This window comes from Primulina eburnea, chromosome 13, assembly GCF_022965805.1.
Source record: "Primulina eburnea isolate SZY01 chromosome 13, ASM2296580v1, whole genome shotgun sequence".
NCBI lineage: Eukaryota > Viridiplantae > Streptophyta > Magnoliopsida > Lamiales > Gesneriaceae > Primulina > Primulina eburnea.
Window position 1 is genome coordinate 4,997,688 of NC_133113.1, and position 72,089 is coordinate 5,069,776.

General features: G+C 37.8%; 4 protein-coding genes across 10 annotated transcripts; 1 reads left to right on the plus strand and 3 right to left on the minus strand.

Moving 5' to 3' along the window:
- Positions 1–8,528: 8,528 nt before the first annotated feature.
- Positions 8,529–12,230, minus strand: LOC140809556 (uncharacterized). 2 transcript variants are annotated; one of them, XM_073167220.1, is made up of 10 exons: positions 11,902–12,227; positions 11,753–11,809; positions 11,549–11,626; positions 11,087–11,140; positions 10,296–10,378; positions 9,748–9,847; positions 9,603–9,665; positions 9,259–9,438; positions 9,049–9,109; positions 8,529–8,908 (listed from the first exon to the last, which is right to left on the minus strand). In XM_073167220.1, the coding sequence occupies exons 1-10, from the start codon at positions 12,169–12,171 to the stop codon at positions 8,802–8,804; spliced, it is 1,053 nt and encodes a 350-aa protein (XP_073023321.1). In that variant the 5' UTR covers positions 12,172–12,227; the 3' UTR covers positions 8,529–8,801. The 2 variants fall into 2 exon arrangements, with proteins under 2 accessions (XP_073023321.1, XP_073023320.1); XM_073167219.1 differs by having other exon boundaries at positions 9,049–9,438; positions 11,902–12,230.
- A 16,926-nt stretch (positions 12,231–29,156) lies between these two features.
- LOC140810222 (uncharacterized) lies at positions 29,157–34,397 on the plus strand. The gene has a single exon (XM_073168094.1). It carries the CDS (start codon positions 29,157–29,159, stop codon positions 34,395–34,397), a length of 5,241 nt encoding a protein of 1,746 aa, XP_073024195.1.
- Positions 34,398–35,639: 1,242 nt separating this feature from the next.
- On the minus strand, positions 35,640–38,431 carry LOC140810223 (uncharacterized). The gene is made up of 3 exons (XM_073168095.1): positions 37,245–38,431; positions 36,569–37,149; positions 35,640–36,482 (listed from the first exon to the last, which is right to left on the minus strand). Exons 1-3 carry the CDS (start codon positions 38,137–38,139, stop codon positions 35,964–35,966), a joined length of 1,995 nt encoding a protein of 664 aa, XP_073024196.1. The 5' UTR covers positions 38,140–38,431; the 3' UTR covers positions 35,640–35,963.
- Positions 38,432–48,833: 10,402 nt separating this feature from the next.
- On the minus strand, positions 48,834–54,109 carry LOC140808915 (uncharacterized). Of its 6 annotated transcripts, none has more exons than XM_073166263.1 (10): positions 53,958–54,109; positions 52,861–52,915; positions 52,350–52,411; positions 51,814–51,943; positions 51,562–51,632; positions 51,000–51,401; positions 50,201–50,713; positions 49,881–50,093; positions 49,590–49,766; positions 48,834–49,160 (listed from the first exon to the last, which is right to left on the minus strand). In XM_073166263.1, exons 2-10 carry the CDS (start codon positions 52,886–52,888, stop codon positions 49,032–49,034), a joined length of 1,725 nt encoding a protein of 574 aa, XP_073022364.1. In that variant the 5' UTR covers positions 52,889–52,915; positions 53,958–54,109; the 3' UTR covers positions 48,834–49,031. The 6 variants fall into 6 exon arrangements, with proteins under 6 accessions (XP_073022364.1, XP_073022365.1, XP_073022366.1 ...); XM_073166264.1 differs by lacking the exon at positions 53,958–54,109 and adding an exon at positions 53,117–53,371; XM_073166265.1 differs by lacking the exon at positions 53,958–54,109 and adding an exon at positions 53,022–53,040.
- Positions 54,110–72,089: the final 17,980 nt, after the last annotated feature.

The following is a 72,089-nucleotide window of genomic DNA, read 5'->3' on the forward strand; positions in this document are numbered from 1 at the left end:
AAAAAAAATATATATATATATATATATATATATATATATAATACTAAGCGCGGATGCAGCTCCACGTAGGAGCGTCCGCGCTACTTCCTCATCAGCGGATTGAAGTACTTTTGAAATTTTTTTTTTTTAAAGTATTTTTGAAAAAAAATTTAAAATTTAAATTATTTTTAATAAAAACCCAAAGTTATAGCATTTTACAAAATACACCTACTGTGAAAATTTCAGAATTTCTGGAACTAATTTCGAATTATTATGATTTTTCTCGTAATTTTAAAATGTGTTCAAGCACCAAATTTAATCAAAATCTGAACTTAGACAAATTAATTATCGAGAAATCTTACTAACACACGAATTATCACAACATTGAAGAATATAGGATTATTGAAGCAATTGGATTATCAAAGAAAATCGCAGAGGTGCATAATAGATCGATATGAACATCATGACTGAGTAAGATAGAAAGGTGAGGTTTATTATTCATTTTATTTAAAATGACCTGTTTGGCATTTGGCATGGAATTTATCGTAATTCTCTCAATAATAAAATTTCCACAAACTGCAATATATTGAATAAATCGAGTTAATATGATCACCTTGATTTATCTTTGAATGTTTGGTGTACTTGATGAATGGGATATGATTGAAATGAACGACTGAATGGAGCCAGGACAACGGTCATGGTACCGGATTTTTAGTCCACTGGACAACGTGGCTTAGGCCCGGAAAGTGAGTCCAATGAACAACGGGTTCAAATCCGGGTATATGGTTCATTTGAACAACGTGACTTAGGTCCAGAATAGTAAGTTCACTTTGGCTCGTACTAATCAATTGTACAGATTCTATATGAGTATATGGGGAAAAGTGTTACACCGAATAATGGTGGAAGCCACATCTTTAGCCTGCATATCCATTCTATAATAGGGAAAGTCGTGACATAATACTTCATTTCTTTATATATATATATATATATATATATATATATATATATATATATATATATATATATATATATATATATATATGAGAACTGAAGTCACAACCGGAGGAAAGACAAACAATGTGTTAACTAGTAGATTGTATTGTTCTGCATGGTAAAATAAAATAAAATATGATTGTGTAGAAAAGCGTTCGTTTGACGTCATGCTATGAATTTAAATAAGTTGTACTAATGTTTTCGCTATTATATTTATATTATATATATTATAACTATATAGATTTACATTATATTATACGTTCAGTATTTGGGGCCCACAAGATAACATGTTGCACGCAATTCTATATACAATATATATAAATAAATTAAATTTCTATAATATATCTATATATATTTTTGCAAAATATATGAAAAAAATCTAGTTGAAGCGCTGAGTAAAGTTAAAATCTGGACCAGGCCTACAATATTAGATAAAAACAAAAGTTAGAATATAAATAAAATGAATGAAATTTGGGGAAAAAAAGAAGCAGAAACTCGTTCATACCAGAAAAAATAGGCGAAAATTGCTGGAGAAATGAGGGGATGGGGTTTATTTAGCCAAAAAAAAACATCACTATTTGCAACGATTTTTTTCAAATCATTTGCCGAATGATTTGAAAAAACCGTTGAAGTTTTATATTTGAAATTCAAATCTCAAATATGCGATGGAAAGTAAAATTTAAATTATGTCGCTAAATATCTAAAATGTTGCTACGTCTCTAGTTGCGACGATTTATCATAAATTGTCACTATATTTTGTGACGACTTAAGCTTTCTGTAGCTACTAGCAACACTCTTCACTTATCGTCGCTAATTATAGCGATGAATTTAGTAAATCGTCGCTAAATTGCCCATAGTATAGTAAAACCCTAGTAATTTGCACATGATTTTATTAAAAATGTGAAAACATCAAAATAGAAAGGGATTTAGGGGGGAAAACCGTCGCTAAAATTTAATTCCGTCACATCATGTGTTTTTTGTAGTGTTACACGAATATTTTTTTTATGTTTGAATTCATGGACAATGGTTACTCTTATTTAGGAGTTTTGAGTTGGTATAGGACTATAGGTTTGTTATTTGCTATTTTGTTGTGTTTTTAAGGTGAATTTAAGGTATATATTATTATCACATTGATTTCTCTCCATGTCGAGAGCTTGGATATTTTCTCTCCATGTCGAGAGATTGGTGAATTAATTTCATTCTCTGCAGTGGTATCAGTAATGGAGTCTCTTATGGCCGATTTATCTTTATCGGCTGAGGAGGATGAGGAATTGCTCATCGACCCAACTACTCTCGATTCACAGGGGGGTGCTTATGATTTGTGCTTGGTAGGGAGGTTTCTTACGGATCGAACAGTCCACTTCACATCTATGAAACATCGAATGGCAAGTATATGGCGGCCAGGAAGGGGAGTAATTGTTCATGATATTGGAAGCCAGCGTTTTCTTTTTCAATTCTTTCATGTGATAGACCTGAAAAGAGTCTATGAAGGGGGACCGTGGTCATTTGATAATTGTTTACTCCTCCTACACCACTTGAAGCAAGGGGAAATGCCAACCCAGGTACCTTTAAATATTGTAAATTTTTGGGTCCAGGTTTATGATCTGCCTGTAGGATATATGTCAGAAGCTGTTGGTCGACAATTGGGCGATTTCGTTGGTACGTTCTTGGAATATGATGTCAATAATAATACTGGATTTTGGAAAGCATACATGCGGCTGCGGGTTGCCATTGATGTTCGAAAACCTGTAAAGCGTCTTAAGAAAATCCGGAAGCCAGGTGGAGATTGGTTCCTCGTACATTTTAAGTATGAACGACTTGGCTCATTTTGTTTCTTATGTGGATGCTTAGGACACACAGAACGTTTTTGTGATTCCGTCTTCACCACTCAAGAAGGGGATTTGAAAAGAGAATGGGGTATATGGTTACGAGCCCCCGATAAACGTACGGCGAATCTGGAAGGGTCGAGATGGTTGAAAGAAGCTAGCTATGAAGGAAGTTCTGATGGTGGTGGTGGCAATGCCGGTGCTATGGATGACCAGGCGAACGGTGGTGGGCAGCACACAAGTGACAAATTTGTGGCGGGTCAAAATTTGAAAATTATTCTGAATCCCATATTTTCAGGAGGGCAGATGACAACTTCTATGGCAGAAAATCATGGACAAATCATGCATGAACAGAATGGGCGTGAATTATGGAAGGGTGGCTCTGTTTATCAAATCCCGCTAAATAAGTCCACTTATGAGGATTTAAATGAGGGTATTGGGCTTGAATTGATGGATGATAGAAAAAGAAGGAGGGCAGCCCAAATGCTTGAAGCCCAACCAAATCAGATGGACTGGATAGCGAGAAAAACACAAGCCGTATCACAGCAGAAGATGAGGTACGAAAGGGACCTTCTTTATTGGCAGAGCCTGGGCTCCAGGCCTGCCAGGAATTATGATTCTCCTTAGCTGGAACTGCCGTGGATTGGGCCACCCACGTGCAGTTCCTACTCTTCGTGAGTTGGTAAGAACTCACAGGCCGGATGTTATATTTTTGTTTGAAACACTTACGCATACCAATAAGATTGAAGATATTCGAATTCGACTGGGCTTTGATGGTGCTTTTACAGTGGATCGAGAAGGAAGAGGTGGAGGTATCTGTGTGTTGTGGCGGCTAGCTAATATTTGCTCAGTTGTGGGATATTCAAAAAATCATGTTGACATAGAGATACATGATACCAAGGTGGGAAAGTGGAGAATGACTGGTTTTTATGGATACCCTGAACGTTCAAGACGTCGGGACTCATGGAATCTCCTTCGCAACCTCCATGGACGATCTAGTTTGCCATGGTGTTGTATTGGAGATTTCAATGATTTACTCTCTCCGGAGGACAAGAAAGGAAGGGTAGAGCATCCAAGCTGGTTGTTCAGGGGTTTTAGAGACGCTGTGATGGATTGTAATCTTATTGATCTTCCCCTACAAGGCTATCCCTTTACTTGGGAAAGAGGTAAAGGTACTGAAAATGCAGTAGAAGAGAGACTAGATCGAGCCATGGCATCTCCTGCATGGATGGATCTTTTCCCGTTGTCCAAACTATCAAATCTTAATGCTCCAATCTCAGATCATTCTCCCATACTCTTGGAAACTGAGGTTATAGCTATGCAGCGTGGGGCCAAGCGTTTTCGCTTTGAGAATAGATGGTTGTGTGATCCTGAGTTGAGGAATGTTGTTACAGACTCATGGATGGCGTCCATCGGGTTTGATATCCAAAGTCGGCTGCAATTCTGCTCTGATGAGCTAATCTCTTGGGGGAGGAAGTTATCGAATGCATTCCGAAAAGATATTATGGAACATAAAAACAAAATGGATGTCCTCAGATCCAAAAACGATAGTGCTTCGGTGGAACAACTAGAAGATGCCAAACACAAATTAACTAGTCTCCTAATACAACAAGAGATATACTGGAAGCAAAGGGCCAAAACCTTTTGGTTAAAGGATGGAGACTCAAATACTAAATTTTTCCATGCATCTGCAGCTGCGCGTAAAAAATCCAATAAAATTCAGCAACTGAAAAATGATAATGGCATATGGGTGGATGAAATTTCTGGATTGTGCGACATGGTCAACAATTACTTCACTGAGCTATTTTCACAAGGATGCGGGGAATATGAACCTGTTCTATCAGGAGTTAGGCAGTGCATACACTCAGAGGAAAATAATTTTCTGCTTCACCCGTTTGATATAGAGGAATTTAAGGTTGCGCTCTTCCAGATGCACCCAGATAAATCGTCGGGTCCTGATGGTTTTAACCCCGCCTTCTATCAAAAATTCTGGAATGTTATCGGTGAGGATGTGTTTCACTCATGCTTGACTTGGATGAATCAGTTGGCATTCCCTGAAAGTATAAATGACACAAATATTGTTCTTATTCCTAAGAACGAATCTCCAGAAACATTGAAGGACCTAAGGCCAATTTCGTTATGCAATGTTACATACCGAATATTGGCAAAGGTGTTGGCTAATAGACTCAAAAAAATTCTGCCGAGTTTAATAGCTGCTCAACAATTTGCGTTCGTCCCAGGTAGATCTATCTTGGACAATGTTCTTATGGCTTTTGAAATAATCCATAACATGAAGAGGAAAACACGAGGGAAAAATGGAGAGGTTGCATTGAAAATCGACATTAGCAAGGCATATGATCGGGTGGACTGGGGTTTCCTCGAAGGAATTATGATCAGGCTGGGGTTTGATCCTAAATGGATCAAACTGATCATGTTATGTGTTAAAACGGTATCTTATCAAGTGGTGGTAAATGATACGTTGGTTGGCCCTATTATCCCCTATCGAGGCTTACGTCAAGGTGACCCCCTCTCTCCGTATCTCTTTATCTTATGTGCTGAGGGATTATCGTCGCTCATTACAAGGGCTGAATCAAGTGGACTTTTGCATGGGAACAGAATTTGTATGAAAGCACCTGCGATTAGCCATTTATTGTTTGCGGATGACAGCTTTTTCTTCTTTGAAGCCAATGAAGGTGAATGCAAGCAAATGAAAGAAATTCTAAACACTTATGAAAAGGCATCTGGGCAGGCTGTGAATTTTGGAAAATCAGGGATATTTTTCAGCAACAATGTCTCTGAGGAAACCAAAGGCACGATCTCAAGCATTCTTGGAGTGGTGCAGCCCCTCAATACAGGACGCTATCTTGGCCTCCCGTCATTGATCGGAAGAAAGAAAAGATCGATTTTCCAGTATCTCAGAGATCGAATGTGGAGGAGGATTCAAGCATGGAGGGGAAAACCAATCTCACAAGCTAGAAGAGAAGTCCTCATTAAAGCGGTGGCTCAAGCGATACCAGCTTACTGTATGAGCACCTTCCTACTGCCTGTATCACTTGCTGATGAGCTACAAAGGATGCTAAACTCGTTTTGGTGGGGTTCGAAAAAGAATGGTGGAAGGAGCATAAATTGGTTAGGATGGAATAAAGTCTGTGCTGCTAAGGAAGTTGGTGGTCTTGGCTTTCGTGATTTCCACAATTTCAATTTAGCCATGCTCGGGAAACAAGGGTGGAAATTTTTATCCAATCCGGATACTCTAATTTGCAAGGTATTCAAAGCTAAATACTATCCTAATGGGGATTTCCTAAATGCCAAACTTGGGCATAATCCAAGCTTTGTTTGGAAGAGTATCTGGAGCTCACGAGTATTGCTTGAAAAAGGAATCAGGTGGAAGATTGGAGATGGGAGGAGAATACGGGTTTGGAATGAACCTTGGTTGCGAGAAGCTAGTAACATGCGAATTGAATCCCCACCTCTCCCAGATATGTCTGATTTGCTTGTACATGATCTAATGATACCAGGCCACAAAGAATGGGATGTCGAGCTTTTACATGACCTCTTTAACGAAAGGGATATCACACAAATAATTAATATTCCACTTGTGGGTTCGAACCATGAAGATATCCGTATTTGGCATTATTCAGAAAATGGGGTTTATACTGTCAAGTCGGGTTACAAAATAGCAATGGATATAAGCTTGAATGCATCAATACAAGCACAAGAAGGATGGAAAAAACTATGGGCATTAAAACTACCGCCGAAAGTGAAGATATTCTTGTGGAGGCTTGGGAGAAATTGTTTGCCTTTGAGGGACAATCTTCAAAAAAAGAGAATACAGGTGCCTCTGGTTTGCAGCTTGTGCAATAATGGCATAGAAAATAATTGGCACCTCTTTATATCTTGCCGGTTTGCACAAGATTGTTGGCGTGAGTCCAAGCTTGCTGATATGATTGAGTCTTCGCTGTTGAGAGCAGAATCCTTTACTGAAATTTTCTTCATGTTGCTGTCACAGATGAAAGGTGTGCAACAGTCTACCTTTTGTATGGTACTCTGGAACATTTGGCGACAGCGAAACGACAAATTTTGGAACGATACATATAATGATCCATCCACAACAGTTCGACTTGCCCTTGAATTCCTATGTGACTGGTTAAGACCAAAGCAAATATCCCAACAAATAGCTGTTGTACAGAACATGGATAATGGTTGTTCTGATTGGCATAAGCCACCCCGACTATATATAAAGTGTAATGTGGATGTGGCGTTCTTTCCTTCCGATCAAAAGATAGGCATAGGATGCATCTTACGTGATGAAAATGGTATGTTGCTGAGGTGTCGTTCCTGTGTTATTGCTGGGATGTTTAGTGTTAAAGAGGGGGAGGCCATGGGTCTTCTTGAAGCGTTATCTTGGGTGCGAAGACTGGGGTTGAAGAAAGTGTACTTTGAATTGGATGCAAAGGTGGTGGTGGATTCGGTTACAGATTCCGACGTTGGTATTTCAGAATTTGGGTCTATCGTGCAAAGCTGTAAAGATATAATTAGATGTGAGCACGACTTTTCAATTAGGTTTATTCGGCGACAAGCGAACGAGTGTGCTCATGCTTTAGCAAAAGCTTCTTGTTCTTATGCTAGTCCAATGGAGTGGAGTGAACCTCCGGATTGTGTTACTTCTTTTTTAAGTCATTATTGTAATAATCCATCTCATTATTAATAAAATCTCTTGTTTAGCTTCAAAAAAAAAAAAGGTGAATTTAAGGTTTTTCCTTTTTGGACAGGATTTTTTTAAAGTTTGATCATTAATGATTAATGGAACACGAACAATTTATTCCTTCTTTCTTTTTTTTGTTTGTTTTAATAATTATTTGATTCCCGATTTGGTAGATTAACTAGTTATGTGCAACAAATAAATTTAAAATAGCTTTTTGAAAACTTCACTTGCTAATTTTTTGAAATTTGTGGGGGCTTTGGAATTGGAAAATAACGTAGATAATTTGAAAAACAAGTGAAATATAATAGTTTTTAAAGAAACACCATTTAATATTTTAAAGAAAATATTTCTATATTTTTTTTATTGATGGGTTTTACTAAGTAGTTTAAAAATTAAAAAAATCTCGATTATCAATTTTAAAGTTCCAAACTTTTTGTTGATCACTCGATTACAACTTCTCTTTAAAAATCAAAATTTAATCATTCATGTTTTGATTAATGGAACACGAACAATATTTCTCATTCTTCCAATTTTATTTGTTTTTTTATGAATACTTGTTTAGATTTAGTTGATAGATTAACCAAGCATGCAATGCAGTAAACAAATTTAAGGTAGGATTTTTTAAAGCTTCATTGCTAATTTCTTGAAGTTTATGGGGGCCCTGGAATGAAAATTAGAAATAATTACTTCAATATATATATATATATATATATATATATATATATATATATATATATATATATATATATATATATATATATGTATGTATGTATGTATGTATGTATGTATATAATATATATATATATATATAGAAATAATTATTTATGAAAAAACACAGGTTTTTAAGTAAACGACTTTCATTTTTTTTATTGATGATTGGGTACTAAGTTGTTTAAAGAATTTAAAATTATTTAAATTATCAATTTTGGAGAAAACGAAGTCATTTTTGACTGGCCAGGGGTGCATTGCATAACCTCTCTTTCGGAAGGTACGTGAAACAAAGTGAACCATCTCAAAACATGAAATCGACAAAAACAAAATCCAAATACTAGAATTTTTCATTAAATGTTGATTAGGACAACAGTACCTAGTTTCCAATCTGTAAAAATCAGAATTTCAATGCAATCGTATTCTAGCATGCAAGGCATTCTAACTTCTCAAGATATCGACACAATACATTATGCCACATATGGGTTAGTTAATGGCATTGATGTAGCCCATTGGGTCTCCTGGCATATGGGAATCGGAAAAAACGCAACTGTTATCTGCAGCCAAGACACATGTATTTTACCTCCTATTCATGTTTCTGAAGGGAGGTCATACTTGACATGTCCTAGGTAAAGACCACATGCCGGCGCCATAGGTCTTGCAGCACTCACATCCTTTGCTTTGAGAATTTGCTCGACTGAAAGAAGCATCGATAACAACTTACAGAACTAATCAATTGTTAACTCATTTCAGATTTTCTGTTTCATCATAAAACTTTCATGATTGTTCTCTAGTCCAGATTGTTTGAACATGTAGCGAGTGTTTGCACAGCCTTACCGTCTATAGTGGTGAGATCACCTGCGCCCACAGATTTCAGAACACCAACGAGTAATCTAACCTGTTAAAAATTTGATACAACAATAACACAACTGTTATCTGCAGCCAAGACACACGTATTTTGCCTCCAGCACTCGTATTTTGGATAATGATAGAATTCAGTGAGTAGACCAGCACATGAGACAAATATTGATGAAACATTAAAACTACCTGATGATAAAGGAAAGAACGTGCTCGTGCAGTAACAACAAAGCATCTGTGACCTTTTCGGGAGCCAAATCCTTGATTAGTCTCTCCACTAAGTTCCCTCTTCAAACCTGATGGAAAATATGGGCTTGAAGCAACCTCTGTTACAGTTAGTTCATCCAACGTTCTGACAGGTGATTTAGCCTGTAAACCAATAAAAAAGGACAGAAATTATTCATTAATAGACGATATGAGCCATACATGTTTTCTTTAAGTGTATGTACTTGTAGATGGCTACAAGAGTTATATGAGATTGAAAGAGAGAACCTCAACTGAGAGTTTCAGAAATAAAGCTAGAAGCAAATAACCTGGCATGCAGCAGCTCTGAAAGAACTAAAATCATGGCGTCCAACAAGTACTTGGCATGCTTGCTGGATAACAATCAGAAGAAAATACTGTCATCAGAAATAAATAAAAAAATGCAGAAAACATGTGTATGGAAAGCCAGTCAACCTGCATAGAAACTAGATCAAGTTCCTCAGGAACATGCCAAGCTCGATCTTTCTCAAAGGTTGACAAAGGCTCATTACCAGATAACAATCTATAGAAATACCTAAATCAAAAATGCAGGTAGAACAGTTCTCAGATTTTATGCTCCAAAAACAATATCACCAATAAAACGGTACTCTAGGCTCAATAACCTGACATTTTGACAAGTGAAACAGAAAATCTAAGACAAACTAATTTCAACAGACTGTCCAAGTAACATCAGCAGCTTGCGGTGATTTCTTAAATTTATTCCCTGCAGCACTACGCCAATAAAATATTTAACCATCCAACCTTGCAAAGTGCAATCTTGATATAATATAACATAATTCCACAACATTGTTTCCCAAGCGATCTGAAGCACTTGAATCATAAATTCATAATATGTTCTATTATTAGGAACAATTAAAATAACTATACCTAATTCACTAGTTGAAAGCAGAAAATTTTGTGAGCACATCTTAGTTTCTAGGGTTCAGTAACAAGTTCCAAAAGATGTGTTGATTGATACCTACGTCCGTTCCTGAGCTCTGTAGCGAGCATGAAAATCAGATGGAACACACCTAACATCTAACACCATTATATCACCTTCGTTCTTCTGCAACAAACCAACAAAATGTGTAACATCAATATCTCAACTCAAAAGATGCAAAACAATTTGATATCCCGAACAAAAAATTGACTTTTAAAGAAGCTGACCACTTAAAAATTCAAATCTAAAACAATTACAAAGCATGTTTTCAATAATGCATGACACAGGAAGTGTCAAAACGTCGCAACAATCAATCCACATCAAGTACAATCTTTCAAGTATGATAAAAGTAAATATATTTTTCTGAGAGCGATTCCCAGTTCTTAGCCTATGAAACGTTTTCACACTTTGGATTCTTCGTATCAAGAGGTAAAATAGCTTACAAAACCAATTCTCCTAACCGAAAGGTTTCATCTTCCGAACTCAAAGATAATCCAAGGTCAGTAGGCTCATTCCATCAAGATTATACAATTCAGCACACATAACTTCATTCTCATACTCTGGAAGACTTAACTATGATCCCCATTGGAAGATTAAAATGAAACTACACTTTATGGGATGTTCATGTACTTCATTGATGACAATTCATTGACCAAATGACAATGTCATCAACGTTTATCCTCGAAAAGTAAAAGGAAAAGAAAGAACAGGTTGTATACTAGCTGCTAAAAGAACCTGGCATGTAAACAGAAGAAAAAATGGTACATTGATTTTTGAAAAATGTCATCCCGATGAAGGTTTTTTATCAGATTTATTGAAAAAACAATAGCATACCTGTAAAAAATGATTGACCGCTCTTTTAACAACTGAAGGTTCATGTGGAGGTAACTGCAACTCCAAAAAAACCAGGTGATTAGTGAGACACATGGTTAATGTCATAACACATAGGCAAGGGATGTCATAGTTTCTCTCATATTTTCGACAGTGTTGAAATACTTGTTAGTCAAGCTTTGTAATCACTCTGGTCCTACATTGATCGGTGTCATCACCTCATATGCCAATGACTCTTGTTACAGGCCCAAATACTAGAGATGGGGTGATCACAAACATAAACCCGTTCTGGAGAGTTAAACATGAAAGCCTTGAAATTCAGGGGTCAGTTAAACATTACAACAGGTGCAGTGAAGCAGTATTCTGAGGCTTAAACAACTACCATGTACAAATTCCCTCGTACTTAAGCCACATGATAGGTTAAAGCATGACCATAAGAACAAGTTTTTAAAACAAGATTCTTACCACTTCATCAGGTTTTCTTTTACTTATCCTCTCAACATCTACATGGCAGACATTAGATAATGCATGAACGCCTGCATCCTAGAATTAAATAATTCAAAAACGACATAAGTAACAATCAACAAGAGACATTATGAAAGACTACGAAAAATAAATAGATGCAAATGGAACAAAAGCAGGAAAAAGTAACAATATCAGAATACTTACAGTTCGACTAGAGCAAAAAATGGAAACCGGCTGACCAATAAATTTTTTAAACGCCTCCTACCATTAGAAAAAAAAACAATCAGGCTCACACCAGCAAAACTAACTTTGAAATAACATAAATTTCAGCAATTCATAGACATTAACTGCACCTCCAGCACACCGACAACGGTTCTACAAGATGACTGCTGCTGAGCCCCGGAAAATCGAGATCCAATGTACTCAATCGCCAACAAATATCTCTGAATCTTCTGCGGGTTTGGATTCATGTCCTTATCAATTATTACTCTCTTCTCGGCTTCTTCCTCCTCCCCGTCGGAGAAATCTTCAGCTTCGATTTTCGCCAATTTCGACGGTCTTCCGAGTGCTTCCGGCCGTTGATTTCGAATTTCAGTTAATGGACTCGATTCTCTGTCAGTCATACTTCCCAAATGAGAGGGGGGATTAGGGTTTTGACTGCTCCACAGCTCACCGTTATATATAGGGGTTTCAACGTATAATTTATTATCCAGTTTAATCCAAGTTTAAAATAAGAGAGTTATGGTAAAATATGGAGCGAGTCTTACGTGATATCATCTCATGGATACTAATCTGTAATTCTACCGATATTCAAAAAAAAAAGTAATAATATTAGCATAAAAAATAATATTTTTTCATGGATGATTCAAATTAGAGGTCCGTCTCACAAATATAATTAATAAAATTATCTCACACAAGTTTTTATCTAAAATATTGGTGAAATTTATTTAGAAATAAAATATAAATAACAAAACATAAAGTTAAAATATTTATTCTATTAAAATAAATGTCACATGTAAATAACGAAAATTTATAAATTTAATAATTTATATTATGTATTTGTTATTTTATTTTTTATTTGTTAAATTTTGATTTTAATTTGTTATATTAATTGTAATTATTGAATTTTCATTTTGGTCGTATCTCATTTGTTTTTCTATCTATCTATATATATATATATATATATATATATATATATATATATATATATAATATAAGCAGAGTTTTTGCCAAAAATAGTAATTTCCCGTCAAAATGTCATTTCTAAAAAAAAGAAAATATTGATAAATGTGTACTGCAATAAATTACCACTTTAATTATTATTTGCATTGATTGTATCAATTCACTTAATTCAATTTTAATTTAATTAATTTTTATATTAATTCAAATTTAATTTATGTATTATATGTTTTTATTTTTTTACTCAATATATATATAAACAGAGTTTTTGCCAAAAATAGTAATTTCTCGCAAAAATATCAATTTTAAAAAAAGAAAGATTTATCATGAATATTGAAATATTTGTACTGCAACAAATGATCACTCCAATTATTGTTTGGATTGAATATATCACTTCATTTAATTCAATTTTAAATTTAAATAATTTTTATATTACTTCAAATAAATTTATGTATGATATGTTTTTTTTTATTTTTTTACTCAAATTAAAACTAAACTTTATTGAAAATATAAACTATATTAAAAATTTTGCATTGATTATATCAATCAGTTTAATTAAAAACTGCATAAATAAATTTAAAATACAAATGGTTGCAATGTTCAGTATCACTCATGAGTTAAATCATTCAAAAATATTTTTTTCAATTTTAAGTAATTTTCTGCCCAAGTTACTTACTGAAAAAGAAATACAATATCTAATTAGTTTATTTAATTTTTCTAAAATAAAATTGTTTGAGTGTTAAAAGTTATCATTACAACAAAGTTTTCTAATTAACATTAATTTATCATTTAGTAATCATAATTTTTTTATCCCAAAAACATAATATTTCAAAATTATCTTAATTTGAAAGAATTAATGCGTTGTAGTTTTCTTCCAAAAGCATATGTATATTGTATAATTTAAATTCTCTTCTTAAAAATTCAAATAAGATAGCACAAAAAAATTAAAAGAGATAGATTCTAAATAGTTTCAAATTGACATTAAATCACTCTCAATAAACATATATATTACCTTCAATAATCAGAAATGTTTGACACCGAATGCATGTAATTCAAGATTTTCATAATTTAAAAGAGTTAATGTATGATATAATTCTGTCAAGAGCATCTAATGTATAGTTTTTGTCCCTTGGGATGTCTTATTTTAATTTTAAATTATAAATAATGAAATATTGTATATTATATTAGAAACCATTTTTATTCTATTTATCTTACTAAATTTATCTAATTCAAAATTGAGTTGAATATTTCCAAGATATAATGTTCATTTAAATTTAGATTTGTTCGTTGTTATGAACTACATGCATATAGAAATAACGAGAACAACGAGACATTAAGTTTGAAATATATCTTTCATGATCGAGAAGTAAAAAATATCATTCATCTATTTGTAAAAAAAATTTGATTATTACATATTACTAATGTGATATTCTTCTATATTACAAAGTTCACGGATACATGATAATATAAAATTCTCGTAATGGAAATTATTAAACCAATTCTAAAGAATATAAACATCTTATTAGAATGCACCTTATAAAATGTATTGACATTGTTTTGGAATACACATAATAAATGTTAATAAAATAACTTTTCTGATTTATACATAATTTTCTTATGATCACATGTTTCATTTTTCTTTCGAAATAATAGGCTGTTGTGTTTATTATGAAGAGATTTTGTAAACAAAATCACAACCCATTGGGATAAATATATTGATGAAACAGTTATTGTTATCATTCAAATGTGTCAAACACGTGTCATGTCACAAAATTGTTGGTGAATGTGGATTTAGACGAAATTACTGAATTTTTTAAAAAGTATTTTTCATTAATTTTAATGAATATGATTTAAAAATATTTTTTTGTCACATGTTAAACAATAATAATATGTAGTTTCTCGAAAATTAAAGGATTAAATATGTATTAAGGTTGGTGGCCGACATCAATATATTAAACAGGATAACCATCATGTCATTGCCTTATGCTAACACAATCTAAAATTTTGATATATGATAGTGATTATTAGGCAAAAAAAATTAATCGACATGCGTTGTATTTAAGAAAGTTTTTAAAAATTAGCGAAAAAATAGTTTTATTTTTATTTTTTATAATTATATTATTTTTTTCAATTTAAAAATCAAAAGGAAAAGAAAAACCATGACATCATTGGATTTTTCTATATTATACCTACACTTAATAATAACAAGTGCAACGACGCAATTGTACAATATTTTTTATAATATTAATTCAGTGTTTCATTGTTAAGATCTATATGTATATGAAAACAATATACATTTCATTTTGATTAACAGTCATGTTATGGAAAAAGTGAAACATATTATCATACTTTCTAATTTTAATCATTAATTAGAAAAAGTATCAGCCCGTACATTGCACGGGTTAAATACTAGTTATTAGTAAAACAAGATGATCGAACAGTAATCATCTTTGGCGAAGCTTTTTTCTTAATTCAGTAAATTGTTATTTCACACATTTAACTCTAATATGTATTTCATTGTGTGAAGTATGCTTAAATTTTAATATTTTTTTAAATGTAAAAAATCATATTACTAAATCCAATGTAATATTTAATTTTGTTGAATATCGTAACTAAATCAAAATTTTCAAAACAAAATGCGTGCACACATATATATTATGTCATACACGCAATGTGTGTCTATGATCGATAGTATGTCATATCGGCAGAGTAAATCGAGTGAATTAAGTGGGCAATTTTACCGAGTTGAGAGAATTCTTCTCAGAAATGTGGGAGACCGGGTTGATAGTTCTCGGGCTGAACAATTTGCACACTTAGAGACATGGAAAGTTAATGGGGCGTCAGAGGATTTTTCGGCGTAGACATTTCAATACTCAAGTCAATCAAGTGTTTCTTGTAAGGGAAAATACAATGTAGATAATGTACATTGAGTATTTGTGAAAAATAGTAAGTGAATTGAATGTTCACGATTAATAAAACCTGGATATTTATAGAGATACAAGTCAGGATGGTTGTCAATGCTCTATTTTCAGATACTACCACAACTGACACCCCACGCTGCATTTGGTACCGTCACAACAACATTGTGTGTGCTGAATGATATGCCAGTAGTTTCAAAGCATGACTTCCCATATTTGTGGGCCCATTATTGACATTTGTCCCGGAGTTCTCGGGCAATTATTGTTATTTGATTATTTGAATAAGACCCTTGATCTCTCTAAGCCTTATTATATTGTCCAGGGCTCCATGCTAACCTAAGAGCCTGGGCTCATTCAAATGTAGGCCGGTCTGATTATTCTCTCTGATTTTTGCAGTTCTGAGGATGGTACCCAAGTTGGTTCTTATCCTGACTTGAGTTATAAGATGACCCATTACATCTTGGGATATCACCACTCCCTTTTTAAATAGTTGAGCTAGAGGCCTACTCGCTGGCCCGAGTATCAAATTGGATTCAACGGGAAACTAGTTGATGTTTTTGAATTTGGGCGGTCTAGGGCTTATGTCAACATGACGCGAGCCCTAGTAGTCGAAAGGACGGGTGTCACTTCACATTATTGGCATGTCTTTTCGAGTACTCTGCACAACTCTCGAGATGCTCTCGTTCGTCCATTTACTTTGAGGTCAACGATCAGGATTGTATGCCCTTGTTTATATATATTGACTCTCTCTCGTCCTTTTCTCAACTTCATAATTTCCAAGCTTTCGCTCCCTCTCGCAGCTTCGACGTACTTCCTATGTTTTTCTCGCTATCATTTTTCGATCTTTGCCTCTCCTTGTTATCTAGTAAGTTTCAGCTTCTGCACTTATGTCTTCTTCTACTTCTTCTAACTCCGGGGTCAATGCTTGCGGTTCACCAGAATGTGAAAATCTGCAGCATTGCGTTACGATTCTCTCCTTTTTATTCTTCATCTTTCCTTTAGAAAACTCATTCATGCCCTTCCTTCCAAAAACCCAGAAGATCGAAAACCACTTCATAGGATGTCATGCCCTGAATAAGGGAAGGGCAAAGTCCGGATATCTGCTAATAAACCTTGAGGCACTAAGTGCTCTCTGGTTTGGTACAATGACGAGCACCCTTCGCTTGGGGGCTGATGAGGATCTCAGAGTCCTTGGTTCTATCCCCTCCTCTTACTCCATTCTCATTATCGGTCCCTCGGACCGGGTTGACCCAAGAAGGTTTTTAAACCTTTTTTTTTTCTGGAACCAGGTCCGTATTGGCCTTCAATTCCTCATCCACCTTTCTATACTGAGGTGGCCAGCTTCCTCGGGTTCCTATAACCCAGTTTCACCTCGACTCCATTCACATAATGGCTTTGGCTTTTGTGATTTTCAAAATGAACAATCTCCTAATCACCCTCCTTATCCTTCATTACTATTTTCTTTGTCGGTCTAATGAGCTCTCTTATTGCCTAAGATTTTTCTTGATGATATCCCTTTTCCCTGAATGGATGGAAAGGATTGTTCTTTTTTATTGATCTTTCTTCCCCTCGTAAATGTCTGATAGGATATCTTTCCCACCTTCCTATCCAGCTCGAACTTCTTCGAGCTTACAAATATGAAGAACCTTATACCCGGAGACAAAAGATCGTGGAAGGACAAAAGTTTTCTTCTTCACTCCTGATCACATATGAGAATCTCGTAGCAAGGCTGGGTGCCCAAGTTGAATATTATATAAACAGGGTGATCGATGAATTATGCCCCTCGGGTGCTCAACCCTTTATCTCTTTTTTATTTTTCTTCCTTACTTCTCTTCTTATCTTTTAATATTGGCGGCTAAGTTTTGTGTTATACATAATTCCGAGATGCAGAAAGCCTTTGTCAAGAGACAGGCTGCTGAGAAAACGGTCGAGGAAAAGAAACGAACAGCTCGGAATGCTGCTGCAAAAAAAAAAGTCATTTTCCAGGAAGAAAGCTTATGAATCTCGAACAACTATTGGGGCTCGGGGAACTAGGGAGAGAGTAGCTGCAGAAGCTCGGGTCAAGGAAAGGAACCTGGGCACACACTCTCCTCGAGGAATTCTGAAGACCATGCCCCTCTCCTCTACTGGAAGTGGAAAGCTATGCTCGTCCCTGAGGCGGTCCTTTTGAGCGACACTGAGGAGGGAGCCCCGAGCTCCGCCCATGGAACTAAGTTCATCCCTCCCTCTTCTGCGTGGGTCTCTTTAGAGCAACAACAGCCCGCCGGGGACCCGAGGCAACATTATCCTGGATGGGGTCTCTTCAGCCGAGACTTGTAAATGGTTTGACCTTTCCATTTGAAGAGGCTCATCTTTGGGGCATGAGTCCTAACCACAAACTATTTGATGGCACTTCTCGGGCTCTCTCAGTAAGTTTCTCACCTTAATTCTTTCTTTCACCTTGAATAGTGGTTTTTTTCTCATCTTTTGTTTACACAGGGTCTTCAAATTATGATAGCTACCTACGAAGAGGTTGCTTACATGGCCAAGAAAGAGGCAAACCGGGCTCGGGTTGCCAATGAGCTTCACCAACAAGTCCACGGTGTACTGGAGCGAGCTCGGCTCCTACACGAAAAAGTGGTGATTGGCCTAAGAACAACCTCGTAGGTGGGCTACCATCAACTAGAGTTCGCCTAGTCCAGATTGAAGAAGGTCCGGGTGGAGGCTGAGGTGGCTATTGTCAGGCATATTCACTCGGGGCCGAGCATTCAACCTCGGAGAAGCGATTCCAATACTTGGTTGAAGAGCTCTACAATAATAGGGCCGAAATAGATGAGGCGAGTCTGCCCTGGATGCCCAGCTGCAATCTAAGGAGGAATGGTGGACCTTCTTCCTTCAATCGGCAAGCTTTAGGGTGGCGGTTGAAGATAGAGCTTGTTCTTTCTTCCGGACCGGCTTCGACAACTGCTAAGAGTAATTTGAAGAAGTTGGGCTTCTTCCGGTATAGGGAGGGCTTCCCTGACTTTGATCGAGCCATCAATTCTCTTCCAAAGGAAGGTGAGGGGGCAACAGAGAAAGAGGCCACTGGGTCTGAGAGCCCGAACCATGTAGACTAGGGTTCTAAAACTTTCCTTCTTTTTGCTTTTTCGGCTTCCGAGCCTTGCTTTGTACTTTTTCATTAATAAAGTTGTTTTCTTTGATTCCGTCTGGTCTTCCTTTACTTTCCTTAGTATGTACTAATAAACAAACATGTAATAAAATACCTTAAAAGTCAAAAAAAAAATATTCTCAATTTTTAGAAGAAAGTGATTCCTAAATTTTTAAGCAAATACAACCTGGTCACTTTAAGATCTAAAAGAAAGAATCTTCTCAAGTGTTAGAAAATACCATATTCAGATTAGTTTACTAAGTGAGTCATCAGGACCTCAGAACTTCTGGGATTCTATAAGAAGTCGGTGCCTCATATTTCTCATGCCTATATAAGATGAAATGTTGGGGCCTCAAAACTCTCGGATTTTTATAGGAAGCCGGGGCCTCATACCTCCTAGGATAAATAAGATAAAATGTCGGGGTCTCAAATTCCCAGGCTTTTATAAGAAACCAGGGCCTCATGCCTTCCAGACCTAACTCCCGAGATTTTATAGGAAATAGGGGTCTAATGTGTAAGGCTCGAGATTATTAGTCTTCATTGATGTGAGACTCGGAAGATATGATTATGCATGACAGTTAATGAGAAGTACTAGATTTATAGTCTTCATTGCCGTGACATTAGAAAATATGAGTATGCATGACATGCAACGGGAAGTATTAAGTGAGATAGGAGTAGGAAAGACATAAGATGAGAGGAGAAAATATTCAAAATAGGACAGAACAGCTGGCGCACATGCGCGAAGAAATGCGCGCATATGCGTGACAATTCCAGTAGCATCGGCGCACATGCGCGAAGAAATGCGCGCACATGCGCGATATGTCCAGAAACATTGGCGCACATGCGCGAGATAAGGCGCGCATATGCGCGACACCTCCAGTGACTTTGGCGCACATGCGCGAGTTGAAGCGCGCATCTGCGCGAGGTGTTGTGATTGACATTGCCGAGACCCGTAGGTCTCGCGCATATGCGCGGGTGATGTCGCACATATGCGCGAGACGTGCAACATAAAGAACAAGCCAAGTGTCCTTGCAATATATATGCTGAATCTCCATTTCTTCACTCATTCAGCAGATGAAAAATCGAGAACACCTCCAGAGAAACCCCTCAAAGCTTCAACCATTTTAGGATTTTGATTTTTCAAGATTCAACCATCCAAACGTTAATCCGATTCCGGTTTTGAGCTCATCTCTTCAAGGGCTACAAGAGGGTGTAAGTTTCCTTCACTTTCAACCTGATTTGAGATATTGATGTTGGGGAAAACTTTGTTATGCTTGTAGATATGTGTTCTTGAGATTATTGATATCGTAGAAACGCAACCGGGTCGAAGAACTGAAGTTGTATGTTATCGTTACTGTTTTCCAGCATATTTAGTGTTAAATGATGCAGATTTTGAGTACTATCATGTGGTTATGATGAAGATTATGAATTGTGGTTACTGATTATTGAAATTGGGTTGACCGGTATCACGAGTTTACGCCTTTATGTCGTCGAAATGTACCGAAAGTAAATATTGATCCGTATGTGTATCCTTTTGAGTTAGAAATTGATATGGTGAATTATATATATGTCATTTCAGATTTGGTTGATAGATTCGATATCAAGAATACGAGACTTCGACTTCTACGAATGACAAGAAGGTATAATTCATGTGTTGTTTGGGGAAGACACAACTCAAATGAGATTCAATTTGAGTTTTCCCAACAAAATCACATACTATATTATGTTTATATTTTGAATGTAATGCCTTGTTTATAGATTCATATTCAAGCCTTGAGATAGGAGTCATTGACAGATTTGTCAAACTAGATGTTCGGTAGTATCGTCGCATTGGAGCAGTTCGACTCCGTGTGTAGACCCTCGATACAGACATGACCAAAGTCTAGGAATAAGACGTACAGTTACCCCGATTGGGAGGGTAGGTAACAGATAGCGATGTCTTATTCATACCGAGATCCCTAGAGTAGAGTCGAATTGAGTCAAGATATGATTTGATTGATATGGCATGTTTTTATTGAATTGGTTTCATAGACTATGTAACCTATTGCTTTTGATATTATTCATGATAGTTGTTTCATGATTCATATGTTGTTTATGCATGCATACCATGTTATATACTGGGATTTGATCTCACCGGAGTATCCGGCTGTTGTTATGTTTGTATGTGGGCATAAAAACAGGTGGGGCAGGATCAGGGTCACGACAGAGATGAGATCGAGATAGCGTGGTGGCTACGGGCACAGAAGATCATTAGTGGTGTCATGTTTGTATGAATGTACTAGAACAAGATATGTTTACATGTTTGTTGAAATAAATAAAGACCTTATGCTTGTTTATAAACATTTGAATTTATGTTAAAAAGCGAAAATTTGACCCACGTTTTCTAACAACGATCCGATTAATCCCGTAAAGAACTGAGTTAGAGCCCGGGCCCCCACATAATGCCTCCCGCTCCTATATAAGATAAAATTTGGGGGCTCAAAACTCATGGGATTTTATAGGAAGACATGGCCCCATGTCTTCCGGGCCTATATAAGATAAAATGTCGTGGCTTCAACAATTCCAGGGCATTGATAGGATCATAGAAATATTTTGAGGTGGAAAAAATAATTTCTTTAATAATCCAATTATCAGTATAACCTAAGCATAATACTTCTTTAAATGAAAAGATTTCAAGGGCCTTCTAAAAGGTCGGCCTCAGTTATCTTCTAAGTACAATGCTCTTGAACTAACTTTTTGAATGACTTTCTAAGGTCTATCCCACCAGGCTTCCAATTTGCCAGCATCTCCGGCTGGATTTGCTTTTTTAAAATAAGTTTGACGACTTGAAAATCTTGAATTCAGACCTTTTGGTTGTATGCTCGAATGAATCGGCTTCAGTAGGCTTTCATTCGGATCGCAGTCAATTCTAGGGCTGGGAAAAAAATATAAAAATTTCGGTATACCGTGTATACCATATCGAAATATACCGCATATACCGATATTAACGGGATACCGAAAATTTCGGTACGGTATAATACCGTACCGAAATTTTTCGTACCGAAATTTTCGGTATCGGTATAAGTTTTTTAAACTTTCGGTAATTCGGTATATACTGATATACCGAAAAATTACTATAATAAAATTATTTGGGCCAAACTTTCAATTGTAAATTTATTATATATTGGGTTTGCTTTTAAATTTGAAAGTGGGCTCAGTAGTTAATTTGAGAAAGAACTATGACTAGCATAATAAGAAAACTCACTAACTCTACTCATCTTCATCGCGACAAGAAAACTTTGAGCGTCACTCTGAAGAAAAAAAAACCCTAAGCCTTACTTTTGAATCGCAAACAACGGAAAATCTACACAAATAAACAAGAAATCGTTGATTGTGAGAGGTAAATCCCTTTTTATTAAGCCTCTGTTATGTCTATATTGTGTTGAAAGTGGATGTTTATCCGTTAATCTTGTATTGTATTGCTATCTTTGTTATGATATTCATAAAGAATATCATCATCTTCTCTGCCTAGAACCATATTCCTCACAGCGTCATGTATTGTATTATCAGAATCCAACTTTTTTCCAGCATCATGAATCTGAGAAGTTTCGTCAGAAAAACTCAGATTCAGTGAAGTATCATAAAACTCATCAAGCTTTTGAGCTGGAGATGCCTTTTTGGACTTGTTTTGCAGGGTTTGAATGAAAATACATTTCTCTTGCATTGATTTGGTGGGAAATGCTATATAAGTCCTTGAACTAAAGTTGTAATGAAATTGGAAATTGAATTGCAATTGGAAACTGACGATTTATTTATTTTTTTATAGGAATTGTGAAATAGAATTTAAGTTGTGGTTCATCCTTTTGTTTTAAAGAATTTGGATATCACTTCTTAATGATTAATTATTTTTATGACTCCACAGAAAGATTAAATTAAGGCTACTCTCAATCATTGCATACAATATATAATATGAATGTATGCATGAATATGAACTGCGAAGTGACCATAGTTCACACATTATAAGCCAACTAGAATAAAGATTTCAATCTTAACTGATGGACTAGGCACAAAATATTAGCAAACAATGCCTTAAAAAAAGTTTGTTTGGAAGTGATTCAGCATTTGTTTGATCAACCCTTGACTCAAATTGCTTAATTAGAATGCAAACATTTTTATAATTGAGATTTTCTTCATTAGCTTTAAGTTTTTGGCAATCTTCTAACTAATTACCAATTGTTTAAGGCCCTAAAAACTATAGCATTCGAGTCCTGCAGCAGAAAAACAAAAACTATCATAAAAACCTTTGCAGAAATAGCGTAATACTGCAATGGGTAATTTAACTATAATGCTTTGTTTTTTATTGGTTATTTTTCTTGTCTTGTTTTTGTAGAAATAATAACATTGACCATATCTGCATTTTTTTTGTAGGATCAAACAATTATGATATAAACTTCTTGATTTTCTTTCATGATGGAATCTAATACTCTCCTAAGTTCATCTCAAACATCAAATGCAACGGAACATGAAACACAACAGTCCACGGCTCAAAAACGACCAAGGAAGCCTCCTAAAGTTCCTATACAATCCAAGAGTATATTTTGGGAGCATTGTATAAAGGGAAGAAGGAAGTTGAGTGATGGGACCGAACAACAAATAGGGATATGCAAATACTGCAAAGTTGAGATCCCAACAGTTTATGGAAGTACTAGTGGGTTAAAAAACCACTTAGTAAGGAGGTGTAAGTCAAGTCCGCTCTACAAAACGAGTGGGGAAGATAAAAGTCAAACTATATTGACGAGTGAGTCTATGGGGCAAGGAAGTGCCTTGGTTCCTCATACTTTTAATCAAAAAAATGTGAATTGAAAGTTGCAAGGTACGTGATTGTCGATGAAGTGCCTTTTAGGGCTGTCGAAGGGAAGGGGTTTGTGGAATTATTGCATGAATTACAACCGAGATTCTTAATTCCTTGTCGAAAAAAAGTTGCAGGTATGGTTTATGATCTTTTCTTAGTTGAGAAAGCTAAGATAAAAAGTGTAATCGGTGACAAAAAGGTAAGTATCACTACTGATACTTGGACTTCCATTCAAAACATAAATTACATGGTAGTAACAGCTCACTTCTTGGATAGTGATTGCAAGCTGAATAAAAGAATAATCAACTTCACAAAAATCACTAGTCATTCTGGAGAAGAAATTGGGAATATGGTTGAGGTTTGTCTGAGAGAGTTGAAGATAGAAAAAGTCTTTTCAATTGTAGTTGACAATGCTTCTTCTAATGACACTGCAATTGATTACTTGAAAAGAAGAATGAAAAGTGAAAATTCATTGTTGTTTGAAGGGAAATACTTGCATTTGAGGTGTGCTTGTCATATAATTAACTTAATTGTTAAGGATGGCTTGAAGGAGCTTAATGTTTCAATTAAAGCTATAAGAAATGCAGTTGTTTTTATACATTCTTCCCCATCAAGATTGAATAAATTTAGGGAGTTTGCCATGCTAGCCAAGTTTTCTAGTACATCAACAATACCTATGGATGTCAAAACGAGGTGGAATGCAACTTATAAAATGCTGGAAGTTGCATTAAAGTATAGAAGGGTGTTCGAAAGAATGACTGAAGAATGGTTGCCTTTTATGAATTATTTTTGTGAAAAAAATGGTAAGGGTAAAGAAAGGATTGGACCTCCAATTGCTGATGATTGGGAGACAGCAAAGGCATTTGTACATTTTCTGAAAAAATTTTATGATGCCACTTTGGAGCTAAGTGCATCAAAAAGTCCTACCTCTCAATTGATTTATCAAACAATGATTGCACTACAAGTTGAGATTGAAAGAAAGAGACATGATGATTCAGATCCAATTCTTAAAGAGGTAGCATGTGCAATGAAGTTAAAGTTTGACAAGTATTGGGGAAATTGGAATAGCATGAATCCTTTGATATTTATTGGTAACATTTTAGATCCGAGGAACAAACTTCAAATGATCAAAGTCACCGTCAGAAAATTGGGAGGTACTCCTACAAGGATCAAAGAATTTGTTGATAATGTCAAACAAAACTTGGAAACTTTGTGGTCGGAGTATAAGGGAATAAATGATATATTGAATGTCGAGAGTCAAAGTATGCAAATAGAGTGTGACAACAGAGATGGAGGTATTAGTGGTGGTGGTGGTGGTGGTGGTCTTTGTGATGAATTGTTTGATGATTTGGAAGCACAAAACGAAGAAGAACAACTTCAAGTGATATCTAATGAAGTGGATAAGTATTTGGCCGATGAGATTGAAAAACGATCTAATCAATCATTCAATCTTTTGGAGTGGTGGAAAGGAAATGAAACTAGGTACCCAATCTTTTCATTGATTGCTAAAGATATTTTTTCAATTCCATGCTCAACCGTTGCTAGTGAGTCCGCTTTTAGCTTGGACAAAAGAGTTGTGGATCCTTTTAGGAGCAGTTTGAGTCCTAAAATGGTAGAGACATTGGTGTGTACTAGTGATTGGCTAAGAGCAGATGAGTTCTCTTTTTGGAAAGATCCAACAGACGATGACCTTGAACTATACAAGCAAATTGAAGAAATTGAAAAAAGTAATTTTTTTTATTTATTTAAGTTTAAATTTATATAATGTCATTGTTAATCTAACATGAATACTAATGTTTCTTTTAACAGCTGCAAATGTCACTCAAGGTCGTGCCAACACTTCATCTTCCTCATCCACTTTGGACTAACTTGAGAGTAAGACTATAATTATGTTTACTTATTTTAAATCTAATATTTGTAACTAAATGTAGTTTTTAACTTTTGCAGGTCCTTCGAGATGGAGGAGTTTCAACAAAATTATAGTTAGTAAGACTATATTTATGTTTACTGATTTAAATTCCAATATTTTTAAAATTTAGTTTTTAAATTTTGCAGGTCTTTTGCGATGTTGGAGTTTCAAAACAATTGCAGGACATGACACTATTTTTTGCAACTAACCTCGAACTTTTTAGAATAACAATTTGTGATATATTTGATGTGTCATTTGTTTTGAAAATACTCTGCTTATCTTGTAGAATCTTTTCTTGTTGAGTTGCTCTTTTGAAACATATATATTATAAAACTCTATTGTTCGATCTGTGGCGTTTAGTTTCCTTTTAAAGTAGATATAATTTGTGTAGTTGAATCTTTGCCGCATTCGTCCATGGACCTGTTTTGTTTTGAGATATTTATGTTTTCTTGGAATGCATTTGGATAAATTATGTTATTTGTGGCTGTCAAGTGACATTTGAGGTATGGTTATGATTTTTGATTGGTAGGACAGATGATTGAAAGTTATTTTGTTGTGATTGTGATGAGATTAACAATTTTTGTAAAAAATTTCGGTATATACGGTATTATACCGATACCGTACCGAAATTGCGGTATACCGAATCTTTTCGGTAAGAACGGTATGTAATTTATGTCATACCGAAATTTCGGTATACCGAAATGTCGGTACGGTATCGGTATTCATTTTTCGGTACGGTATACGATATTATTTAAAAAATTCGGTATACCGTACCGAGCCAGGCCTAGTCAATTCTTTTTTTCCAACAAGTTCTAATTCTTGATCCTGAATTGTATCATTCTTATCTTCGTAGGCTTCGATTCAAGCTGATGTTTTCCCAATCTCGGCATGTAGTATAGCTTCAGACCGATACACCAAACCGAAATGATTTTTCCCAGTAGCAGTTCAGGGAGTAGTTTGGTAAGCCCGTAAGATATTTGGCATTTTTTCTACCCAATCCTTCGCGACACCTTGCATTCTAGCCTTCAAAGTTTGAACTATGATTCAATTAGTGACTTCAGTATGCCCATTAGCTTGTGGTAGGCAAGTGAAGTAAAATATTGGGTAATCTTAATTTCTTCACACCAGGATGTTATTTTCCGTCCTTGAAACTACCGGCCATTGTCAGATATCAGCTTTCTCGGCAGGCTGAATCGGAAAACTATGTTTTTCGCAAAAATTTCAATACTTCTTCTTTCGTAATTCTGGCCAGGGGCAAGGCCTCAACCCACTTGGATAAATAATCAATTGCCATCAAAAAGAATTTCTTTTGTTACCGGGCTATTGAAAAGGGTCCTACAATATCAAAGCCTCATTGATCGATTGGGTAGGATGCTTAGACAGGCTTCATGACTGAGAAATGGTTATGATGAAAATTTTCATGTCGTTGTCAACCTTTACATTATCGAATTATTTGAAGAGCATCTGAATTCATAGTAGGCAACCAGAATCCGGCTAGTAATGCTTTCCGAGTGAATGCCACAGCCCCGAGATGGTCCCCACAACACCATTCATGAATCTATTTAAGTACATATTGGCATCTTCCCTAGTCAAGCATTTGAGCATTGGGCCCTAAAATGACCATCAATACAACACCCTGTTAGTGATAATGAAGCGAGAAGATTGTCTCTTAATTTTCTGAGCGTGCCTCGAATACTCGGGTAGCTTATTTGTCAAAATATACTTGAGCAAGTGTGTTATCAAGATGGGTTTTTACCAAGATGGGCAGTCCGACAAGGTGATCTTTAAGTTCTGGAAGGTTTGTTCTGACTTATAGTCACATCCAATCTCTGGGCTTCCCTTAATACTTGAAAAAAAAGATAGTTGTGATGTGACGACCTCAATATGAAATGGGACAGAGTGGCACTCCTTTCTGTGAGCTTTGTACTTATTTGACATACTTAAGGGAAGTCATCTCAATGATGGCTTTAACTTTTTCCATGATAACTTTGATTCCTCTCTCAGGGGCCATGAAACCGAGAAACTTTCCACTCCTGACCACAAATGTTCATTTGAATGGGTTTAACTTCACCTCATAGTTCCTGAGAGTTGAGAATGTTTCCTTGATATCTGGGATGAAACAAGATTTTTTCTTAGATTTGATAAGAATATCATCGACACACACCTTTCTCAGCATGTTTCTCAAAGATCATATCCATCAAACGCTGATAAGTGCCCCCTGAATTCTTCAAACCAAATGACATAACTATATAACAAAATATACTGCATGAGATTATAAAATTGAAATTATCTTGATTGTCTCGGGCAAGGGGATTTGGTGGTATCCTTAATAGGCATCCATGAAGCACAACAACTCATACCTTGAGGTGAGGTCCATCAATTGATCAATTCGAGGCAAAAAGGTAATAATTCTTAGGACAAACCTTATTTAAATCCCTAAAATCATGCACATTCTCTATTGGTCGGTGACCTTTTGGACTAAGACCACATTTAATAGCCAAGTGGGAAATTGAACTTCCTGAACTTTCCCAGCTTTCAGCAACTCTTGCTCGTGCTTAGCTATCACCCCGTATTTTTCGGGCCGAAGTGTATTTTCTTCTGTATCACTAGTCAGGAACTCGGGAGGATATTTAATTTATGCTCAGTAACATGGGTCGGATCCCTACAAGCTCCTAAAGGCACCACGAAGGCAACGACGCGACGAAAAAAACATCTAAATAAAAATGCAATGTCAAACATTTTGGAGCAATCCAAAGCTGCATAGTGGATTAATGGGAGGTTTCCCCTACTCAACCCAACAAAATCATGTTTTACTTGATAAAATAAATTTCAAATACCATCATAACAAACATGTTGGAGTAGGCCAAAGTAAATTATATGTTTTAGAGAAAATAATTATGCGCATGTGGAACATACGCTTAGTTATTTGATTCATATTAGGGTCTTGACATATCAATACCCCAAGATTTGTTCGTGATATATGATTGAAATGATCACATTGCATGCTAATTGTGATTAATTTTTTTTTTTTTGCATTATTAATTTGTATTTAGGCGATCGTGACGCGATGTTAAAATCTCTAATCATGAATAAATTACACACACAGATAGTTATATATAAATATATATATATACACGCTCACACACATTTATATATATACATACATACATATATTTGTATTTAGGTGATCGTAACGTGATATTAGAATCTCTAATCATGATTAAATTACACAAACAGATAGCTATATATTGATACCCCATGGATGAGACCATCAAGATCTGGCCCAAACCCTCGGCCCATATCTAAGGCCCAAAGGTAGCCCACAGGTGAAGGGCCCATGTCAAGCCCATGTATTCTCCTATAAATACCAGGTTTGAGCGTATGATTTTTCATTCAGTATATTGTTTTCAGCAGCACCCTTAGCTGCTCCCCCCATATATCCTCAGTCACTGACTTGAGCGTCGGAGGGGCTACGCCAGGACACCTTCCTGGCCCCCTCCTAACGATCTTATTTGTGATTCCAGGCTCAGGGTAGTTTCAAAGCCCACGTCTGAATTAGTGACGCTTGCGTGGATCGGACCCTAAATTTCCCGTGAGTATCACTTGGCGCCGTCTGTGGGAACAATCTGAGTTGAGACGTAGAGATGGTAGGCAGGAGAGGAAGCAGAAGAGTTAACTCAGCGTCATCGCGTCCTCAGAGGGGACCCGAACCGTCTCATGTTGAGGCGAGGCAGGAACAACCTCGTCAAGAGACAAGAACTGAGCAGCCCCGTCACGAGACGAGGGTTGAGCAAACCCGTCCTAATGAGAACGTGGGAAACTTGACCTTGGAACAGTTGGTCCAATTCATCGCCCGTACAGTAGATGAGGCCATGAGGAGGAACCAAGAGTCTATGAGTGCTGGGGAACGGGCCCATCGTCAGGAGCGTGAGGAAAATGTTGAAGTCCACCAGAGCAGGGTTGAAGAGACGCAACCACCTCAGAGTGGAGAAATTAGTGAGATGGGGGAGATGTGGAAGGAGATACAGAGATTGAGGGAGCAGGTGGGAAGCAGGGCGCCGGTACCCAAGAGAGGAAGCCCTTTTTCACTAGCCATCTTGGAGGAAGGGCTCCCTCCGAATTTCCGACAATCAAACGTTGGAGAGTATGACGGACATACAGACCCTGAGGAACACTTGGGGAGATTTGAGAATGCGGCTCTGTTGCACCAATATTCGGACGGAGTCAGGTGCAGGGTGTTTCTGGGCACGTTGGTGAGGTCAGCCCAGCAATGGTTTAATACCCTGCAGCCCAACTCCATACAGTCGTTCGAGGATTTCTCTGCAGCCTTCTTGCACCGATTTGCCAGCAGCAAGAGGCATCAAAAGAACTATTTGAGTCTATTTGTGATGAAACAACAAGAGGCTGAAACATTGCGGGACTTTGTCCAGCGCTTCAACACTGCAGCACTAGAAATACCAGCGGCTACCCCGGACATCATGATAAGCGCCTTTACCCAAGGGCTGAGGGGGGGAGAATTCTTCAAATCACTGGTCAAGAAGCCTCCGTCGAGCTATGATGACTTGTTAGCTCGGGCGGAGAAATACGTAAACTTGGAGGATGCTCAACGATACAGGAGGATGGAAAACCGGCCCGGAGGAAGTAGGGTGGAGGGAGCCGAGAGAGGTGGAAAGAAGAGGGGTGCAGGGGAAAGAGATGAGGACAGAACCAAAGGTAGAGGACAATTCTCATCACATGTTCCTCTGAATAGGAGTCGGGATAAGGTGATGGAAGTGAGGGAGTCAGGGGAGAGGGGGGAGAAGTCGCAGAGGGTTGAGAGCAATGCTCGACCTCCGTCGCAGGGTAGACAAGAAGGATCCTCGTCCAGGAGTGAACTGAGATCTCGCCCATCTTCTAGGCGGGGTCGAGGCCCTCCATGGATACATCAGAGGATCGAAGAGCCGAGAAGAGAAGGGCGGGGTCAGGATGCTCCTCGGGAACCTGTCGAAGCGAGGAGGAGAGCAGATGGAGATAACCACCCCACAAGAGGGATGATTCATATGATCTCGGGGGGTGCTACTGATGGGGATTCCGGGCGAGCGCGGAAGGCCCATGGGAGGAGGTTGGAGAATTTTGAAATATCGAGGAGTGCGAACTTACCCCAGGATCCTGTCATCAGTTTTGGACCGGATGACCTCCGAGGCGTTGTGGCTCCCCATAACGATGCCTTGGTGGTGACAGCCACCGTTGCCAATTACGATGTGGCACGAATTTTTATTGATAATGGAAGCTCTGTTAATATCCTGTTCAAGAGCACCATGGATCAGATGAAGGTGGAGGGATTTGAGTTCGAGCCGATCTCCACTCCTCTATATGGATTTGCAGGACATGCCATCCCGCCGCTCGGTCAAATTGTCCTTCCTCTATCTTTGGGACATGAGCCTCGGCGGGTAACGAAGATGACAACCTTTACTGTGGTGGACACCCCATCCGCTTACAATGGAATTCTGGGGCGACCAGCCCTCAAGGATTTCAGAGCTGTAGCGTCCACCTATCATCAGAAGTTGAAGTTTCCTGTCGGGAGGGAGGTTGGAGTCTTATGTGGGGACCAGAAAGTCGCTCGTCGATGTTATGAGGGGATAGTGAAAGAAGAGGGGAAGAGGGCACGTGTGGAGGTCAATATGATTAGAAGGGGACGAAGCGGGTTGCCCGTGGTAAAGAGGGAGGTTCATGAGGTGATGGATGAGAAGCCGGAGATCGTGACATTGGAGCCTGACCAGAAAACTCTAAGAATAGCCCCTGACCTTGACCCAGAGGTAAGGGAAAAACTTATTACTTGTTTACAAGCTAATCTCAACAGGTTCGCTTGGTCTGCCCAAGAGCTCACAGGGACGAGTCCAGAGGTAGCAGAACATCGGTTAAACATCTTACCGAATTCCCGTCCCGTGAAACAGAAGAAAAGACACTTCGGGCCCGAGAAAGATATAGTTATAAAAAAGGAGGTGGGAGAGTTGCTCAGTGCCGGGCACATTCGAGAGGTACAATTTCCTACTTGGCTCTCGAATGTCGTTCTTGTTCCGAAAAGTTCAGGAAAATGGAGGATGTGTGTGGACTTCAGAGATCTCAACAAGGCATGTCCTAAAGATTGTTATCCTTTGCCGCGGATAGATCAGTTGGTGGACTCCACAGCTGGACATCAGTATTTGTGCATGCTGGACGCTTATCAGGGGTACCATCAAATCCCCTTGGCAGTGGAGGATCAAGATAAAGTAAGTTTCATCACCTCGGAAGGAACTTTCTGTTACGTGGTCATGCCCTTCGGACTCAAAAATGCCGGAGCCACGTATCAGCGGTTGATGGATAAAGTCTTTTCTAAGCAGGTGGGGAGGAATGTGGAAGTGTATGTGGATGACATCATGGTAAAGTCTAAGGATTCGACCCTGCTCATACCTGACTTAGTGGAGACATTTTCCACCCTCAGGTCCTATGGGCTGAAGCTGAACCCTCAAAAGTGTATATTTGGGGTGAAGAGTGGGAAGTTTCTGGGCTATATGGTGACAGAGAGGGGGATTGAGGCTAACCCCGAGAAAGTTCAAGCCATCCAGGGTATGGTCTCCCCTCGGGGGCCCAAAGATGTTCAGCAGTTGACAGGGAGGATTGCTGCGCTGGCACGTTTTATCTCGAGGTCCGCCCACAGGAGCTTACCTTTCTTCCGGACCTTGCGAAAAGCAAAAAAATTTGAATGGGGGCCGGATTGTGAGAAGGCTTTCACAGAATTGAAGGAGTACCTGGCCGGGCTTCCCGTCCTAGCCAAACCGGCAACGGGTGAGCCTTTATGGGTATATTTATCTGCCACTGAAGGGGCTGTGAGTTCAGTCCTTGTTAAGCTGGATGGATCAGTTCAGCAGCCGGTGTACTATGTTTCGCATGCACTCAAAGGGGCAGAGATCCGATACTCCGGGTTGGAAAAATTGGCTTTGGCTTTGGTAATGACAGCCCGACGCTTGAGGCCTTACTTCTTATCTCATCCGATTGTGGTGCTCACCAACAGTCCATTGGGTAGAATCCTCACTCATTCTGATATATCCGGCCGCTTGGTTAAGTGGACTACGGAGTTGGGAGAATATGACATTCAGTATGAGCCGAGAACAGCTATTAAAGCACAGGCCTTAGCCGATTTTCTGGCTGAGACTGTTCATCAAGAGAATGAAGACCCTTGGAAGGTGTATGTGGATGGTTCATCGTCGAAGGATGGAAGTGGAGTGGGAGTAGTACTAATTTCACCAGCTGGGGAGGAAGTGAAGTTGGCTGTAAGGTTGGACTTTCGAGCCTCCAATAATGAGGCAGAGTATGAGGCTGTGCTGGCCGGACTTCGAGCAGCCAGAAATGTGGGAGCTACCCGAGTACTTATTTTTTCTGACTCGCAGTTGGTAGCACAACAGATGAAGGGGATGTATGATGTGAAAGATGAGAAACTTATTGAGTATGCTCGAGAAGTAGACAGAGTTAGAGAGAAATTCACGGAGATTACATTTGAACAGATCCCCAGGAAAGAAAATGAAAAGGCGGACGCTCTAGCCAAAATGGCTGGAACAATGGGAAGTTGGAAGAATAGAGATGTGGTATTTCAAATCGAATTCGCACCTCACACGAGTTCACCTGCAGTTGAGCAAGAAGAAGAGGATTGGAGGACTGGCATAATTGATTACCTGAAAGAGGGAAAACTTCCTGCTGACCCCAGAGAGGCTCGTAAGTTGAAGACAAAATGTGCACGCTATGTAATGGTGGGGGACGTGTTGTTTAGAACGTCTTTTGCAGGACCGCTTCTTCGGTGTTTGAGTTACCAAGAGGCTGATTATGTGCTTCGAGAAGTTCACGAGGGGTGTTGTGGAAATCATTTGGGAGCTTATGCATTGGCAAGGAAGGTGCTCCTCGCCGGTTATTCTTGGCCCTCAGTGCTGCATGATGCTCAAGAGTTGGTAATGTCTTGTGATAGTTGTCAACGTCATGCGCGGTTGAGTCACCGACCGGCCGCGATGATGAAGGCTGTCACGGCCGCCTGTCCCTTTGACCAGTGGGGAATGGATATCGTGGGACCATTTCCTATAGCTCCGGCTCAGAAAAAATTCCTACTGGTAGCAGTTGATTATTTTTCAAAGTGGGTGGAAGCAGAGCCTTTGGCCAGAATCACTGAGAACGACGTCCTGAAATTCTTGTGGAAGAGTATAGTATGCAGGTACGGGGTACCTAGGAGGCTGATATCCGATAATGGGAGACAGTTCCAAGGGGCCAAAATCGAAGCTTGGTGTAAGGAGATGAAGATCCAACAAGTCTTTACCTCTGTAGCTTACCCGCAGAGTAATGGCCAGGTGGAGGTGACTAATCGGACGCTGGTACAGGGTTTGAAAGTTCGACTGGGCAAAGCTAAAGGCAATTGGGTGGATGAGCTACCAAGTGTCTTATGGGCATACCGAACCACTCCGAGAGAAGGAACCAAAGAAACTCCTTTCGGTTTGGTTTATGGTACTGAAGCAGTGCTCCCGGCTGAGATCGGGTTGGAATCGGCAAGGGTGATGTTTTATGACGAGGACAATGGTGCGAGACGCGCTACTGACCTTGATCTGTTGGAGGGAAAGAGAGAATCTGCCAGCATTCAACTGGAAGCTTATAAGAACCGCATTGCACAGTCTTATAATCGGAGAGTCGTGCAGAGAAACTTTCAAGTGGGTGACTTGGTCCTAAGGAAGGTGCAAGAAGAAAAGAGGGGAAAACTGGACCCAAAGTGGGAGGGTCCCTTCAAGGTGGTCGAGAGACTGAGCTCTGGAGCCTATTACTTAGAGAATACGCAAGGCAAAGCTTTGAAGAGGCCTTGGAATGCTTATCACCTCAGAAAATATTATTCTTGATTCTGTCATTGATGTATTTTATTTCCTAAATTTTCCTATGTAATCTATGGGGATTCAATAAAATCAAGTTCTTCCCTTTAGTTCATGAAGGTTGTTATATTATGAGAGTGATAAAATAATTCTATTTTCCTACTAAGGCATCGCCTAGTAGAGGAGCAGCGTGAATAATTTTTATTTTCCTACTAAGGCATCGCCTAGTAGAGGAGTTAGAGGGTGAGGGTGTTGATTTTTATTTTCCTGCTAAGGTGTCACCTAGCAGAGGAGTTAGAGGGTGAGGGTGTGGATTTTTATTTTCCTCCTAAGGCATCGCCTAGTAGAGGAGTTAGAGGGTGAGGGTGTTGGTTTTTATTTTCCTGCTAAGGTGTCACCTGGCGGAGGAGTTAGAGTGTGTTGATTTTATTTTCCTGCTCAGGTGTCACCTAGCAGAGGAGTTAGAGTGTGGTGACGTTAAAATTTTATTTTCCTACTAAGGCATCGCCTAGTAGAGGAGTTAGAGGGTGATGGTGTTGATTTTTATTTTCCTGCTAAGGTGTCACCTAGCAGAGGAGTCAGAGGGTGTAGATTTTTATTTTCCTACTAAGGCATCGCCTAGTAGAGGAGTTAGAGGGTGAGGGTGTTGATTTTTATTTTCCTGCTAAGGTGTCACCTAGCAGAGGAGTTAGAGGGTGAGGGTGTTGATTTTTATTTTCCTGCTAAGGTGTCACCTAGCAGAGGAGTTAGAGGGTGAGGGTGTGGATTTTTATTTTCCTACTAAGGCATCGCCTAGTAGAGGAGTTAGAGGGTGAGGGTGTGGATTTTTATTTTCCTGCTAAAGTGTCACCTAGCAGAGGAGTTAGAGAGTGAGGGTGTGGATTTTTATTTTCCTCCTAAGGCATCGCCTAGTAGAGGAGTTAGAGGGTGAGGGTGTTGGTTTTTATTTTCCTGCTAAGGTGTCACCTGGCGGAGGAGTTAGAGTGTGTTGATTTTATTTTCCTGCTCAGGTGTCACCTAGCAGAGGAGTTAGAGTGTGGTGACGTTAAAATTTTATTTTCCTGCTCAGGTGTCACCTAGCAGAGGAGTTAGAGTGTGGTGACGTTAAAATTTTATTTTCCTGCTAAGGTGTCACCTAGCAGAGGAGTTAAAGGGTGAGGGTGTGGATTTTTATTTTCCTACTAAGGCTTCGCCTAGTAGAGAAGTTAGAGGGTGAGGGTGTTGGTTTTTATTTTCCTGCTAAGGTGTCACCTGGCGGAGGAGTTAGAGTGTGTTGATTTTATTTTCCTGCTCAGGTGTCACCTAGCAGAGGAGTTAGAGTGTGGTGACGTTAAAATTTTATTTTCCTGTTGGGATGTCACTTAGCAGATGAGTTAGAGGGTGGAGATTTTATTTGCCCTAGCGGGTTAATAATATCGTATATAAACTCGGAAGAAACCATAAATACGAATGCAAAATACTCAATGTTGCATAAAGCGAGTTCATACATGTCAAAAGTGCGCAAAAGGAAATAGCCAAATGTAAACGTCCCAAAAGTCGCATAATCCTATGGAAAATAAAACAATGCAGAAAATAACATAAATAAAGGATCTCAATCTAGGAATCGGGGGGGAGACTCGATATGAAGCTCTCGAAGTCGATAAAGTCAGTAGGGGCGCCTGGCGGAGGATAGCCCTGAGCATGGAAAAGGCCGACTGCACCCTCGAAGCCCACCCCCAGGTAGTGAAAAGCTTTCGGGCCACAGATCTCGACAAATTCTTCGGATTTGAGAAATTCCTCTTTGAAGGAGGAAACTTCTGCAGCGTGTCGCACCTTGGCATCTTCGAGCTCAGCTTGTGAATCTTTTAAATCTGTCTTTAACTTCTGGATGTCTTTAGCTTGGTCTTCTGTCAGTCGCTGGAGCTCGTGTTTCTCTTTCAGAAGCTCTTGTTTTTCCTTCAGAAACTCGTCACCTCGAGCTTGGCACTCCGAAAGCTCCTTAGCATGTGACGCTTTCATCTCATCAATAGTAGCTTGAAGCTGTTCACGAAGAGCCATGCCCTCGCGCAAGTCTTGGCAGGCAGTAGATCGAGTGGTGTTGGCACGCTCCACCAACTCCCCTATGTACATCATGCCCTGGGTAAATAGACAAGAGTGAAAAGATGACAAGGAAATCATACATGTATTGGACATTAATTTAGAGAGTATAAAGAGAAATATACCTCAGTGATGCTGCTGCATGTCCGACGAGTAATGTCAGACCACCCCAGTGAATTAATGAACGCCGCATCCGCTTCGGAAGGAAGCTGATACATTATCTTTTGAGCCAGCTGAGTAGGACCCCGCCCCACAATGGCTGTATCTGGTGTGTATAGAGGATGTACCCCTGATGCAGGGGGAAGCTCCTCATCCGACCCTGACCCTTCTGGAGAAGAGACCGACACGACTGAGATCTCAGAAATCTTGCGCTTACCAGAATGCGGGACTGGCGGGCTAGGATCAGTGGATGCATTTTGCTTGCCAGACGGACGAGGAGACTTGGCACGGGGAGGGGGAGAGGAGGCTCGCTTTGGGGCAGAGGAGGAGGAGCATGTCTTCTTCTTCTTCGCGGCAGTAGGGGAGCTAGCAGGCCTCTTCGCAGTAGTAGAGCAAGAATCTGTTTTCTTTTTCTCAGTAGCAGAACAGTCTCCCTTTGTGCCCATCGTGACTGCCGGAATAAGTGACTTCTGGGGTGCTGATGAGGAACCCTCGGCCTTCTTCTTGGAAAGCTCACGGAGAAATAGAGCGTTCATGACTCTAATACCTGCAAGCAGAGACAAGGAACCGAATAAGAATTTTATCAAGTAACATAATAAACAAAATAAAAAACAAGAAGTATGAAAAAATGAGAGTATCTACCAGCATTCTCCTTTAGCTTAATTTCCGCGGGACTTATCCCGGCGTGACACAGAAGATCTTCAGATAGAAGTTTGGGAATGTTAAAGCATCGATCTCCTAGTACCCTCATTATCTTCAGATACTCTGTATCTTTCTTATAAATCTTGGAAAATTTTGGTTTAGTGAAAGAAGGGCACCAATCGGTAGAGCAAGTCAATTCCTCGGGTGGCTGTACGAAGAAAAAGTATTTTTTCCAGTCCTTCACATGACTGGGAGCCCCATCGAAAAGTTTGTGGCTAGACCGGGAGGTTACATAAAAAGGTCCATCTTTTGATCTGGACAGAACTAAGAAGTAAGAGAAGGTGGTGCAATTTAAAGGGAGATCTAAGGCCCTGAATAACACGGCGAAGCAACTTATTAAACGGAAAGCATTGGGCGTGAGTAAACCTAAATGCACCTTGTAGTACTTGCTTAATTCTTGGAAGAAATCGCACAAAGGGAAACGGAGACCTGCATCAAAGTGATGCTGAAAGAAGGTATAATAACCCTTAGGGGCTAGATAGGGCCGGTCCTCTGGGCTAGGAATGATAATCTGGTGGGAGGAAGGAATGTGCCATAAAGTTCTAAGTTTTGGTTCGCTACCGGAAGGGATGTGGGATGACAGATGACCATACCACAAGTTGTCTGCGTTAGATATGTTCATCTGTTGGGTCACGTGACGAACTTCCTTACCCGGACGACTATGAGTGGTGACTTCCTCCTCAGGAGGATCAATGGTAAAATCAGGATCGGCTAGGGAAATCTTACCCTGGCTAGACTCGCTGGACTTGCTAAACCTGCTGGACTCGCTAGACTCGCTAAACCTCTCAGAACCACTCGAAGAACTAGACTCGGAATCGGAATCTGAAGAAGACATAGGTGCTAAGGATAATTAAACAGGTAAAGGGGAGAACTGACCCGGGAGAGGCGTGACAGAATACTCGAAAAGTCGCAAGGATGAGCCGGAGGTGAGCAAGTACGGTGCACGCTCGTGCGAGGCAATCGGGCGAGTGTGCAAGCGGGGCGCTCGGGTGAGCGTGCAGGCGAGGCGCTGGCGTCTGGGCGAGCGTGCAGGGGCGCTCGGGCGAGCGTGCAAGCAGGGAGGGGCGAGCTCGGGCGAGCGTGCAGGCGGGCTCGGGCGAGCGTGCAAGCAGGGCGAGCGGCGAGCGTAGCTGCGGCACTGGGCGAGCGCGCGAGGGGCGAGCTGCGCGTGGGGCAGGGCGCTCGGCTAGGGCAGGGCGAGCGTGGGCGAGCGGCGAGCGTGGCTGCGGCACTGGGCGAGCGCGCGAGGGGCGAGCTGCGCGTGGGGCAGGGCGCTCGGCTAGGGCAGGGCGAGCGTGGCTGCGGCACTGGGCGAGCGCGCGGCTGGGGCGAGCGTGGCGCTAGGCTGCGGGGCGCGCTGGCACGGGCGAGCTTGTGCAGTGAGGGAGGTGGCTGCGTGCTGGGCGAGGTGCTGGCAAAGGGGCGAGCGTGAGTGGCAGGGGCGAACGGGCGAGCGGCGAGCGTTAGTGCAGGGGCGAGCGTGCGCGGGGGGTAGGGCGTAGGCGACGCTCGGCGAGGTGGTGGTCGGTTGTGGGAGGGATGAGGTGTAAACGAAGGAGGATTATAGAATGTATCGTAGGGGTAATTCAGAGGGAGAAGTGAGAATGAAATGGGGAAGGAGTCTATATTTATAGGGGGAGCCCGAATCTTTCTTTTCAAGGCAGGATTCTGATTTGATTTCCTCCCATCCAGGAGAAGATTACGATTCGATTTGTGTGATTTCTCTTGCGAGTGATTGTGGGATTTCTGAAAAAAATTTATGGGGGCGTTGCCCCCACACCCCCACGACCTGACCGGGCAGGTCGATCCCCGCGACCTGACCGGGCAGGTCGATCCCCGTAATAGCGGTGAACACCGTTCGTTAACGACAAACAAAATTATCTGGCACGGTCCGTCCTCATCGCCGATAAACCAAGGACAACACAATTAATCGAACTTTGAACCTACAATTCAGTTCGACTCGGGAGGGGGAGACTGGTGATACCCCATGGATGAGACCATCAAGATCTGGCCCAAACCCTCGGCCCATATCTAAGGCCCAAAGGTAGCCCACAGGTGAAGGGCCCATGTCAAGCCCATGTATTCTCCTATAAATACCAGGTTTGAGCGTATGATTTTTCATTCAGTATATTGTTTTCAGCAGCACCCTTAGCTGCTCCCCCCATATATCCTCAGTCACTGACTTGAGCGTCGGAGGGGCTACGCCAGGACACCTTCCTGGCCCCCTCCTAACGATCTTATTTGTGATTCCAGGCTCAGGGTAGTTTCAAAGCCCACGTCTGAATTAGTGACGCTTGCGTGGATCGGACCCTAAATTTCCCGTGAGTATCATATATATATAAATAACGTGATGTTAAAATCTCTAATCATGATTAAATTACACACACAGATAGCTATATTCTCCTCTTCATTTACAAATAAATTCCAATATACAATGAAGAGTTTTCAATGTTGGTAAATTGAAGAAGAATTTGAATTTTTTTTGGCTTGACATCCTAATTTACGAATTTTTTTCCAAAGAATTATAAATAACTTTTACCATGGACACCGAGACATGTCATATATTATCACTGTCTTGTACTACGTAAAGTTAATATGATAATAATTTAGTTCTTAATGGTTAGAATTTTAGAATCGTCAATCTCTACGACTTATAATGTTTTATTGACAAAACAAATGTTTTAGTTTTCATCATAATATTAAAATATTTGAGTAAGAAGTTAAAATTGATCATGATTAATATGTTTGATTTGAGATCAATAGTAGGTCTCTTGTGAGACGGTCTCACGAATCTTTATCTGTGAAATTGATCAACTCTACCGTTATTCACAATAAAAAGTAATACTCTTATGGTGTGTTTGGTTGAGTTGATTAGATAAGGATAGATTAATAGTCAAATATATATCGTTAAAATTTTAAGATGTCTTAATAATCATTTTGACCCGGTTTAAGATCCAATTTTATTAATCAAATAGTTATCCATAAAATTGGATCTTAAATCGGGTCAAAAAGATTATTAAAACAACTTAAAATTTTAACGATAAATATTGGACTATTAATCTATCCTTATTTAATCCACTCAACCAAACACATCCTAGCATATAAAATAATATGTTTTCATGGATGACTCAAATAAGAGATTCGTAGCAAAAAATACGATGTGTGAGACCGTATCAAACAAGTTTTTGCCTGAGATCATTTATTAAATTACAATTTGACCTTGAGTTATATAGATAAAATTTAGTAGTAGTATTATTATTATTAGTAAGTTTCTTGTGAAACGATCTGTGAGACATGTTAATTATGTTCATATTTACAATAATAAATAATATTTTTTTGCATAAAAAATAAAATTTTTTTATGAGCTACCCAAAAAAAATATTTGTCTCACAAAATTGACTTGCGTGAACGTCTCACAAAACATTGTAAATTATTATTATATAATAACATATTTGTCATTTAATCATTAAAGGGAAAAAATGATTATAGTGATAAAATATATCTCCAATATAACAAATAGTAAATGCAACAAAACATTTGATTAAAAATATTAATTAATAATCCTATCAAACCGTATGAAGCCAACTAAACAAAATCGATAAGAGTATTCAATAGCAAAAATCATCAAGTATAAGTGGAATTAATTGATTTAAGAGTGAATATCTTGTGAGACCGTCTCACGGATCATAATCTGTGAGACGGGTTAACCCTACCCATATCCACAATAGAAAGTAATACTCTTAGCATAAAAAATAATATTTTTTCATGGATAACCCAAATAAGAGATCCGTCTCACAAATGCGACCCGTTAGACCGTCTCACACAAATTTTTGCTTTGATTTAAGGGACAACTTTGCAACTGCTAGGATAACCTTTTGGAAATTTATAAATTATAAATTGCCTATAAATACCAGTAAAACCCCTCTTGACTCTTTTTTAGAAAAATGATTTTCAGAATAATTTGTCTACCAAGAAAAAGAATAATGAGCATATCATCGCTTAAGTTTAAAAAATTTGAGACGTGATATCAGATTAAATAATCAATTATAACAAGCTCTTTTTCGCTAAAACAAGAACGGGGAGAGGGAAGGTGGTCTAAGTAAATAAATTATAAATATTCATCTTAAATCATCCAAAATCAGTTTATAACATCAGTTATTCCTCTCAGCTTGTTTGCAAAATAATCAAACCCGAAAAAACAAAAAAATGTTAATCAAACGTATATTTTGTTTTACATCGAACTCACAATAATTCATCAACTTATTTCACGGAAAAATCTATATAATCCAATATTCTAATAGATAAAGTATTGTAGATAATTATTGAGATAAGATTTATATCTTCTATACACAAATGAAGACTAGATAATGGTGTTTAGTATTTATGTTCATTGATGTAAGTTTAACAAATAGAATAACAAAATTTCAAAATTGTATAATATAAGCGGTAACATGTGCTATCCTTGCATAATTTGTTATACTATTTATTTTCAATTATAGTAATACAATTTTGCTTTATAAATGTTACCGTTCTAATATGTTTTTATTATAAATCTAATTATATAAAAAAAATTAAGTTGCAATGATAAACATCACCAAACTTGAATTTGAAGCACTTGACTTGACTTGAAAAAATTATTTATCATGGATTTTGGATGTCGAAGTCCACCTTTTCTCGATGAATTTAGGAGATACAAAGAAATAAATGAAATGTCTCAGTGGGACCATACAAAGGCACTCATTTTTCTTCGTCATTACTTCAATGATGAGTTGAAAGTCGAATATCTCACTGTGAAAGAGCCACGAGAGCTTTAGAAAAATCTATATAAAAAAATTTGATCATCAGAGAACTGTAGTTCTCCCAAAGGCCCAATATGATTGGAAGCATCTACGGTTACAAGATTTTAAGTCAGTAAGTGATTATAACTCTGCACTCTTCAAAACTAGTTCCACACTGATACTTTGTGGAGAGAAAGTCAATGATCAAGACATGTTATAAAAAAGACATTCTCCACTTTTCATATATCAAAAGTGTTTCTGCAGCAACAATATCGTGAATGTTGATTTCAAAGGTACTCTGAACTCATCTCGTGCTTACTAGTTGCTGAACAAAACAATGTGTTGCTCATGAAAAATCACCAAATGTGCCCAATTGGATCCACATGGAACTACATTTCATGAAGCAAATAGAATTGCATTTCTTGAAGCAAATGTTAATTCCACACAAAATCATAACAATGAAAGTCAATGTTGGCGTGGGCGTGGCATTGCCAAAGAAGATAATTTTAGAAACAAAATGGAAAAAAAAAAGGCCATCAGCAGTGGAATTCCAATAATGAAGAAGCAAAAGAGAAAATTGCTATAGTGTATGAAGAAAAAAAGTTATACATATGTAATGGAAGGACATTGGTCTCGTACAAGTCGTACCACAAAGTATCTTGTGGATTTCTACCAAAACTCAATGAATGAAAATGAAAAATGGAGATAAATTTTGTGGACAATGATGATCCAATTGATATCACTTATTTGGACGTCTATGATTTTTTCGTTCATCCAGATGGAAATATAGATGATTTGATTGGTGGTGGTGTGTTAGAAAACAATAAATAATTATTTTTATTGTTCTTACTTCTATTTGAATTTCTATTGTTTCTTAGGTTATCGTGATCTCGTTTTTATTGTAAAGTTCGATTCATGTTTAGGATTTGTCGTGGAGGTTTATTTTATTATTCAATAAATGTTTTTATTATTAAAATATTTCTTTTGAAAGTCTTACATATTATTTAATATATTTAGCTTATTGAGATATGTTTTATTTTAGATTAATAATGAAATTTCATGATGAATGCTTAGCAGATAGCTGTACAGCACATACCATTCTTCAAAATAAAAAGTATTTTTTGGAGTTAACATTATCTGAAAATAATGTAACAACAATATCAGGTACATAAAAAATTATTGAAAGCTAAAGGCAAAAATCATTTTACCAAATGATACAAGCTTATATATTGAAAATGCTCTATATGTTAGCAAATCCAGTAGAAATTTGCTTAGCTTTAAAGATATCCGTCGAAATAGATACCATTATGAAACATTTAATGAAAATAATTTTGAATAAATTTGCATAACATCTATTATATCTGGCCAGAAGCAGATAAAATGATGGATCGGTTCGGGCACCTGAGAGGGTGCTTCAAACACAATATTCTCGATGAGATGCAATAGCTCGTGTTCTAAGAATGTATACATCGATGAATTAGATCGAGTTTGGTTTCAAACCAAGCGAAAAACACTCGAAGTAATCATTCGTTAAAAAAACTGAAAGATTTTATAATGTGTAAATTGATCGACTCAAATACGGGGAATCAATTTTGGCTTCTATCAGTTCAGCTATGGACTAAACTGAACTGATATCAGCTGAACTGATCAAGTCAGTTTAAAACACAGTTAAGCAGTTAATACACAAGATATGTTTATGGATGTTCGAAGACTTCAACTGCTCATATGTCACCCTTTCTATCACCTCGGGTAGAATTCACTAGAAAACTTTGATTTATATAACATCTTGTACAAACTCACCCAGCTTAGGACTTACCCACTGCCTAACTGAACTCCTGGTCTAGACTGAAGGCATCACCTTCCAACCAACACTTGTTTAACGATTGTGCGTCAAAGACTACACACACAAGTTTTACGTCTCTGTGCAAGACGGTATTTGAGTGGTGGTGTGTGTGTGTGTGTGTGAGAACTGATCTCTGAAAACAACCCGAAAGGTGTTCTCACACACTGAGGGAGATAAGCTTCTACACTAAGCTGATATAACTTTAAGTGTTCTCTCGACTGTGCTGATTGCTTCTTTGTAAGCTGATATGCAATAAGAGTGTCATTTCTTTCTCTCTTGTTTTTCCACCTCTTGTTCATATATATGTCTGCACTGATCTTCATCTTCTATTTACAGGCGTTGAGCTCGTCATTACCGTATGATTTATCTTATAATCTTGCCAATAAAATGTATATTGTTTACTTTTGGCATATGTATTGTTATGTGATTGAAATCATTCATATCTTATAGCATTGTTTGCACATTTTGCAGCTAAGCAGACTGCTCTTGGTCAGATTTCTGATTCCTCCATCAAACTTCAGAAAAGGATATGGTATGCATTTTTCGACATCTACACTAAGCTGATATAACTTTAAGTGTTCTCTCGACTGGACTGATTGTTTCTTTGTAAGCTGATATGCAATAAGAATTTCATTTCTTTTCTCTCTTGTTTTTCCACCTCTTGTTCATATATATGTCTGCACTTATCTTCATCTTCTATTTATAGGCGCTGAGCTTGATCGTACAGTGCTCAATTATTGTATCTGTTTCATTTTGAATATGTTCCTCGAAATGTGTCTGTACTTTCCGACAGCCATTCTGGAACTTTTAGACTTTAAACATTGATGCAACGTCTATTATTGTTCTTTGACTGCTCAATTGCTTTTGTACCCTTGTGCACAACTGGATTCCATATAATAAGCTTGTCGTGTTCTGCAAACTGGTTGGTTCTAACTGATGCTCTGAACTGATCAGTTGAATTGGTCTTCAGTTGGTCTGGTGAAATCAGTTGACTCGTCAATTAAACTGATTTTACTCTTTCAGTTGAACTGGTCAGCTGGGCTCTTCATCAGTTGAGTTATTCATCAGCTGGCCGAGCTTCTGAAGGTCTTCTGCTAACCTCCTATCAACTGGACAATCAGTTGAACTGCTCTTGATACTTCAATTGTAGTGGTTCACTTCGATCAATCATTTGGTACTTTCAGTTTGCATTCTTTGATAGCTTCAGTTTAAGCTTGGTAACTGATCAATTTGAATCCTGATCAGTTTCAGTTTCTGTGCACTTAGGTAGAATCATTAGAAACAAAATAACAACTTTTGTTAACATCAAAATCAAGATTGCGAACATGAAATGTTACAACATAAAAGATAAATTATGTTCACTCTCTTCTGGTGTGTTTTACAACAATAAAAACGGTTGAAACAAACATTGTCACAAACCAGAAGTTTGTTGACCAACAAAGCTTCAAATTATGGCATGATCGACTTGGTTACTCTGGGGCAACAATGACGCGCAAAATAATAATTAACTCACATGGACACCCTCTTAAGAACCAGTAGATTCTTTTACACAATGATTATCCATGTGTGGCTTGATTATAAGGCAAACTAATTATAAGGCCTTCCCCTACAAAAAGTTGATGTTGAAATCCCAACCTTCTTAAAGAGAATTCATGGGGATATTTGTGGGCCTATACACCCACCATCTAGACCATTTCGATATTTCATGATATTGATTGATGCGTCTACTAGATGGTCACATGTTAGTTTGTTTTCAACTCGAACGCAGATTATTAAATTGCAAGCTCAATTTCCAGATCATTCAATCAAGACAATTCGTCTTGATAATGCTGTTGAATTTAAATCGCATATATTTAATGGCTATTGTATGTCAATAGGGATTTCAGTTGAACATTCGGTTTTCCACGTTCATACATTAAATGGCTTAGCAGAGTCATTTGCAATTAATTGCTAGACCATTACTGATGAGAACAAAAATTCCATCTTCTGGGTGGGGGGGCCATGCCATAATACATGCTGCATCATTTATTCGTATAAGGCCAACTAATTATCCTTAATACTCACCCTTACAACTTGCTTATGGTCGAGAACCTGATGCTTCTCACATTCGAGTATTTGGTTGTGCAGTACAAGTCCCTCTCCCACCTACACAACAGACCAAAATAGGTCCACAAAATAGACTTGGGATTTGTGTAGGATATGATTCACCATCTATTATTAGATATTTAGAACCTTTAACAGAAGACTTGTTTACTGCGAGATTTGCAGATTGCCACTTCGATGAGTTGGAATTTCCAAATCTAGGGGAAATAAAGTTTTGTCCCGAAGAACAACAAAAGGTTTGTTGGACTGAGAAAACATTATCTCATTATGATCCTTGAAATAAATCAATGTGAGCAAGAAGTTGAAATAATCATTCACTTGCAAAGAATTACAAATCAATTGCCCGATGCTTTTGTTAATTCAAAGAATATGAAAAAATCACATATACATGCAGAGAATGTCCCTGTAAAAATTGATGTCCCCGTAGGACTAGCTACTATTCAACCTGCAAATGAATCTAAAATACGCCAGAAACATGTTCCACCAATTGGTTCAAAGGGTACTGTAACTCGGAAAAGAAAGGTACAAGATAAAGAAAATTCAAAAGCTCCATAAGAAGCAATATTGGATGACATTGTAAGAGAAATCGATGAACCAAACTCAGATAATGTTATTCCTGAAGAATTAAATGCTCTTGAAAATAATGAGATTTCAACTAATTATATATCATCTCGAAAATTTTGGGATCGAAATAACATAATTGTGGACAATGTCTCTGTCCTAAATGCCGCCCATGATATCATACACAATGAAGACTCAGAACCACGATCCGTTAAGGATTGTCAACAAAGAGACGATTGACCAAAATGAAATGAGTCCATACAGACTGAATTAAACTCACTAGAAAAACATAAAGTGTTTGGACATGTAGTTCGAACACCTGAAAATATAATCCCAATAGGATACAGATGGGTTTTTGTACGAAAGATGAATGAAAATGATGAAATTGTAAGATACAAGGTCGACTCGTAGCCCAAGGTTTCTCGTAGGGAACTAGAATTGACTATGAGGAAACATATTCATTTATGATGGATGCCACTACTTTTTGATTCCTAATTAGTTTAACAGTATCGGAAAGTCTTCATATGCGACTTATATATGGTGAAGCGTCCAAGGTTATGTTATCAATAAAACTGCATAAATAATTATATGGATTAAAGTAATATGGCCGTGTGTTACAATTGTCTTAGATAATATTTGTTGAAAGAAGGAAACACAAATAATGCTATTTGTCTCTGTGTTTTTATAAAAAGAACATATGGGGATTTTGCCGTTGATGATCTAAATCTTATTGGCACTCCATAAGATTTTACTAAAACTGCCAATTACTTGAAAATAAGTTTGAGATGACAGACTTAGGAAAGACAAAAAATTTGTCTCAGATTGCAAATTGAACATTTACAAGAGGGAATATATGTTCATCAATCATCATATATAGAAAAAATATTAAAGCGTTTTTACATGGACAAGGCACGCACATTAGCATCACCAATGTTTGTTCGATCACTTGATGCTAACAAAGATCTTTTTCGACCACTTGAAAACCGATAAAAAGTCGTTGGTCTAGAAGCACCATGTCTAAATGCAATTGAGGCATTATCAGATCTCGCAAATTATACTCGCCCAGATATATCATTTTCTGTTAATGTTTTAGCAAGATATAACTCATGTCCAACCCGAAGACATTAGAATGGTGTAAAACACATATTTCGTTACTTTCGTGCAACAACTGATATGAGATTATTTTATTCGACAAAATCAAAGTCTTCTCTAGTTGGATATACATATGCAGAATATCTTTTTGATCCACATAAAGCAAAATCACAGACAGGTTATGTGTTTACACAAGAAGACACTGTTATATCATGGAAGTCGGTGAAGCAATCCTTACAGCGACGTCTTCAAATCACTCAGAGATCATTGCAATGCAAAAAGCAAGTCGAGAGTGTGTGTGGTTGAGATCCATGACACAACATATTCAAAAATCGTGTGGGTTGACAACAACCAAAGATAGCTCGACAGTAATATTCGAAAATAATGCAGCTTGTATTGCACAATTAAAAGGAGGCTATATCAAAAGTAAGAGAACAAAACATATTTCATCAAAATTCTTCTATACACACAAGCTTTAAGAAAATGGTGATATTGACGTCCGACAAATCCGCTCAAGTGACAATGTAGCCAACTTATTCACAAAGACATTGCCAATTTCAAAATTCAAGATAGAGATGATTCAATTGAAAGATATTAGATGATGGAGACCCGGAGAAATATCTATTGAGTACTCTTTTTCCTTCGTTCAAGTTTTTCCTATTAGATTTTACTAATAAGATTTTAACGTGACAACATTTGAACCCTCGCATCTCTTAAAAATAATTTGTTGAGTTGATAATTATCTAAGAAAAAGTGTTATAATTAAAATATTGTAAATTATTATTAAGATAAAATTTGTATTTTACTATATTATCAATTATTTAAACTCTATAAATAGAGATATCAAATTATGAATAAAATATTCCAATTCATTCTCCTATCTTTATATTTTTACTATTCATAACAAATATTATTTTATAAAACTTAACTTAATTTTTAAAAAATATATTTTCAAAAATAAGATATCATTTAACAATAATTCATCCTCTTATTTGATAAACACATCTATGTAATCTGATATTATTTTATGCAACTTAACTTAATGTTTAAAGTTTTTTTTAAAAAAAAATAAGATATAGAGAAGAAACTAACATTCAATTTTTGACATTGACCATTTCTAAATTTGAAAAAAAAAAAATTATGGAGAGAACATTGAGAATGGCAATAAAATGAAAGGGAAAAATAGACTCTTTTCCTCATGTGAGGTAAAATAATAGCCAGCAACTACCATAGACACCAACCAAACTAAGCCAAAAAAACGAAGAATAGCCAAACAGATTGGATTCAATATAAGAACTAACGAACTACCGATGACGTGACAGCTTTCTCCTAAACAGGCAGTACCCTTCATTATGTACTACTCTTCGCTGTTTGGGAATTGATGGAGAGATTTTTCGTTAAAGAAACAAGAGATGAATGATCTGGCAGGTTTGTATTTACAGATTTTTCGCCAGTCGCCCCTGCTGCCTCCAAATGCATCTGAACACCAGAATATCACACATAGACAAGATTATGAAAAAAATAAGAAAATGAATAGTTACTTTTCCTAAAGCAATGTTACAATTCACAACCGAAATATATGTCGAACGGCATGAATAATGGGGCAATCTTGATATTGAAAGTGATAGTATCATCATGCGTCCTCACATATTGTTGATTTTAGTCAAAGATCATCTTAAGCAGAAAGGGAAGAAGAACCGAAGGCCACTCTTCTGATGTAAACCCATAATGGGATATAGGACACCCAAGAAAATTTTTGAGTTGTCAAAGATTTCAATGACAATAAAAAGAGATACTTCCCATTTCAAATCTTAGAATAAACCAAGGCAAAAACCAATTTGTAATAAAAATGGCAAAAAGTTGGATCTTTTACAAGCACGAGGACGATAGGTAGAAAGAGAAACCTACCTCAAAATCTCTATTGTTAAAACCATTTGTTTGAGATTGAGAAACTTGTTTGGCATTCCTCTTAGCTTTCAGAGACTTCTCCCGATTCTCATAGAAATTGAAGTCGTCTAGCACAGATGTCTTTTCAGAGTAATTCTTGAATATGCCTAGAATTTCTAGCCCTTCTTTCAATCCAACCTGACAACAGCATGTAACACATTGTAAAAGCATACACAGGCGCATATAAAGAAATTCAAGGTTAATCAGAGTGTTACGCTGCAATAACGATCATGGTTTTGGAAACAAGCGCACCTCTTGAGTATCCCTACTATAAGTTACAGCTCTGTTTTCATTGTTCTCAAGGATAATGTGTCGCAGCAGCGTGTTAGGGATGTCTTTAATTATGTGCCACTTTATTGGAAAGAAACCATTCCACTTATCGAGCTGCCAAAAGTCCATATTTTTGCTGAAATCTACCTTCCCAATCATCTCAGCAACACCCACAAATTGTCCACTCCCATTAACCTGAAAGTAACAGAGGGTAAAACCTAAATTACCTTGTAATTGGAGTCTAAAACAAGATGCTGATAAAGGAGAAAAAATAAAGGAAAAGAAAAAAGATAAGAGCTTACCGAAAAAAATAGGAAGATGGGACATTTCACACCTGTTTCCTTTGCTTTACCGTCTGCTTCATGGAAAGCAGCATCTAGTTTCTTGTTCCCATTTGGAGTACTTGACCACACACCATATTTGACGCATTTGTGAATGTCATCCTCACTGTAAGATTTGATGACGTAAAACTTGGCATTAACATATTCAATCTGAAAATCTTTCGAGTTATATACACTCCTTTCAATAGCTGGGGCTGGCATTTCAACCTCCGTGGGTAACTTCATTGGATCGTTCCTATTGTCACCCCGAGGACCTCGAGTAAGCTCTGTTGAGCTTTCAAATTCTCCACTTCGGCTGAAATTTTCTCTATGTTTCTGCCTGAAGTTGTTATTCCATTCTCTACCATTAGATTGGTAACTAGAGGGATTTTGTTGCGAGTAATATCGTCGGTTTTGGTCAGTAATCATTGAGAATTTTCCAGTAGGATGAAATTCCCTCCTCATCAGACCAGTAGATTGGTAACCAGAACCAAACTGCAATATATGAAAAATGAAATTTAGATTAAAAAAAACAGTAAAACAAGAGATAGCTTCAACTAAGAGGGTTGTGCTTGAAAAAAACTTAGGGGTGCTAAAAAACGAAAGAGGTTTAAATGTGAGGCAAAATCACTCTTTTGCCATACGAAAATTAAGATTGGGTGGGTTGGGGGGACCCCACTAGCTACCCCTCCCTCCACCCCCAAGTGTCACTGAGTTGAATAACATGATACATAAGGCATAACCAATAAAATGATAGAGCATTGATGGGGTTATATCATACCTTGTTTAGCGGATTTATAGGATTGTTCTGATACATGGACTTTGAAAAATTTGAAGCAGACTGCTGTTGGAATTTTGAATTAAAATGCAGAGGTGAAGTTTTTCCGGAATAATTGTTGTTCGTTTTCATGGCGCTAAATCCATTTGACTTGCCAGAGCCACTCGGTGTCATCAAAGACTTCATATTTGCTGATCTAGCAGCTGTCCCACTCAAACCATTTCCGGTGTAGGTTGAATCATATGTGTAGCTTGAAAAGGCTTCTGACCCATATGGGAACGGTTGTTGAAGGTATTCGGATGAAGTAAATGCTTGCTTTCCATCAGCACCAACATATCCAGTCGGATATGGACTATAGCCAGGAACATAATACAGGAGTGAAGTATTATTATCTGTTTGAATACCCTGGTAAATCATACAGTTGTTAATTTAGAAAGGAGACGTAGAAAATTAATGTTTTCCAAAACCCTGTAATGGGGAAAACGATGAATTCAAATTTGAGAAATGGTTTTATAGAAATAATACCAGGAGCAACAAGAAACAAGGCTCGTATTAAAGGACGTACCGTGTAAGGAGTACCTGCCGCGTTAAAATAACCTTTGTCTGCTGACTGCGTAAAGGTACCGTTGTATCCTACTAAAAAAATTAAAAATAAGAAAGGCAACAAAAGCATCCATTACACATGGGAAAATCAAACATTTAGCAAATTTTGTGATGCCGATATGGCATTGAATAACATAAAAATCTGAGTGCATGAAAGTAGGGAGTAAGATTGAGAAATATCATTTTTCATGACAAATGCATTTTGATATCTCACCTGGATAATAGTAATCATAACAGCTGGTAGGTGGATAATAGGCACCCTGCTCTGACACTGGCGAGTGATCAATCGCTCCTTTGACTCCAGATACAGATGTAACTGAGTCCGACTGTCCTCCATCTTTCACCTGTAAGAGAACTTGATGGTAATATGTTTCCAAATTTCTAAAAAAAAAATTCATTCAAAATTATGCCAACGTACAAATGTTCTCTGTTATATTTTTACTTCACTCCTGATTGGTTCTTTCACATTTTTAACGTACAAAATCAAAGGAAATTCCAGAGGTTTAACAATCACTTCCATCCAAACGAAAAACTCAACATTGAATCAAGAAAGAACCACCATGAGGTAGATTGTAGAACAATAAAAACATGCCATTTGAAGGATAATGAAGTAATATACGTAAGAAAAAATACACATTGTAAGACAAACCAGTGAACCGCCACCCCCAAAACAAATTAAAAATATTTTACAAGAAAAGAAATAAGAAACAAAACAGAGACTAAAGTGGAGCAATGTCGAAAAATGCATACCATATCCTTTTCTGGAAGTTTGATGGAGGAATCAGAAATCTGACCAAGAGCAGTTTGCTCAGCTGCAAAATGTGCAAACAATGCTATAAGATATGCATGATTTCAATCACATAACAATGCATGAGCCAAAAGTAAACAATATAAATTTGATTGGCAAGATTATAAGATAAATCATACGGTAATGACATGAATCGAGAGAACGAAGTGTTTTGATTTAAATAATACAAGCTATCAATACCAAATAACTTATGAATATCAAATCATATGTTCACAACATAATTTACCAAAACAGACAACCGACTCGAATGATAAATAATCTCCACAGGACAGCAACAACTATACAACACAATTCCATTTTCAGCGACAGTATGATTTCAATTGAAGAATCCTCAGAAACAAGAAAAAGAAGGAAAACCCAAGAACAGTAACAACCAATAGTCTCTACCATAACAGATATGTCCATGATATAATAATATAAACGGCGCCAGCTACCAGAACCGTAGGAACATACACTTTTTAATATCCTTCTCTCCAGCCATTTTATATCCCCAATATTAATTTTCAACCTAAAGAAAACAAAGCCACAAAAGAAAAGGTGAGAAACAAGCAAAGATACCTTTCAAATGCACATAACTCAGATCCAAACTCTAATAGTTTCAAGTAAACATTTACATAGCCACAATTTCTACTTTAGCATCCAGTCAAAATATTTATTTAACAAGATAAAATAACACAACATGAACAATTTCAAGGAGAAAGGCCCATACCCCCTTCCAAAAGGGGATTCTATTCTTCACTCATAAAAAAGACGAAAGAAAGAAAGGTCAAGATTCTTTATCCCTTCACAAATATCAAGAGAGGCGTGTGTATAAGAATGACTGCTCAACTATCGTAAACCATGAAACCACAAAAACAAGGAAGGATTTATACGTGGCTGAGGATATTAACAAAAAGATATTTTTTCTTGAAAGTTCCGGAAAAATGAAATCCCATGAAAAACGGGATTTTGTCAAATAACTCCCACAAAAATCTGAAGTCGTTGAAAAGACAACATAACGTTGAATAGAATAACTCGACTTCTCGTTGGCCCCCGATTATTGGTAACGAAGAGAGTCGCAATCACAAAAGCAAAATGGACAAATAGGAAAACACGGCCCTCCATTAACAAATCATTTGAGGTGAATAACGCCCGTACACCAATATATTCAATAATGCAGGCAGGAAAATACAAAGTTAAAATCTTGAACAACACAAACAAGGGTAAACATCAATTGTAGGGGGGAAAATAGACTTTTAACCAAATTATTAACCACAAAAAAGTAACCTTTTTCGCTAAATTTCTTAAAAACCAAAGTCCCCACTGATATTATGCGATTTATGGTCCTTGACACATGTCAAGGTATGTGAAAATGAACCCAAAAAAACACCCAAGATTTTGTCTCTATAAAGAAAAATCAAGATTTCGAAAACAAAAGTAACCAAAGATGATAAAAATCCCACTTTCTGGGACAAATCTTGAAAACAAACACATACCCCAAAATCCAATACTGCGAGTAAACCCGAAAACAAAAAAGAAAAACAACTCGTGGAGCAAAACGAGGAACCCACCTCTCAAAACTGATTCCTCCTATTCGTGCGGCGGAAAGCGGCTTAAAAATCAATCAGGGAAAGGGGTTTTGGAGCCAAGTATAAAGAATAAGAAGAGGAGAACAAAAACCACACGAAGGAGGCGTGCACTGGAGGTACTACCACTAAAACCCTCGAGAAGATCTGACGGCTGATTTTGTTTTTCTTGATAAGGAGTGTATTAATACTGACCGTTGGATCGGAATCCTAATAGCCATTGAGATAGCTTCTGAAGTGGAGTCAACTATGATAGTCAATGATAAATTTCAATTTCTTTGGATTTTGAATAATCAAATCAAATTCATCCAAAAATTGTGTAAATTTTAGATATTGTTTAAATTTTTAATTTTATTTATTTAATCTAAGATATATAATATTAATATTTTTTAATCAACATAGTTCATCGAATTACTCGAAACGACAACAACTAATATATTTATTTTTTATTTTCTTTTTAAAAAAAAGTTGAACGCACGTCTCTTTTTAATTTAATAAACAACATCCAAAGCAATAAAAAATTAGAAAAGAAAACTTAATTCCAAAGCAATACTAAAAGTTGACAGCTTTTATAACTATAAAGGTAACACATTAGAGCACCTATATTGGTAGGTGTTATAACATACATTATATTAATGTATTCATTCTCTCACATTCATTTTAACATTAATACTCATTATATATAGATCCTGTTGTCCACTCATTTATCATTATTCTTATTTTACATTAAATAAATATAATTTCAATTTGTTTACACAATTTAAATGATTATTATTTAAAATAAATAATATTATTAATTTTAAATATATTTATTGCGTAAAATAATTTTATCTTATATTACGAACGTCATTTATTTAAAGTTTGAATGATTGAAATAAAATTGAGATGATGAAAATAGTAGACAGAATTTTTTTAGAGTGATTTGGATGTTTGAATGATTGAAATAAGTTGTGTAAAGTGATGAGTATTTGTAGATGAAATTTTGATTTTTTTATTAAAATAGTCGTTAACTAGCCGTCTATATTCCAACGCTACTTTGCGACGGCTATATTCTAACGGCTACTTTGAACCAATACATTAAATAACATTAAATAAGGAAACAACGTTTAGCGACGGTTTGTGAAAATCCGTCGCACATAGCGACAGTTTTTTCAAAACCGCCGCTAAATGTCCAATTTTTTTAAAAAAAATAACCGGACAGAGGGGCGTTCATAAAATATAAAATATAATTAAAATAATTCAAAACACGTGGGACCCGCGTGTCAGCAAAGTAGCGACGGTTTTAATACCCGTCGCTAATAGCGACGGTTTTCAAACACCGTCGCTAACTGTCCAATTTTAAAAAAAAAAATAAACTGACACAGGGGCGTTCAAAAAATTAAGTAGCATGAATTAACTGTCCAATTTCTTAACGCAACGTTTGGTAGCATGAATTAAGTAGGTTTTTTTTTTTCCATGCTAATCCAATGTTTGGTATAATTTTAATTAAACTCACCCAATCTCCTCTACACTGGACTGTATTGTACAAGGCTGGTTAAATTTATCTCATGCCACAGCCCAATAATAATATTCCTTCAATCTATCAACATGTGTTTTCCAATAATACCCCTTATTCCAAAAGAAATCCCACGGAGGACTCTTCCTCCAAATAAACAACAACGTACGAAGAAGAAAGGGGAGTGGCTTAGGTATTTGCTGTGAGCGGCGAAATCTTCCGAAATCAGTTAATTATTGTTTAAAGTCTTTGTTTCACACTTGAATTTTCATAAGTTGTTTTCAAAATTGTGTTTTGAAACGTTATATTTTCGGATGTAAATTGAGAAATTCTGCAGAAATATGAGGAGCGTGTTACTGTGTAGGCGAATGACTTTTCTTTCTGTTAATGGTTTCTGCAAAAAATATGTTTTTTTGCTAGTTTGGGTTGACATAGTTTATTTCTATCTTGTCTTCTTTTGTTTTTGTATTTTCTGTGTTCAACGAAACCGTTGGATCTTTCCTTTTTAAAATTACTCTTCAGTTGAGTTTGTTTTTCGAGTTCATGAATATTTGATAAGCACGAATTATATAGCATTTTAGGGATTTTATTTTTTCGTATTCGTGCTTATCTGGCATTGTTATTCCGAGTTTTGCGCTTAATTTGTGTTATTATTGCCATTTGCAGGTTTGACCAAAAAATGATAAAAAGACAAAGAAAAGGAAGAACAGTCAAACGTCGCAATGACATGTCAGAAAAACCCGGAAAAATAGGAGAAGATCACAATGAGAACACTCGGACCTATGCACGGACCTCGGATAAAGGTCCGTGTCCTAAAATCCCATGGAAGAATATTCACGAGAAGACACAGACCTCAATCCGGAGGCCTACATGTGGGGACCCGGGCTCAAATTCTTATTCTTGGGATTAAATGGATCATTTCTATAAAAGTGGGTCAAATTTTTGCTTTTAACATTGATTCTAATGTTATATAACTCAAGCATATACCATAGATATTAACAACATAATCTATAAACAAAAGATACAACATGTCTTATTCTATCCATATTCGACAACTAGTAATTAAATACAATACAGATCAAAAGTACAACTACTAGTCTTTTCTGCTAGGCCCGTGATCACCACGCTATGTCCGTCTCTCATCCTCTGCGTGACCCAGATCCTGCCCCTCCTGTTGTTATGCACACATACAGACATAACAACAGCCGGAAAACCGGTGAGAACAAATCCCAGTATAAACATGTATACATGCATATAATAAATTAAACATGAACATGCTATCATGAATGACATCATATGAACATGTAATGCAATGCGAATCAAACCATGTCTGGACTCGACTCGACTAGAACTCTAGGGATCCCGGTGTGAATAAGACGTCACTACCTACCCTCCAATCGGGGTAATGTACGTCTCATTCCTAGAATTTGGTCTGAGCTGTATCAACGGCGGCAATAAGAGTAATGCCTACTCCTATGCTGAGATACACCGAAACGTCTAGCTATTTGACAATGCCAGTCAAAGACTCTCCTATCTTATATGCAATGAATATCAATATGTAAACAAAGTATAATCATATTCATATCTGAATATCATACTGATCATACATGCTTGAATACAATTCTGAAATCAAAGCATAAACATGTTAAAAGATTGAATATAATGCTATACACAATTCATAAACATGTTACAATATAATACTAGTATGTGATTTTGGTTGGGAAACTCAAATAATATCTTATTTGAGTTACATCTCCCCAAACAAAACATGACTTATACCTTTCGTCGTAGAATTGCTGTCATGGTCGCCAATACGAATCTGAAATGGAAATGTGGATACGCACTCTATCAATTACTAATCCAAATCAACACCTATACCAAGTCACTATGTGATCTCGATACAATTTGACGGCATAACGACGTAATTCTCGATACCGGTCAATCCAAATCTTAACAGATATCAACATTATCTCATTCTCAATCATTCTAATTCATATCCCAATACAATATCCATCTAAAACACAATAAATCCTATCCCAACAATACTGAAATTCATAGGAAATGCATATGATATCCTTTCTTTGATCCGTTTACAAATATATCATGCTCAATATGCCAAGAACACAATATAACTATCATATTTTCATTTCCCCAATATCTGAATTTCAAAACATGCTGGAATCAAAGAAAACTTACGTCACTTTGTAGCCAATACCGAGAGGAGCTCAAAACCGAAGTCGGATTTGAATTTGGTTTACTAAATCTTACAAAAGCAAACTTTGAAAGTAAAAAGAAATAAAACTTCTCCCTCAGCCCTTCCGAATGTATCGGCTGAAATGGAGGAAAGAATCGTGCAATGTATATATATATCGTGCATGCCTAACACACATGGCTCATCCTTTGCATTACACGTCTCGCGCATATGCGCGGCATTACTCGCGCATGTGCGCGAGAACTACTGTCTCGGCAATTCCACACCTCGCGCATATGCGCCACTCAACTCGCGCATATGCGCCACTGCTTCTGGAGGCGCCGCGCATGTGCGCCATTACTCTCGCGCATATGCGCCATTGTTTCTGGACCGACCGCGCATATGCGCGACTGAACTCGCGCATGTGCGCCATAGCTGCTGGAAGGATCGCGCATATGCGCGCATTATCTCGCGCACGTGCGCCAAAGCTACTGGAATTTACGCGCATGTGCACGCATATCTTCGCGCATGTGCGCTGGAGCTTCTACCTTTCTCATCTCTTTTGTACATTTTGCCTTCTTTTTAAATCCACTAAAATACATCTATAATCAACTTAATTCTTAGCAAATTCGTCTGATTATGATAACTAAATCTTCGAGCCTTACATTTCTCCCCCTCTAAGAAATGAGTTCGTCCTCGAAATCGCATGCCATTCTATCAATGCAAGTATAAAAGTAATCACACCAACACTAAACAAATACTTACATCATTGAAATAACTCGGGGTGTTTCTGTCTCATGCTAGCTTCTGTCTCCCATGTCGCTTCCTCAATACCATGACGACTCCATTGGACTTTCACTAGAGGAATAGTCTTTGTTCTGAGCCTCTTTTCCTTCCGATCAAGAATCTGTATCGGTTGTTCAATATAGTTCAATGTCTGATCAAGTTCCGCTTCGTCAGGTTGAATGACATGAGAAACATCTGGCATATATTTTCGCAACATTGATACATGAAACACATCATGTATTCCAGATAGAGAAGGAGGAAGAGCAAGTCGATAAGCTCGATCGCCAATCTTTTCAAGAATCTCGTAAGGACCAATGTATCGAGGAGATAGTTTCCCGCGTTTGCCAAATCGAACAACGCCTCTGAATTGAGAAATCTTTAAGAATACTCTATCTCCAGCCTCGAATACTAACGGTCTACGTCTAATATTGGCGTACTTTGCTTGTCGATCATGTGCTGTCTTCATTCTTTTCTGAATAACTTTCACATTCTCAGTCATGTCACGAATCATATCTGGCCCAAGTTCTGGTACCTCTGAGACGTCATCCCAGTATAGCGGATATCTGCACTTCTTGCCATACAAAGCTTCAAACGGTGCCATCTCAATACTCGTCTGATAGCTATTGTTGTAAGAGAATTCGCAAAGAGGTAGAGAATCTTGCCAACTAGTTCCAAAATCTAGCACTACGGCTCTCAACATATCCTCTAGTGTCTGGATAGTCCGTTCTGACTGTCCGTCTGTCTGAGGATGGTAAGCAGTACTCAGGTGTAATGTCGTACCTAAGGCCTACTGTAAGCTATGCCAGAAGTGTGAAGTGAATCGTGGATCACGATCTGATACGATGGACTTCGGCACTCCATGTAATCTGACTACCTCTCGAACATATATCTCCGCCATCTGATCATGCCGATACATCATTCTATACGGAATGAAACAAGCTGATTTGGTCAATCGATCAATGATGACCCAAATCGCGTCGCAGCCTCTGGATGATCGAGGTAACTTCGTCACAAAATTCATGGAAATGTGGTCCCATTTCCATTCTGGAATGGCTAAACTCTGAAGTAATCCACCAGGCTTCTTCCTCTCAGCTTTCACCTGTTGGCAGTTCAAGCATTTAGACACATACTCTGCAACGTCTGAATTCATTTGTTTCCACCAGAATTGTGTCTTTAAATCATTATACATCTTCCTGCCACCAGGATGAATGCTGAACCGACTACAATGTGCCTCTGTCAGGATCTGCTGTCTCAAATCTGCAACATCTGGCACAACTAGACGGTTATTCACGTACAACACATGATCTCGTACCTGATATTCTGATATAAGCCCTGATGTGACCATTTGGATCGATCTCTGCACATTCTGATCGGTTCTTTGTGCTTCCTTGATTCTCATAATCAAATTGGGCTCAACTTGGATCGTAAAAAGTCGTAGTGGCTTACTATCTGTATCAAATTCTAATCCAGATGTACAGCAATTTTCAACTAACTTGTTAATACCTATCGTCGATAAGGACAAAGAACATATCTTACGACTCAAGGCATCTGCTGCTGCATTTGACTTCCCTGGATAATATTTGATTTCGCAATCAAAGTCTTTTAACAGATCAAGCCATCTACGTTGCCTCATGTTCAATTCCGACTGAGAGAACAAGTACTTTAGGCTTTTATGGTCTGAATAGATCTCGAATTTTTCGCCATAAAGATAATGACGCCAGATCTTCAGTGCAAAGACGATAGCCGCCAATTCCAGATCATGAATGGGGTATCGAGTCTCGTGAGTCTTCAACTGTCTTGAGGCATATGCGACCACATGACCTCGCTGCATAAGAACACATCCCAAACCTCTGTGAGAGGCATCACAATATACAACGAAATCACCCGTACCTGAAGGAATCATCAAGACAGGTGCACTGGTCAGCCTCTTCTTCAATTCTAGAAAGCTCGACTCACATTCCTCAGACCATAAGAATGGCGCATTCTTCTGTGTCAATTGTGTGATTGGCTTGGCAATACGGGAGAAATCTTGGATGAATCGTCTATAGTATCCTGCTAGACCCATGAAACTGCGTATTTCGGGAACAGAAGTCGGTCTCGACCAGCTGATCACAGCTTCCACTTTACTCGGGTCCACAGAAATACCATCTCCAGAAATGATATGCCCCAAGAATACAACCCGATTCAGCCAAAACTCACACTTTGACAATTTCGCATACAGTCGCTCATTTCTCAATGTCTGTAAAACAATTCTGAGATGCTCTGCATGCTCATTTCTACTCTTCGAATACACCAAAATGTCATCAATGAAAACAATCACAAATTCATCCAAATATTTCTGAAACACTTGGTTCATCAAGCCCATAAATACCGCAGGAGCATTGGTTAAACCAAAAGGCATAACAATAAATTCGTAATGCCCATACCTGGTTCGAAATGCTGTCTTTGGTATATCTATATCTCGAACTCTGAGCTGATGATACCCAGAACGCAAATCAATCTTAGAGTACACGGAGGATCCCTGCAACTGATCAAATAAATCATCAATCCTAGGCAAAGGATATTTATTCTTGATCGTTGCCTTGTTCAGTTGCCTATAATCGATACACAATCGCATCGAACCGTCTTTCTTCCGCACAAACAGCACCGGAGCGCCCCAAGGAGATACACTAGGTCTGATATATCCCTTGGCCAGAAGATCTTCTAACTGTGCTTTCAATTCTTTGAGTTCGATGGGTGCCATCCTATACGGAGCTCTTGAAATAGGGACGATACCTGGTGTAAGATCAATACTGAAATCTACCTCACGAACCGGAGGTAATCCTGGGATCTCATCTGGAAAAATATCAGCAAATTCCCGCACTACTGGTATATCTGCCAATGTCGGGCTCGACTTCTGCATATCTACAGCATAAATAAAGAAACCATCCGCTCCTTTTTGCAATAACCTGTTCATAGTCAGAGCCGAAATCAATGGAATCCGGGATCTGGAACCCTTTCCGTAGAATTTCCACTCGTCTGTCATTTCTGGTCTGAATCTGACAATCTTGTGGAAACAATCCACGGTGGCTCTGTACTTTGTCAGCATGTCAATACCGACTATACAATCAAAATCAGCTAGACCCAACACTATACACTCTAGGTCAATCTCATGCCCCTCGAACTGTAAAATGCAATGTCTAACCGTAGTTACAGATATCAATCCACTTCCCAACGGAGAATTAATCGATACCACCTCTAACAAAGACTCAACAGGCAAAGAATGCAATAATGCAAATCGTTCTGATATGAATGTATGCAATGCACCCGTATCTATCAATATATAAGCAGGATAACCGTAAAGGAAACAGTTACCTGCAATGACATCCTCTGGGGCATCCTGTGCTTGCTCTTCAGTCAAGGCAAACACTTGAGCCTGTTGTCTTTGAGGCTGACTCCCTGGCTGGCCACCTCTGGCTCGAGGCTGGGTCTGTGCTGGTGGCGGCTGAAATGAGTGAACAGATGAAACTTGCCTCTCAGGCTGAGTCATGGAGGCAGACGATCCTACAGCCTGGAATCTCGATGCACCACTCCTCTGAGGACAGACCTTGGCATAATGCCCCTGTTGTTTGCATACGTTACACCTGCCTACTACACCTTGACATTGTTCTGTGGCATGCTTACCTCCACAAGTACTGCAATATCCACTTGCCACCTCTAGACTCTGGCCAAAACTTCTCTGTTTTGACCCGCTGGAGCTCGAAGAACTGCTCCCTGCCCTCTTAAACTGTTTACCCTTTGCTTTCAACTGATCTTTGCGTCCACTACTACTACCACCACTTTCGAATCGAGGAGGATGTTGTGCTGGAGGTAGTGGCGGTCTCGGACTCGGAGCCACATACGGAACACTCCGTTGCCTAAGCAATCCTGCTTCAGCTCCTTTGGCACGATTCAATGCTTCCGAGAAATTATCGGGTCTCCCAGTATTGACCAACGTAAAGATATCTGGATTCAGGCCATTTATAAACTGATCCGCCATGGCCTCATCACTTCCTGAAACATGAGGTGCAAAGCGAAGCAAAGAAGAAAATTTAGCAACGTACTCTTCAATGTTCAATTGCCCTTGCCTCAGGTTTGCAAATTCAGCGCCTTTATCCTTGCGATAGGATACAGGGAAAAATCGCTGATAGAACTCCGTCTTGAATGCTTTCCACGAAACCTCGGTGCCACGCTGTTCTAGTGCTCTCCTTATATTCACCCACCAATACTTAGCCACATCTTGCATTTGATGGCCAATGAGCTTCACTCTCTTCTCATCACTGTACCCTAGAGACTCGAATAGCATTTCAATGTCCTCAAGCCAACTTTCACATTCGATTGCATTTTCTGTACCCTTGAGGGTCGGTGGTCGGAATGACTGGAATCGCTTTAATAGAGTCTCCATGGGCGTAGCAGTGACATCCATCGTATCTCCGGATGTGCTACCCTGTTCTGGCGCTGGTGGTCGTACTGGCACAACTGCTCTTCTAGGAGGCATATATCTAATAATCCAACTGATTAGAATACAAGATATACAACTGTCTCAGCCCTCCTCTAGTCAGTTATCTCTGACCTAGAATCGGTTCTGATTCAGTTTTATTACACGCTGTAATCAATCAAATAACAAAAAACATGTAATAAGAAAGCAATAAACATGCTAGCACAGTATAAGCAAGGAAGATGACTCGATCTACCCCGCTCATTCTACTCTATCTCAATCTACAGAACCTAAGGCTCTGATACCACCTGTTGTGGGGACCCGGGCTCTAATTCTTATTCTTGGGATTAAATGGATCATTTCTATAAAAGTGGGTCAAATTTTTGCTTTTAACATTGATTCTAATGTTATATAACTCAAGCATATACCATAGATATTAACAACATAATCTATAAACAAAAGATACAACATGTCTTATTCTATCCATATTCGACAACTAGTAATTAAATACAATACAGATCAAAAGTACAACTACTAGTCTTTTCTGCTAGGCCCGTGATCACCACGCTATGTCCGTCTCTCATCCTCTGCGTGACCCAGATCCTGCCCCTCCTGTTGTTATGCACACATACAGACATAACAACAGCCGGAAAACCGGTGAGAACAAATCCCAGTATAAACATGTATACATGCATATAATAAATTAAACATGAACATGCTATCATGAATGACATCATATGCACATGTAATGCAATGCGAATCAAACCATGTCTGGACTCGACTCGACTAGAACTCTAGGGATCCCGGTGTGAATAAGACGTCACTACCTACCCTCCAATCGGGGTAATGTACGTCTCATTCCTAGACTTCGGTCTGAGCTGTATCAACGGCGGCAATAAGAGTAATGCCTACTCCTATGCTGAGATACACCGAAACGTCTAGCTATTTGACAATGCCTGTCAAAGACTCTCCTATCTTATATGCAATGAATATCAATATGTAAACAAAGTATAATCATATTCATATCTGAATATCATACTGATCATACATGCTTGAATACAATTCTGAAATCAAAGCATAAACATGTTAAAAGATTGAATATAATGCTATACACAATTCATAAACATGTTACAATATAATACTAGTATGTGATTTTGGTTGGGAAACTCAAATAATATCTTATTTGAGTTACATCTCCCCAAACAAAACATGACTTATACCTTTCGTCGTAGAATTGCTGTCATGGTCGCCAATACGAATCTGAAATGGAAATGTGGATACGCACTCTATCAATTACTAATCCAAATCAACACCTATACCAAGTCACTATGTGATCTCGATACAATTTGACGGCATAACGACGTAATTCTCGATACCGGCCAATCCAAATCTTAACAGATATCAACATTAACTCATTCTCAATCATTCTAATTCATAACCCAATACAATATCCATCTAAAACACAATAAATCCTATCCCAACAATACTGAAATTCATAGGAAATGCATATGATATCCTTTCTTTGATCCGTTTACAAATATATCATGCTCAATATTCCAAGAACACAATATAACTATCATATTTTCATTTCCCCAATATCTGAATTTCAAAACATGCTGGAATCAAAGAAAACTTACGTCATTTTGTAGCCAATACCGAGAGGAGCTCAAAACCGAAGTCGGATTTGAATTTGGGTTACTAAATCTTACAAAAGCAAACTTTGAAAGTAAAAAGAAATAAAACTTCTCCCTCAGCCCTTCCGAATGTATCTGCTGAAATGGAGGAAAGAATCGTGCAATGTATATATATATCGTGCATGCCTAACACACATGGCTCATCCTTTGCATTACACGTCTCGCGCATATGCGCGGCATTACTCGCGCATGTGCGCGAGACCTACTGTCTCGGCAATTCCACACCTCGCGCATATGCGCCACTCAACTCGCGCATATGCGCCACTGCTTCTGGAGGCGCCGCGCATGTGCGCCATTACTCTCGCGCATATGCGCCATTGTTTCTGGACCGACCGCGCATATGCGCGACTGAACTCGCGCATGTGCGCCATAGCTGCTGGAAGGATCGCGCATATGCGCGCATTATCTCGCGCACGTGCGCCAAAGCTACTGGAATTTACGCGCATGTGCACGCATATCTTCGCGCATGTGCGCTGGAGCTTCGACCTTTCTCATCTCTTTTGTACATTTTGCCTTCTTTTTAAATCCACTAAAATACATCTATAATCAACTTAATTCTTAGCAAATTCGTCTGATTATGATAACTAAATCTTCGAGCCTTACACTACACGGGGTCCGTACCCAACAGCATCCAACAATGAAAAGTTGCGCACATACACGGACCTGAATCCGGACCCCTACACGGGGTCCGTGTCTTTCATCATCCGAGAATCAAACTTACAGTATGTGGACGGACCTCTGGACGGACCCCAACACGGGGTCCGTGCCTAGCATCTCCCGAAGTACCTTTTAATCGAACACACACGGACCCTATTCCGGAGTTGCACACGGGGTCCGTGTACTTGATTTGGAAATCAGATTTCGCGAAGATTTGGTGGAATAAAAGAGAAAAGATAGGAGATTGAGAAGGACTTTTGGAGATCGAGACTTTGGCAGCCGACTTCTGGAGAAAAAGGGGAGAAATTTCCGACTCTGAAAGACGGCAACGGCTTGGGAGAAAATCGAGAGAAAGAGACGCGCTTAACACGCAAGAACCGCACACCATCACTGAGATTTTCTCTTCCCTTTCATTTCCATTATTTTCAGTCATGAATTCAATTGATAGATTTGTTTCTAGTTTTGAATTTATGGAGTAGTTTCTTTTGTGATCGGGACCACGATTGGGACAAACGATTGATTTTTGTTTATTCGTTGGAGGGATTCTGACTCTGTACAAGCGTGTACGTTATCATAGGGATGCTTGGGGAAACCATGCAAATGACCCACAGAATTATAAGAAGTTATTTAATTGGAAACACGCGCAAGCCCGAAACGTAATCGAAAGAGCCTTCGGTTTGTTGAAAAAATATGGGCCATACTTCAAAGTCATTCGTTCTATCCATTGAAGACACAAAACAGAATCATAATGACATGTATGTTGTTGCATAACTTCATCAAGTCTGAAATGCCCGATGATCCAATTGAGGAATTGAATGATGATGTAGTAAGTCCGGCCAATGGGACACAAGATGATTTAATCAACAGCTTGGAATCATCGGATGAGTAGGATACGTGGAGGGAGAACCTTGCAATGTCGATGTGGAACAATTTGAACTAAAACATTCGGATTTCTGTACTTATTTCGTTTGAACTTTTGAAGATCTGTACTCGTGGCATTTGATGTTCATTACTTTCAAATGTTGAGAAAATGATTGAATTTTATGTGATTCTGTTTTCATTAATTGAACCGTGATAATGTTGTTTTTTTTAGTTCTTACAAAATGAGATTGTCGGTCATTCAACTTCTTTCTACATGCTTAACTAGTTGTGTGTAGTATTTGCAGGAATAGCAGAACGACAAAAGCAACATCTTAATTATGTAAAATGGTGCAACTTCGGAGAGTTGTGTTGGCAAAGTCAAGAAAGCTGATAAGAAAAGACGTAGTTGGAGTGAATGTGAAGAAGAATTGCTGATACAAGCACTGAAAGAGGCTTCCTTAGAAGGTTTGAAGAGCGGGAATTGATTTCGTCCAGGCTATTTATCTTTTCTTGAAAATCGTATGAAAGTTGCATTCTCGAACACAAACTTATGTGGAAACACACATATTAACTCGAAAGTTCATGTCTGGAAGAAATTGTACGGATCTTTGGTGACAATATTAAGTAAAAGTGGGGTCGGATGGAACGACACAGAGAAGACCATTGAAGCTTCAAATGACATATGGGAAGCATTAGTTAAGGTATTGTTTGTGTTCTACATATTCACGACTTTGGTTATGTAAAAAAAATATGCATGTCAGTGTATTGTTTATGAAATTCATAGTTAGACAAAAATGCACGATGAATGAGACACAAAAGGTGGATCTATTACCATGATTGGTGCGAAATATTTGGTAATGATCGGGCTACCAGAGAGAAAGCTGAACATTTTACTGCAGCAGTTCAAGAGGTCCTTACAATGACACCTAACGTACCAAACAATATAGGTATGAGCTTCGAGGAATTGTTCTCTGTTGAAGTGGGAGTTGCTGAGTCAATGTCACAGTCTCTAACACCATCCTCGCGACCAACATCAACGACAAAGTTGAAGGGTAAGAAACGGAAGCATGTAGATGATGATGATGATGGTGCGATAGTGGAAGCCATAAATAATTTCGCCATCATCACAAAAGATACAATGACAGACCTTATCAAACAATTGGCAACAGAAAAAAAAGCGGATGATGAGAAGATGCGCAATGCACAAGACAATGTGTTAAAGGTAATGGAAACAATTCCCGAGTTGAGCGAGGACGAGAAAGTTATTGTTATTGAGTTATTGGTGGACAACCCTGCCAAGTTATCACTGTTTTTGCATTTGGATGATGCCGGAAGATTGACCTTAGCGAGACGGTTGCTAAGATGAGGTTGACGATATGCCTTTACATTCGACACTTTTGGGGTAATCATCAGTTTCCATGCAAATTTTTTTTTTTCAAGTAATGAACTTGTGTGCATGTAATACTTTCCATGCCTTCTGTTGACTCATCTGTTGTTGTGATTGAGCGGCAATGATGAAGTTATATTTGTAATTTTGCTAAGCGTTCCCAAATTTGTTCTGCAGTGCAAAGAAATGACATTATTATTGAATATGTGTTCTCATACTTTAATTTTGTAATTAAATAATTATGATATTGTTCATTGATTTTGTGTGACCAATCGTTTAATAATGTCTTTTTTATAGGTATTCTTAACGTTTTTTCAATTATGTTTTCTAATACTAACTTTTTTTCTTCATTAATAATTTTTAGAAAGTAATGACATAAAATAATTTAACTTTCAGTTTCTGGAATTACGTTTACTCAGAAGCCATATATTATACTGAAGTTGTTTCGTTCATTTTCGTAAACATGGACTCTTTCATCAAACAATTATTGAGCTGGAAATTGGTTAAATACACAAAATGATATGAGATACACAAATTAATATCATAAGTTCATTACAAATCAATGCTGCTTAAGCATCAAAACATAGTAATAATACTTCATACACAACCCATTGTGCCACATCAAAAAACCAAACTACTCTTCACCTAACCATCGAATACATATATACAACCATAATAGATCCAAAATAAACAAACGGGTGGTTGCAAAACCACATCACCTACGGAATAAAGTAACATATTTACCCACTTGTGTCTTTCGATGTTTCGATGATAACAACCAGTACACAATTATATGTGGCAACACGTTTTTTGATCGAGCTACTCTCTGCAATACAACTACGCTTCTTCGTGCTTAAATGCTGCATTAGTTTATTGTAGTACGTGTGAGCGACAATGTCAGACGTCTTTGATCGGCCTGCTTTTTTCTTCATCAAAAGTGAAGGAGTCACACCTACCATATTTTCGGTCTTTGATGTTTCTCGAGGTTTATCTTCACCGTCAATTTCTTCATCTGATAATAGGGAGATCATTAGTATTACATACTTGCTGGTAACGGAATCTTGAAAGTATCTAGGGAAAGTGACGGACATTTTGTGGCCTACAAAAACAAGAGATGTGTTATTTTCGGCTGCATGAATTGCACACAACAATTTAGAATACACCACTCCCTTAAGTACACAACATAAAACATTTATTACACACAAAACTACCAAAATTTATGGCATATCCTCTAAGATATCAAATTTAATTGATTTGATATTGTAGGCAATGTAGGTCAAACCCTACACATATACATTCATTTTTATTCAGTACATGACAAATCCAAATTATAACAAAGACAAGTGCATTTATAGCTTATCCCATCAATCTTCCTACATGTTTTTACATAACCAAGACAAGTGTGAATAAAACATAGACACCTAACTGACCTTCGGCTGCATCAAGAAAGAAGGTTCAGTTGACTTGAATTGTAACACCAATTGAATTCAAATGAAGAAGCACAACTCATCAACACTCATGCACCTTAATCCCTCACAATTAATCGTCCTCTTCGCTACCGAAATTTCTGTACAAAAAGTTGTTGAAATAATTTGATGTGGAATTTTAAGAAAAAGAAACATCTGAAAATGAGAGAATGAGTTTCTTACTCTCATCTTACCATTGCTTAATCGCATCCTTTTAAATGAGGTTAATACTGAAGTTACATTGTTTGATGAAGGCAATAATACAAATGTAATGATGCAAGTAGATTCTAAAATATATTGAACATGATAATATAAATGCCAATAAAGTAATGGATTACCACTATTTCAATTAAACAAGACAACAATTACATCACCAAATACTTTTATATTCCATAACAAAATAGTGGCAACAAGTACTCAATCACATATTCGATATCAAATATAAACATCTTCTTCAGTTCGCATCACGAGATAACAAAACAATAAACCTAGACACAACATATCACTTACTTAGAAATAATAATAACAAGCATGAAAAATATCATTACACAAAGTAATATGCAAAAGCAACCAAAACAACAACAAACTTGTTCCACAAATATAGGTGTGTGCTCCACTGCATTGTTGGGTGTCCCGGATGTGGTCGATGCTATAACCGACTTAGTTTCAACGTGTTGTTTTGGGTCAATTGTATCAGCATTCTTCAGAGTAGAAGATTGTGAACTACAAGCTGCATTACATGCTTTTGTGTGTCGACGAATTTTAGCAGGAGAATTGGGATTTCCTGACAAATTTGAACCTATTTTGATTTTCAATGATGGTTCATTGTTCCCAGAAACTTTTTCAACATTATACTCATCGTACGAAAAGAATCGGTTCCGATGTTTCAAACCGGCAGGACATATATAGTAATATTGCCCCGGTCGGGTTGAATATTGACCAGATTCACGTAATAGCATGTACCCATTGCCGCACTCGCATTGTGGTGGTGTCTTCACATCTATCAAAGCTATGGAAAAGATTAATTGAATGAATTTTGACATGACATAGAGAGATTCAAATATATAGTTAAAATAAAGTTTTACACAAATTATTATTTGGAAACTACAAAAACTTTGGTAAACCCAAAAAATAGAAAACTAGTTTTGAACTTCCGCCGACAATATGAGAATTAATTACTAAACTTGCGATGAACAGATAAATCACAGTTGATTAACATGTAAAACCTACACCCATACAAGTTTTAACCCAGAATAACAGCTTTCAGAGTTATATGAAACAGAACGGAAATGAAATCAAGTTTGTAAAAAAAAAAATTATCTTAAATTTTGTCGAAAATACTCACATACACGGCCAGTAAGAAGGTTGGAGGTCTATTTTCCTTCTGCACAATGTTTTATCCGTCACATTTTGTTGCGATTTCGATCGAATATGAAACCGCACATTCCAATTTCCCTCCTTCGGATGTCGGATTCACCTGGAACACATCACGATACAGAGATGTTCGGCAAGAAATCGTACATCTATGCGGAGTTTTTTATGTTCATGTCGGCTAGGGTTTTAATCGAAGAGATTGTGCGGAGGAAATGAGTAGAAGGAAATGGGCGGATAGGTATCAAAAGTTGGTGTTAAATTATTAATTAAACAAATATGTGAAATGGTAGTTTTGGTAGTACAAAATTAAGTCATTAGTTAGTCGCACCCTTAAAAATCTCACCAAACAAAACAAAGATTTGAGCATACCTTACAAAATTGTACATAATCATTTATTTTTATCATTTATGTATTAATCATTCTGTAATCCTATCATTCGAACCAAACATAGCCTAATTGTCTCTAGTCTTTCGTCCCTGGTCAACGTCAATATTCGTCTGAAAATCTTTAAATTATATAATTAATTATTTTGTCACTCAAAATATATCATTCATGCATCCAAAATCATTTAGTTAAAATATTTTAGCAATATAAAAATTTTCATGCATGTTGTTTACGTGAACTGATTTTCGGATGTTACACTTATATAAAAAACATCCAAATATTGTAAAAGTGATAACTAAAATTTGTAGTTTAGTCAGAGTGAAAAGTCATAAATGAAGTGGACTGTTACAAAACGTTGTAAAATTAAAGTTTTTTTTAGTGAAAATCTTCCTAAATGAAAGAAATGATGACGTAGAAGTTTTATCTACGAACATCAATAAAAGTTTGTGTCCGCACTTAAGTAATTTCACTTATTTGCACATTAATATATTCATATGGTTTCTTGTTGATATGATAACCTTTGTATTTATTTATTGCTAGCTTAACTGGACCGTTTCTGCATTTATTTTATAAAAAACGGTCCAGTAAGTTTAGTTATTCAGGAATATCTCTTAACATTATGCAAACAGTTAAAAAAATTACAAAAATTTTAAAATTAAATCTTCTCCTGTAAACATATTTCCGTTCCAAACAAATTTTTCATCATTCGGCTCGGTTTGAAAATTCGTCTCACAAAATTAACTCATAAATGTGAGTTTTGTGACCATTAAAATGATTCCATATGGGATTACCACATATCTCAAACTCTTCAATTTATAGGTTGATAAACTGCTTGGCTCGGTTTAGTCAATTGGCTATGTTCATAGCATAATGACCTTTACATATAGACTACATACACGATGTCTCAATGTTAGACAATTGATGTATCTATCATATATGACCTTGGTAAAAACATAAAATCGATAAGAGTACAAAAGTCATTGATTTTTTTTATTACAAGACACGCAGGAAAGAGAGATCGAACCCAGAGAACCGGCTAATCCGACAGAAGGTGAGACCATTGGGATACAAGCTCGATCTCACAAAAATCATTGATTTTATACTAAAAATAGTGAAATTATAATCTATTAGTACTACAGTACATGTGTTGCGTGCTTGTATTATTTTTTTAAAAAAAACAAAAAAATGGTAAAATTAAAAACAAAATGTAATTTTTTTTGTAAATAAATAATTACCAAAACATAATAGATACATGAATTTTATTGTTTTAGAAAGGTAGATGATATTTTAATTAAAAAAACACCAAATGACATAAAGTGGGTGTCATTTTGATAAATAAGAAAAAAATATAATGACTACAAAAAGA

What these genes read in the sequence shown, in the direction of transcription:
- LOC140810223 (XM_073168095.1), bottom strand. Translation starts at nt 38,139, where the DNA reads ATGTCTTCTTCAGATTCCGATTCCGAGTCTAGTTCTTCGAGTGGTTCT. An exon ending in TAAGCTAAAGGAGAATGCTG is followed by an intron (nt 37,150 to 37,244) that starts GTAGATACTCTC and finishes CTCTGCTTGCAG; the next exon opens with GTATTAGAGTCATGAACGCT. An exon ending in CATGCAGCAGCATCACTGAG is followed by an intron (nt 36,483 to 36,568) that starts GTATATTTCTCT and finishes CTATTTACCCAG; the next exon opens with GGCATGATGTACATAGGGGA.
- LOC140810222 (XM_073168094.1), top strand. Translation starts at nt 29,157, where the DNA reads ATGGTAGGCAGGAGAGGAAGCAGAAGAGTTAACTCAGCGTCATCGCGT.
- LOC140809556 (XM_073167219.1), bottom strand. Translation starts at nt 12,171, where the DNA reads ATGACTGACAGAGAATCGAGTCCATTAACTGAAATTCGAAATCAACGG. An exon ending in TTTTTTGCTCTAGTCGAACT is followed by an intron (nt 11,627 to 11,752) that starts GTAAGTATTCTG and finishes ATTTAATTCTAG; the next exon opens with GATGCAGGCGTTCATGCATT. An exon ending in TACAGAGCTCAGGAACGGAC is followed by an intron (nt 9,848 to 10,295) that starts GTAGGTATCAAT and finishes TTTTTGATTTAG; the next exon opens with GTATTTCTATAGATTGTTAT.
- LOC140808915 (XM_073166263.1), bottom strand. Translation starts at nt 52,888, where the DNA reads ATGGCTGGAGAGAAGGATATTAAAAAGT. An exon ending in AGAGAAGGATATTAAAAAGT is followed by an intron (nt 52,412 to 52,860) that starts GTATGTTCCTAC and finishes CACATTTTGCAG; the next exon opens with CTGAGCAAACTGCTCTTGGT. An exon ending in CTATAAATCCGCTAAACAAG is followed by an intron (nt 50,714 to 50,999) that starts GTATGATATAAC and finishes CATATATTGCAG; the next exon opens with TTTGGTTCTGGTTACCAATC.